Here is a 72,089-nt window from a genome sequence, read left to right on the forward strand (position 1 = left end):
CTTCACATGATTAACATTGCTCTGCCTTGCAGTCTGATTTGGTTTTTCATCTAGATTTGGTTGTGCACCACCCCGCCCTCCTCTTCCACCACCATCACCACCACTCTGTATCTATACCCCATAAACCATTCCATGCCAAATTAGCTTTACCTCACCCACCCACCCCCCGACCCCCCCCCAACCCTCTCAGGGCTAGCAAACTTCCCCGAACGGTTGTCAGGTGCGGGTACAACCCAACTGGCTTGTCGAGGCCCCGCCTTCCCCAGAAACTGACCCAATGAACAGGAAACTACAGTCGTCCCTCCTGTTGCATTCCTTCATCCACACATTGATCTTCCACTCATGTACCCACTTGCACGTGGCACCGGGAGTAATCCATAGATCAAACCCTTTGAGGTACTGTTCTTCAATCTATTATGTAGTTTCCAAATTATTGCAGGGGGATCTAATCCCTCGTTGTGCCTTTGTCGTTGGTAACAATGTGACCCACGATCTTTGGCTGTTCGGCCTCCCACTTCAGAATTCCCTGTAACCGTTCAGTGACCTCTTTGACCCTGGCACCAGGGAGGCAACAGCCTATCCTGAAATCATGTACGCGGCCGCAGAAACTCCTGTCTTCACCCTTATTGTCTCTTACATCTCTTGCACTTCCACTCTTACACCTCTCCCCGAGAGCAACTGAGCCAGCCACAGTGCCATGAACGTGGTTAAGTCTGTACTTCGCAGAGAAAACGTGGGTCCCACCTTTTTCCAACACAGGAAAAAACGGTTGCTGATTGAGATGCATTCAACGATATTCCTTACTGCTTGCATATCCCCTTCTTCTGACTGGTGATCAGCCATTCTCTGTTCCTTAAGCTACGAGTGGCCATGTTTAAGAATTGCTAATGACGAACGAATTCTGCGCGGAATACTTACTTTTTCTAGATCCCAGATTAAAAATTCAGAACCTCCAATTATCTCTAAACTGTGCGAACCCTCCAGCTATGCGAGTATTTGGGTGACCATGGCCAGCTGTGTAATTTCTGTGTATCACCGTCCAGCTGTGCAAGCTTATGTTCGTCCAAAAGAGAAAACGCTCGAAAATCTCAGCAGGTCTGGCAGCAGTTGTAAGAAGGGAAAAGAGCTGACGTTGCGAGTCCAGGTTACCCTTTGTCAGTGTTTGATACCTGTGCCCACCTGTGCGTGCCGCCCAGAGGTAATAGTTTCTGGGTATGTCAGTCAAAGCTGTATTATTCTGAATTTGTTCGTGCATGTGACCTTCTGGGTTGGTGTTTTTATGATTGCTCTGGTTATGTGAACGGAAAACACATTGTTCAAGCAAGGTTTTCTCCATTTTCAGAGTTAGAATGATTTTGCTCGGTGGCGGAGGGCTGGCGCTTCCCGCCCAGATCTACATGAATGCGATTGAACACTTTCCGGATATTCGAGGGAGGAAATTGCGAAATTCATTCAACAGTTTTAATGTAACAGTACTTTTCCCATGTAACTTGGATCGCTTGGAACGCTGAAATGCTTGACGAAGTGAGTGCAGAGTATTCAATATTTCACTGTCTCCCTCAGCATTCAGTTTGAACTGAGGCCAAAAATTGCGATTCCATCGTGAGGAGATTACCAACTTCTCTTGTCGAAAAAAACCCTTGTCACTTGATACACATTTCCTACCGTGGGCAGTGGTTGTTTATAGTTTGAATTCAATGGTCCTTCACCGACAAATATGCTCAAGCAGGTTGGATGTTTTGTAAAAAGCACTGCCTGATCTGGAATCGAACCTGGCGTTGGAAGCGCCGAATGCTGACCAGGAGATCATCAGGGAACCACGCTGAGAACGCCGGCAATATATATATATATATATATGTACATACATTATATAATTGCGCTGACTTCTGTTGGCTATGTTTTAGGTCTTGTATAATTCATGTAAATTCATTTTCTGACATTGTTGTTTACAGATCAATTTTCATGCATCTCTATTGTTGGTTCATTTATTCGGTTGGATCTGACTTCATAAGAAAAGTTCCTTTTCTGCTCACTGAATTTTTCTGTCACCTTCAATAAGCATAAGCAACACAAAGAAGATGAAGAAATAGCACAGAGATAACAACGCACCTCTGCTGAATAATGCACTGATAACCACAATCAATTCACAAAAATTCCAATTTATTCATAAATGTTTATAGCTGGAAAGGGCAGCACAGTGTCACAAAGGGCAGCACGGTGGCACAGTGATTAGTACAGCTGCCTCACAGCGTCAGGGGCCCAGGTGCAATTCCATCCTTGGGTAACTGTCTGTCTGCAGTTTGCACTTTCTCCCTGTTTCTGTGTGGGTTTTCTCCACGGTCTCCCGTTTTCTCCCGCACTCCAAAATTGTACGAACTAGGTTGGCTGCTAAATTGCCCCTTCTGTCAGCTGAGTAGCAATGTAAATATGTTGGGATTACAGGGATAGGGCCTGTGTGGGATTATTATCAGGGCAGTCTCGATGGGCCAAATTGCCTCCTCTGTATTGTGGAGATTATATGTCTATTCTATGATCATTCTATGATCCATGGAAACAAATCTAACACAATCCGAAGAGGACACATAGCCAGCTTAGTTTAAAGTGCTTCATAAGTGTCAGGAATTATTTTAAAGAAATACTGATAATCCGTTGTTATTCTGCTACAATTTTCCATATCCCTTCCAGCCATTCAATTTCAGAGGTTACCAACAAAAAGGCTGGAGGACTCGAAAGGTTGGATGGAATAAGTAACCCTTCTTGGAAATGTCTGTGTGCAGAACACAGGGGAGGAAGCATAGTGCACAGTCGAATCAGCATCTATCGGAAACAATGTGGGAGTTACACAAAACAGCAGATATCGCATGCAGCAGCTCAGAAATCGGCGGGATATTTTCTCGAAGGTCAGAAACAAGGGAGCAGAGAAGCAAAAGGAAATTGGTCTCCAAGTACAAAACTCAGTAAATACTGACAGATATGTAGGGAACAAGATAATTGAAAAACTCCAATGTCGAAGGACTTAAACATCTCCTTCCAATGTCGTGCAACTATCCAGTCCAACTGCCTCCTTTGCTGCCCAATTGCATGAACCCAACATCGTTTGTGTTATAAAAAAACACTACCATCATATTGGTCATTTAAACCGAAGGTCTGAAGAATCATTGGGCTCTCCTATTGGCAGGAAGACACCGAATTTATGGCGGTTCATGCTTCTCCATTTTTACTTCAGAATGAATAACTGGCTATTTTTGTCTTTTACTGAACTTTTCTGATTTTAATTAGGGTTCCTGCTTTTGCAGGAGTTTGTATTTCTGTCAATCCTGTTTATATTTGACAATATTACAGATTCTGCACCCTCAATGAATTCTTCAGATTGCTAAAACTGGGTGAGCCGTTGATTGGCATATATTTCCCTTTCTGTTGTGGGCGGCGGTATTCCATGAGATTTGCAATGATTATTAAGTGTGATTTTGGAAGCCTTACCTGAAGGAAGCATAAGTTATATTTGAAAAACTGTCACGAAGGTTCACGATGTTCATCCAAAAGCAAAAAAAAAACCACATAAGTTGGAAATCTAAAGTAAAGATAGCAAATGCTGGGAAAACACAGCATGTACTGCAGCCTCCGTGGAGAGAAACATATTTAATGTTTCACTCCGCTTCACTTAGTAATCCAAAGATACTGCGTCACCAGCTGTGTATTTCCAGCATTCTCTAAGTCCTAACTGCAGATGATAAAGTTCGAGCATGATCGGGAGATTCACTCCTGGGTTCAGAGGAGAGATTGATAAAGAAAATAGTCGGTATCCAGTGAAATTTAGAATAATGATTAATGAGGACACACCTCTTTAGTCAGAGATTTGCGAATCTTTGAAATGCTGGATCACTGAGAGTTAGGAGAGCTAATTGCATTAAAAATGAGATCCACATATTTTTCAGTACTGAGGAAATCACGTAATAAGGTAACATTCCTGGGCAATTTATAAACCTCATTTGGGACAAAAAAAACAATCCGATTTCCTCAGAGCGAAAAGAGGAAATGGAAACAGAGAGGAACAAACAGACAGACATCCAAACAGTTTAAGATAGGAAATTCAAGCCAAAACCTTTATAGGGAACTGTGGAGAAGTTCGGGTTTTTTCGGGAAGATTACATCATATCCTGCTGGTGGTTTTCCAGATGATGCTTGCTCACAGCAAATAAAGAGTAAATGCATTCTCTTTGCATGCAGGTCAATAGCTAAGGGTTGTATGTTCAAATTCCTTGAGAAAAGATAAGGAGAGGACGGCAGCGGAGACATCATTTTAAGTCAGATTGGTGAGATCCGAATGCTCTACCTGAAACGATGGTAAATTTATTATGTAAAAGGAAATTGAAAAGGTATTTAGCCGAGCGTTTTAAAGACAGGCAATAAACATAAGAACGCGGCAATAAAAGAGAATAACACGAGTACAAGCACGAACTCATACACAAACATGCACAAATGCGCGCGTACACAAACAGATATAATTAGACAGTGAGTGACTTGGACGAAGGGAGAGAACAGGAAGGCATTGTTACGCATTTAAAAACAAAATACTGTCTGGTGCTGGAAATCTGAAATAAAAACAGAAAATGCTATCTAAACGCAAACATGTTGGGCAGCATCTGTGGAGAAGAAATAAGCAGACATTTCGAATATAAATGACCTTTCGACAATGTTTTCCTCACATTCCTTCTTGATATCATCAAGTCATTACAGCACAGAAGGAGAACATTTCGTCCATCAATTCTATTCCAGCCCGCTGCTCAGGGATCAATTCTGTCCCAAAGTCTCCCCAAAAACCCCATAGCCCTGCACCTTTATTTTTCCGGATGTGTTCTTCCATTTGAACTGATTCATCATCTCCACTTCCACAGCTTCATGGGGAAGATCCAGGTCACTAACATGTCTTCCTCAGACGCTATTGACCACCCTCCAATTTACCATTCCTTACTCACAACAAGCCTTCAATGATTCATGAAGTGCGAAAACTGTAAGCAATTTGCCTTTAAAACCACCTAACACCTAAGGCGAACTTGAAATGAAACACACTGCGCTTAGGCACAGACCACCGACCAATAGATGGCCCACTGTTCGACGGGGTCCATGGGACGTAAATTCAGTTTACTTCGTGGTTTAGGTACTTTTTAAAGTCAGCTCACACTGTGAGCTACCCAGGAATATTAAAATACGGACCTCGGTAACTGAATATTCAGGATTCTCCGTTGGAAATGATACGGAGCACAGCATGAGCTGATGGTACAGTATTTTGCTGATCAATCTATAGTACCGATCGCAATGTTGTGAGCACCGAAGTTCCATGTCCTGATCACTAGATCAGTGTAGTGCATTCCAATGAAATAGTGCAGACCACAATGTATGTTGAGCGCATATTATTGTCAGGAAATGTTCCCCTTCAGTATATATTATTATTGGTGATCATCACAGTGAATGGCATCATTATTTCCAGTAAATCTGAAGTATCTAATCAAACCAAACCTTTTTTTTTATTTGCATTACAAATGGCGCATTCAGCTATATTTTCGAACACTAATTCTAAGATGGTATTACTGCACTGTAATACAGTTTAAATTGATTAACGTGAATAGATAATAGATTAAGCAATTTAATGTTTCATCCGTTATGTGCCGAATCTTACAACGCAGGGGGCCATTCGGGCCCATCGTTCCTGCATTGTCCCCTTGAAAGTCCTAACCAATTTGGCCCATTCTCCATACTTTCCTCGTAAACCTGTAAATGTTTCGGATACTATTTCTGTGAGCTGATAATGATTCCATTACCTCGCTCACTTTCCACGGTTCTCCCTCTTTGTCTTCCAGATTCCCTATTTGTTTCTGCATTTAAGGGTTTGATTTAAAGTAAGGCGACAAAATGTAATGAAATAGGCTGTTCATTCAGCTTAAGTGGCGAAAGAAGAGTGAAGGTTTGGACCCCATCTCCCTCTTACTACTTCCAGTTCTGTGTCCATGTTGTTGAGAACAGCGGAAGGAATTTACTGCTTGACTTGGCCCTGTCCTTATCAGCGATTGCATGAGTACAGCCTATGACTGTTCTCTGCTTTGAGAAATTAATCCTGCAGTAATGATTATCTCTCTAGTATTTCGATAAATGAATCCCCATAGATAGTATGACTAAAAGAGAGTGACATAAAAATATAATTATGGTTATCTGTGGAAGTCTGTTGCTTGGAATTTTCCTGCAAAAGCCGTTGCCAAGCAAGGATGACAAAGTTAACTGGTATAACTTATGACTAGTTAAGTTATAGTTGGACAGTGGTATAAATCTGCGGGTAAAAGCAGACACACATTTATTAATTTTGTTTCAGTACTATGTGGTCCCAGGGAGTATGAGTTGTCGGCGGGGGGAATGGGGCGGGGGGGGGGGGTTGTGATGGTGTGCTGTCTTTTCGTTACATTCCAACTCCAACTACCATCAGCTGTTCAAATGTTACATGCTCGTCGCCAAAAAAAACACGCACCTGGTTAAAGCGGGAAGATATTTTTTAAAATTTCATAGCATTCTCTGTAAAATGTCAGTCAAACTGCCGCAAAAGTTAGAAGTATTATTCGCATTTTGCAATATATGATTTTTGCTTATTCAACTTAAATAGTTTATTTTCAGCTATATGTTTATAACAGATTTATCTGGTGACTCGGTGAACAATAGCTGCTGGTATAGTCTTAAATTCTAATTACTATTTGCAACAAGTCTGCACAAAATCCTTTAATTCTATCTTTCACTCTCGTTCTATGCTTCTGAAACGTCATTCTAAATCTCTTTCTCTACCTTCTGCTTCGGATCCTTTCCTTCTCTATGTACAGGATGCTTTGTTTGCACATCACGCAATAAACAATACAGATCACTGCATTCTAATACATCTGACAATAACAAATCAAATCAAACCAAAAACTCTTCCAGCTTCTGATTTGGTCGGTGTAGCAGATGGATCTGTTCAACCCATCTCTCCCTATCTTCTTTTCTTTCGCTCTCTACTCTCTGTCTGGCAGATTTTTAAAAAATATTTAAACATTTTGTTTTGAAATGTATTTTTGTTCACAAAAGAGAAGATCCCGCGTGATATTTTGATTGAAGGGACGGGCGGTGGGTTTATGTACACAAGGCCATGTGATAGTGTGGTTAATGGGAGATGCTAGGTATGTAGCAGACAGAGAAAAGTAGCTTTATGTTCAATATCTGACTGGGGTTATTTAAAGACACAAGTCTGCAAGCTTCTGTGAAAATCAAAACCCGTCGTGGCTACTAACAGGATGCAATACAAGTTTGCTGGGATTTGCTAATTGTACTTAAAGCGATATTGAGTCGGCAGGAACGAAAATAGTGATAAGTAAGAAATTAGAAATGATTCCCCTTTTACTATTGGTTAACTGTTAAAAGTTTAGCTGCTTCTTTTTTTTAGAGTTCTATTTAAACTGTGTTATGAATAAAGCTTTATTTGATTAAACGAATCTTAAATTTGTCAGTGGAGTTACTGCTGGAGCGAAATACCCCTTCCTTACATTTATGCAAAAATTAGAAAAGTTCTTGGGGTCTGAAGTGGGAAGTTAATAACCAGTAAATACGATTTTTTGACAGAATACAATAAGGCACGGACAGGACTACCAGGAAAGAGTTAAATCATTCTTGAAACATGTTAATAACCTAATGAGACACTCGTTGACACAAGTGTGAGTGCAGTAAGAGAATTTGTTTTTAAATTATGATTTTAAAATATATATGCTGATACTATAAATGTATTTTAAGTCTTGAACGAATCGTTGTCCATTTCAGCCAAACGCTGTTACCACATTGTATAATAGTGAAAGAGAATAGTACCTAGAGGCCTAGCAGCCATGGAAGTTAGCAGAATTCGTATGAGGAAGTTCCTTATGTTGGAACACACATTGGAACTTCATAAACAGGCATATTCATTTCCTACACATTCAATAGATATACACCTGAACACAGGATCACGTCTCTATCCAGTTTGGCAATGAGCCAGTGGGAATGTTAACTCTGACCTATATAATGAGGGTCTCTTGTTATCGAGCAACAGGGAAGTGAGTTAAGCCAAGATTGGAGTTGGCATCCGGATTGAATGAACAAATCACATAGCATTATGCCAGATGTTGGAATGCGATTGGCTGAGTTTCGTGAGAGAGAATTTGATTGATATGTGTATACTAACTGTAATTGATTATTAACTATCGTAAGGCAGGAATAATTGACCAGGAAAACTTTAATTGTCCTATCTTTGATTGGATACGTAAGAGTCTTTGGAGAGGTACTGTCGCTCCATTTCAGAGCTACTTAACCTTGTTGGTGACCTCCCAGCAGCTGATTGTTATGTTTTTGTATTGAATAAATGTTACATCTTTATCCAGAGCTACCTGCCTCGTGATTTCTGTGTTCCCTATAGTTAAATACACTACTGGTCATCTCAATTTACCACACAGCAGGGTATACTCTGGCTTCATAATGTTCCTTGGGGTTCGGATCCAAGATCCGAACGCGAGAGCATGAAATTTTGAAAATAACCATATCAATTCCACTCAGCAATGTGGTCTGGCCGGTTTACCTGGACCAGGAGATCAGACTCTTAGAAGAAGAAAAAACTCACAGATTCTGCACAGATGCCTGCTCACAGGAAAAGGCTACAGTCACGCAGCGAGTTTTCTTTGTACTGAATCTATTCCGATTGTTGCCACGAAGTAAACTGGATTTAATTCCCACAGTCCCCGATCAGCACAGGGCTCACCATTGGTCTGGTCTCTGTGGCAAGACATTGCGCTTTTAGTCTGGTAAACCTTCTCTGCACTGCTTTCAAAACATTTGCTTCATTCTTTAAATAAGTTGATCAATACGAAACACAATTCTCCAGTTGTCCTTTTACAGGTGTCCTATAGAAGTGAAGCATAACATTTGTATCTGATACCCCTCACAATAAATGATGACATTCTATTAGTGTTCCTAATTAGTTGCTGTACTTGGATAATAGCCTTTTTCAGATTCATTCATTAAGACACCCAGATACCTCTGCACCTCAGAACTCTGCATTCTCACTATTTAAATCATATGCTTCCTTTTTAAATTCCCTACAAAAATGAACAATTTCACATTATGCCACATTACAGTCCATTTACCAGACCTTTGCCCAATGAACTTCTCGATCTTTTCATAGCCTCCTTACGCCCTCTTCACAACCTATTTTCTGATCGATTCTTGTGTTGTCAGCAAATTTGGCAACTATCCCTTCAATGCCATCATCCAAGTAACAATCCGGATATTGACTGGGATGGTCTCCATTGCATGCCAATATCTTCCACTGACATTAGACCGAATGTTACCAACATTTTCTTGTTTGTATTTCAGCATCTGCAGTATTTATCTTTAATTCACCTGAACAAAGTCCAGTTCAACAATTAGCCCCATGTTTTCAGACCTACACTGACTCCTTGCCCAGCGATGCCTCAATTTAAAAAAAGCTAATCCTGACTTTCAAATCCCTCCATGACTTCGCATCGACCTTTCTCTCCAATCTCCTCCAGCCAAAAAATCTAATAGATCTTTGATCTACAGTCATCTTGTAAATTGTCAATTTTGCTCACTACTGCATTGACAGCCGTGCTTTCAGCTGACCTAGTCTAAAATGCTGGACTCTCTCCCTAAACTTTCTCCAGCCCCCTCTCCTCTTTAAGGTGCTCCTTTAAATTTAGCCTTTTCACCAAGCTTTTGTCTCTCTCTACTACTGTTTCCTCCTTTGGTTCTGCATCAACTTTATTTTTTAATGGGAATCCTTCTTCCTAAGTGCCCTGGGATATTTTGCGATATGAACGATTTCATTTTCGGAGCTGGTGATGTAATAGTAAATGTAACTGCCTTCCAAGAGGGTGCCCTGGGTTCGGGTCCTGGCTACTGCAGTTGGAACCTCGAGGCAAATCATTAAGTGTGGTTCGAGGAGCTGGAATTGACATCACAAGAATAATTTAATGCGATGCAGATTCCGATATTACTCTTCTATGTGTCTTGTACATAGAATTTTATCGCACTGAAAGTAGCCCTTCGGCACAGTGCTGAGCTGGCCATCAAAGACCTACTGATTTTAATCCAATGCTCCAGCACTCATTTAAATGTTTTGCGGGTTCCCGCCTCTACCGTTTGTACCTGGATTTAAAGGAGAGGACAAGGTGGAGGAGACTCGCGATGCTGTCCTTCATTAGTTGTGATTGCCAAAATTTCTCCGAAAGAAACTGGACAGAATATCTGTGTTGGACACTGTAACAACAGCGAAATGAGGGTACAGCGTAAACAGTGATTCCCAGCTGACGTTTCTTCAGTTCTGAAGCATTTTCAACGGTGCCCGAGAAAGCTTCCAGTCCCACTCTGTGATATTTCTCCCTGATCGGCTTCTCAGATGGACTGGCAACATAATGAAAGAGCACAAAGATTGTTGGATAATATTTTATCATGAAAATAATTGGGGCTGGCAAAATTCTCGAGCCAAGGTAATGGTTTACGTGGCTGTTTAGGAAATGTACTCACATTTTTCACACCCTGTGACCGGGAGAAACCAGAAAATCAAACTCTAGCGCGGAGTAGATTGCATTCTTTCATCCGGTTCCAATATCTTCTTTCCCCCAAAAATATCTTGCAGAGGCGGATCTGTAATTAAACTCATCGCGCCTAGGCAGGATGCCACGATCAATAGGGTGGCCATATGCTGGCCGGTGTATATAGACAGCAATTAGAGCCTGATAACTGCATTTGCTGATAGGCACGGTTTTATTTGTTGAGCCTACTTGCCGGTAGTGCAGAGCGACATCAGGCTCTGAATGGCTGAGTCACTCAGAGAGGGAAAATATACTGGACTGAACATTGAGGCACACATGAGAAATGAGGCACGACGAGGAGGCGAGGGAGCGAGGCAAAGGCAGCAGGTACATTTGCCAAGAAAGGATCAGCGAGCAAGTTTCTTGACCAAGGGATGAGGGAAAGTTAGCCAGCAACAGCGAGGTGAGCCGTTAGGCGAAAGCAAAGGTAAACCAGCCGGTCAGCAGCGCGGGGAGGAAGCGAAGGGCAACTTGAACAGGATGGAGGGGGGGAGGCAAGACAGCAACAGTGAGGCAAGGCATGAGGCACGAGGGCCGGGTGAAAGCCACGATGGAGTGAGCCAGCCGGTTTACGTCTGCAGCCATTGAGCAGCTAGGATCGAATCGATTGTCAGTGCAGGCATGGCAGTAACAGAAGCAAGGCATGAGGTACCGTACGAAAGCCACGAGGTGAGCATGCCAGACAGGGTCAGTAGCCATCGAGCAGCGAGGGGTGACTCGGCCCAGCCAGGGTTGCGAGCTGGCCAGCCAGAAACAGTGAGATGCCGATTTCAGCCTTACCAGCACGAGGAGTTAATGAGTGAGTCAGGAAGCTCAGCCAAGCGAGATTAGCGAGATTGTGAGGTTGCGAGAGTGAGTGAATACCAGATGTGAGCGAGATACATTGAGTGGATACGTGCATTATTGGCCTTTCCCTCCCTGACCACCTGATGCTCACCCATTTCACAGAAGGAATGCCAGAATTGTTTTATTTTAAACAGAAGAGAATGAGGCAGCATTAGGTTTGGATGTATAATTATGAGGTTTTAGCTTGAGCTGTGTAGTAAGGGCAATCCTTCTCGTAGAGACGTCAATAACCAGGGGAGCAGAAATATAACCATTAGAAGGCAGGAGAGGATGATTAGCTCCAGCCAAGAGGAAATGACTGTTTTGATCTCACTGTTTGCAGAGTGATAGATGTAGAAACTCAAATCACGTTTATAATACATCATTGGCTATGCATCTGAAAGCCGATAGTCTCCAGGGTTACAAACCTCGAGCTGGAAAGTCGAATGAGGCAGGAGGACTTTTTTTCTGTCAGCACCGAAACACTGGGCCGAGTGGTCTCATACTCTGCTTTAAAATTTCCCTCTTCCTATGAGCAGCTTTATAATCTTCTCCTCTTTGGAAATACTGAGCTCTGGATTTGTACCTGGACACCTGCAGTTCAGCTTTTAGATAGATAGAAGATAGATAGAAACCCTACAGTGCAGAAAGAGGACCTTCGGCCCATCGAGTCTGCACCGACCACAATCCCACCCAGGCCCTATCCCATATATTTTACCCACTAATCCCTCTAACCTACACATCTCAGGTCTCTAAGGGGCAATTTTAGCATGGCCAATCAACCTAACCAGCACATCTTTGGACTGTGGGAGGAAACCGGAGCACCCGGAGGAAACCCACGCAGACACGAGGAGAATGTGCAAACTCCACACAGACCGTGATCCAAGCCGGGAATCGAACCCAGGTCCCTGGAGCTGTGAAGCAGCAGTGCTAAACTCTGTGCTACCGTGCTGCCCTTTTCGTGACCTAAATTGTCAAAAACACCAGTTCGGTTCGTAATACTTCAACTGGAGTTTTGACAGAGACCACGTCCTGTAGATCGTTATGTACATTGCATTTGCATTACTATTCAGTCCCTATCATCTGTAGCTCATTCATGCAGATGGAATAATATCGCATTCCATCTCAGTGTTGGGTGTTACTCAGCTGGATCACAATCACTTCTGAAACAGAGCGTTGTGAATTATAAACCCCTGTTGGAATACTGATATCCAATGCCCTTATTCTGCTCCTTACCATGCAAATACATGGTAAGGAGCAGAATAACCTTTACCTACTTCATTTTCCATAATCACCAATTAACTGTTTTCAGTTTTAAATCCCAGCCGCTAACGAAAATTGAATGTATTCTAACTTTGTTTGACGGTATTGTTTCATATAACCCAGTTCCAATTAAACCGAAATTAACTTCATCAACCCTCAGCTCAAATCCCCATAAGTCCCTGTGTGAATGAAATAACTCGTTCTTACCAAATTTTCAAAGAAAAAGTCAGACATCAAACCATTCACTGGCAATGATTAATTGACTCAATAATAAAATAATAACTTAAACATCGAGCATACAAAAAAACTAATAAAATGGTTGAAGTCGGGGTGACGTAGCAACATTAATAACACACAATTATTAGACAGGTACGTAGCATAATGAAGAAGAATGCATGTTGGCTCAAGCTATCACCATCAGAAAAGATTCACGAGATCCCTGATTGTCAAATTAAAGTTCAGGTCAGTGTGTGAGATTACTGCAGAGTTAGGAAATTAATATCAACTGTTTGGGAATCTAATTAGTCCATTCAGTATTTTGTCGAATGCTGTTGATTAGAGGATAGGTTTGTCTTGTAAATTTGCCTTAAATGGGAGATAGATAATGGCCGTGCCTTTTGTACTCGGCCCAATTCGTTTTTCCATTATCATTTACTTTCACCGATCAATTCGTGGCGCTCTCTATCTGTTCAAATGGATACAACAGAATCTGATCGCTCTAATGCAAGAAGATATGAGGAGTTCCTTACTGTCTGCATGGATATTTATCCTTGAACTTGCTGTTCTGGTGAGAAACTGACAATAGAAATCAGCGGCCTCACAGAAACCTTTCAATTTCCATTTCAAGTATCAGAAACACAAGTTTTATATCCGAGCAACAGGTTCATTGCCATTCATTCCCCAGTATGAGTGTCACCGGAAAAGTCACTGTAATTGTCGACTGCAATTACTCTGAGTTGATGCTGCTGGTCCGTTTTCTTGAATCTTTGAGGTAACTGTTTGATAAAACGAGGACACTTCAGATGCAGCAATACTAGGAGAATTCAGAGGCAGCTAACACAGCAGTCAATCACATTATAGAGGGTCTGGAGTCAGATATAGAACAGAGCAGGAAAGGACGTCATATTCCCTTTCAAAAATGTGATAAATCAATGATCACTGACAACACTTCCATTTTAATATCAAGTTTCTATTCAACTGAATTAAAATTCTCAAACTGTCATCTGAGCTCATGTTCTCTGGTCTACTAACATTACCTCTGAATTGTTAGTCGAGCAATATAACTATTAAATACCCTGATTGTTGAAACCTATTCCATTAAATGGTCATTTTTCTCATTGAAATTAATGGTTTATGAGCGCTAATTGGGTGCCAGTGAACACAGACGTAAATAACAGATGCTGTATGATGTATTTCAGTTCCCTGTTCTTTCCACTATTTAGGTGTTAGTTCCTCGTTACTGCATGCAGGGCGGCACGGTGGCAAGTGGTTAGCACTGTTGTCTCACAGCACGAGGGTTCTGGGTTTGATTCCCGGCTTGAGGCTCTATATGGGGTTTGCATATCCTCCCCGTTTCTGCGTGGGTTTCCTCCGGGTGCTCCGGTTTCCTCCCACAGATTTGCACATTCGGTGAATTGGCCCTAAATTGCCCCTCGGTGTCAGGGAGGTTAGCAGGGTAAAAAGCGTCGGGTTATGGGGATAGGGCCTGCGTGGCATTGTGGCCGGTGCAGACTCGAGGGGCCGAATGGTCTCCTTCTGCACTGTAGGATTCTATGACCTCAATTAATTTAAAAATTCTGAGTTGTGGTTCTTACATGCAACCATAGAGTCTTATCCCACTGTCACTTGTTCTGCCATTTTGTGGTTCCAGGTGATATCTAATACTGGGCGATCTTTCTTGTGTGACTCTGTTGTTCTAATCTGGTCATTGTTAATTACAAATGTTTGGTTCCAATTCCATTTTTGAAGTCTTATGAATACAATGAAACTTCAATGGGTATTGGACCAGAGTGAGAAGAGAATAAGCAAATTGCATTTGATGGGGAATGTAAAGTAAAGCAGAAAATAATGTCATGTACAGCATGTCCATTAGTATCTGGAAAATAGTACCAATATAACAGAGTTTGCGTCATAAGGAACCTGACACAGAATATCAGACCATCTTCTCTCTGACTCCGGGTCCCTATATGGATCCTGTCCATTTACCCCAAGGCATCTTACACTGGTTGACTCAACTTCCACAACTTCTAGTGGGCAGGTGAATTTACCAGGTCGATCTTTTTATTTGACACACTCTAGTCCTGTGTGTCATTCCTGCTGTTTAGAAACTGACCCTTCACTGTGTAAATGACAGCAATATCAACAGGGGAAGAGTATGCATTAAATACATTGTTTCGACAACTGTTGTTTGCTTATTGTATAGAAAGTAAAGAGTCAATATATTCGCCAGCCAAATTACCAATTCCCATTCTGTGGGAACAGAGAGATGGGATTCAGATATGTTTTGCACCATGTGTAGTATCACTGTAATCACACGTCAAGTTGACATGTTTCTGTTACCTTTGAATATTGTTTTCCAAATATGTGTTCATACCACGTCTCACCGAAGGTGATTTGTGCCACAATGTCCACGGGCGGGGCATTGACCTGGGTGTATTGGACGTCACCTCGGACCAGGATCATAATTGGTGCCAGGACCATTCGAGCTCCAGACGAGCCGTCATTACCGGGATCCCCGACGGCCATAAGGGCGGGAGACTCGTTGCTTGTATTTATTTCATATTATTTGCTATTTTGAAGTAAGGAATTATGATAGTTTAGAGATTAAATTCTAGTCTGTTTCTTATTTTGCATTCTCCCGGATCATTAAAAGAACAAAACAGGAAACAACTGCCGGCTTCCTCAAGGGTATTTACATAGTCCAACTCTGCATCACGCTCTAGTAACTAGAGATTTGGATACGTGCATCCTAACGCCTAATACTGCAGTGACACATCACATTGATGAAATCCTATTGTGAGGACCTACGGAAACCGAAGTGGCTGAACACCTTTGTTTAGCACCTGTGTACACCCGACTGGGAGATCAACACCAAAAAGATTCAAGGTCCTAGTCAAGCATTGCAATTTCTGGGTATACAATGGATAATAGGGGATAGATTCAAACACGAGAAAGTAAATAATAATGTACATTAAGTGCAAACCCCACTACTAAAGAACATACACATTGGTTCGTATGACTGTTCGGCTACAGGCAAAGACATGTAATTGACTTAATGCAACCTCTGCATGGAACCACTGGAAAAAAGGCGCAGTTTGAAGGCTCACAGGGCCGGCAAAGGTATTGCCACAAGCCTTGTATAATTTGAATATTCGGCCACAAAAAGAAAGAACCTGCATGCGTAAGATAATAAGACAACCTTCCCCTTCTGTTGCAACATCAGACACAAAATATAAATATATGTGAGGGTGGCAAGGTGTGGGTACATATCCCAAACTAGACCCCAGAAAAAGGGAAAACACGTGGTGCAGGACAAGGTGAATCTCGTTCAGAGACAGGGCTAACCAATCTGCATAAAGCACGGGAAATTACCTCGACGTCAATAACGAATCTCTGTGTTGCAAATGATGTGGCTATTTGTGCTCCTACTGTGTGCTGCTGGAAACGCTTGGCCCTATACTTCCTAAGCTACCAATCACTCTGTCTGGGGAATGCAAACCATCGAGTGAAATATGCACGCAAGACGATCATATTTGTGCAGAAGGACGGAATGTTACTTGCATAATGTAATGGTACACTGTAATCATTGTATTCTTGTAGCTCGGCCGGGTGGTATGCTGACACTCTTTTCTAATAAATAGTTGTAATGGTTTAGAGATTATAATTCTAGTCTATCTCATCTTTAACATTCTCCAGGATCATTAAAAAAAAGCTGAACACTAACATCGGAAAGACAGAAGAGCTCTGATACTTTAATTCTAATTGCCCAGTTACCCAATCCGCTGGAACCTCCCCAAAGGAATCCTCTCCCTGGGTCACCCCATGTAGCGGGTGTTTGCCCCTATTGGACAGTGTGATTTATCACAGCTGAACAGACCCTGTCCCCATTCTGAACCCACACAGGATCATTTCCCAGCAGGGTAAATGGGCACTAATACTGAGCAAGAATCCTGAGTATTTTACAACGAAACTCAGTAATAATGTGTCTCATTGTTAGTATCCAGCTGCAGGCCAGATTAGTCCTCACCCTGGCTCCTTCCTGTCAGTCCATTTGCCCAGTGCCGCATTGGGGAACGTTCAGCCCTGAGTATCCTGCAGAAGCAGCGCTGCGGAGCGGTTGAGTCACGTGACCCTGTTGCTGGGCCTCTGACGTCACAGTGGGAGATGATACTCAGCTGGAGCTGGAAACTGGGAAACGGTCAATAGGATTCCAACCTGGAGCGCGGCCGCTTAAACGTGAGAGACAAGAAATCAAACATGAGATCAACCGTGTTGATGAATTGTAATGTTCACATATCACATTTAGTCCGGATCATAATTCCTGCAATGACTCTCGGTGTCTTTTTCCACTTGAACTGAAACGATTCCCCACCAGCCAGAAAGTGATGCAAGGTTAAATAGAAAACATGTAAGTTAAACAACACTGTAAATAGCAGGAAACAGTAATTAAAATTTCAGTAAGAACAACAGACAAACATTAACTATCAACATGGCTGAAAACGCATTTATATAATTATTTATTGATACAAACAGTCACTCGATTTGCTGCAGGCTCCTGCAGGTTTGGATAGGTTTTCGGAGAGCAGGTACAGATTGGTCTGTGAAGAAGTTTGCATTCAGGTTCAGAAACATCAGTGACTGGTTTGCACTGACAACAGCGGTGACATCGTCGGCACAAGAATCTGAGAGAACATTCTGTCCAAGACTGTGCATCAGCAAGAGATATAACGGGAATCCGACTGATGCACAATGTTAATTAAAAATGCAATTACTAACACTAATGCAGCATCCGATATCCAGTTCTTATAAACACAATCTCACACAAACTTACTTACTGTAGTTTCTGTATTCTACAGACCGGATTCCGCAGCGACGCAGACAGTAGTTTCACTCCTGAGTCTCCCAGTTTATTATTACTCAGGTTCAGGTTCATTAGGGACCGGTTTGTACCGAGAGCGGAGGCAAGATTCTCGGCACCAGATTCTATGAGTGTGTTATCTTTCAGAGTGGGGATTACGGAGACAAAATAACAGGAATCAGGGTAAAGCCCTAGTGTTTTAAAGATCACTATTAATGGCAATACGAATGTACATACTGAGGGGCTAAAGGATCCTAACTTGTATTTAGATGGAAGGAAAATGCTATTGCATTGCAAATCTGAAATAAAACTACAAAATGCTGAATATACTCAGCAGTTCAGGTTACTCGTGTAAAGAGAGGAGCAGAATTCGGCTCAACAGAATTTAAGCTAAACAGGGTAATGACAACAATTCACAACAACCTGTTGCATTACCGAGATTTGGGCGGATGCAATGAAAGAGTAAAACGGAGCGCAGTGTGTTTAAATGACAAGATTAGCCCGTTAGTCCAGGTAGGTTTGGATGGAGATTGCAGAGGCGAGAAAGCATGACACACGTTTTTGCATTGCCACAAGATGATCAATGATATCTTCTGGCAAGAGAAGTGCAAAACATTATGTTAAATTTAAGGCCTTAGATCTAACTAAGGATGAAAGTGAAAGTAGTACAATGACCATGACTTTAATAATTGTATGCACATATATTATTCTTATATTAATAACCTTTAATGGTCATTTCCACCCTGCTACTTGCACTAATAGTAACTTACACGAATAATAATTGACAGAGTTTATTAATTATAGAAATAGGAAATCTCAAAATGTATATGGGACTGAATTATTCGTAGCAATGTTCTGGATCCCCACTCCGGTCATTTTCACCTATCTCATTCTGATGCTCCACATAGTTTCTGCAGATCTCAGAACCGTCCTGTCTGAGAAATTTGGAGCAAAGATGCTCCTGGTGCCCTTCCATGGGAGGAGAGGATTTTCAGGCAACGTCCAGCAACACCCTGTTTTTTACACCATTGGACGCAACATATCGGTGAGCTTAAATGTCCCTTTGATCAAATTCCACTTTGATAAGCCATAGACGGAGGGTAAATAGGTAAAGGGGTAGATGGAGGGGGAACGATGGAGTAAGGGTGGGGATGGAGGTGATAATTAGGGTTGGGTAATTGGTGCTGGATGATAGTTCGGATGGGGTGCGGGGGGAACCACTATTTGGGCCATCGGGGAGTAGCCAAGCAGTAATGTGGCAATCTCTTAGTGCTGTAATCTGTTAGAGGGAGGTTGGTAGTCGGGTTACGGTGAAGTGCAGAGCGGAGGGGAGTCAGTTGGTCGGGAGGGGAGTCGGGCTGGCAGACACAGGATTAGTTAGTCGCAGGCAGAGTTGGGTTCAATGTAGCCAGATGGCTAGGAGTAATATTCAGAAAGTCCAGTAGGAAGTCATGGGGTTTGAACTGGTTTTAATCCTTCAAAAATTTCCAGTGTAACTATTTTACCAAGTCAGAACCATCTGAAGTTTTCACCATTAAACCAAAGTTTTGTGGCACTGTCTGGATACACGATAACTGTTCAACATCAGTTGAAATTTCCTAGGCAATTACTGTGCAGTCAATGTGTATGGACCTGTGATGGGGATGCCCAGCCCATTGTCTGGAGAACCTCAGAACACTCTGAAGGCAGGAAGATCTGGTTATGATAAATATAATCTCTCAATCTGAAACTTACCTCAGCTGCTGTATTTGAGAGTCCGGATTAATCAGAGCTGCAGACAATCGTTTGACTCCTGAATCTCCCAGATTATTATTACCGAGGCTCAGATCCATCAGTGACAGATTGGTACCGAGAGCAGAGGAGAAACCCTCAGCACAAGAAGCCGTCAGAGCAATATTGCATAGGCTGGTAACCAGAGAGAAATGAGAGGAATATGAATAAATCCAAGGTGTTTAAAATGACACAATCGATCACAAGCAGCGTAAGACATTAAAGAAACTCAACTTCCATTGTTACAGAAGGATTTTTTTTTAGTATTTTAAACCTGAAATATAAATAGAATATGCTGGAAATACTCAGCAGGACAGGCAGTATCTGAGATAAAAGTAACAAGGTTAATGTTTTGGTTCCATAGGTTTCAATAGAACACGGGAAAAAGGGGTGATTTAACAGGTTTTAAGTGACAGGAAAATACGTGAGCGGAGGCAAGAAAAGAAAAAAATGGAAGCGCAGGAGCGACTTAATACGGAAAATGCTAATGATGCAAGAAAGAAATCACTGCACCCTCTCATCTTGAGTTGTTGTGGGATGGAGAATTCATGGTTAAGGAACTGAGTTCATGGTAGTGCGGGAGCTTTAGACCACGAATATCGTAGAATCAATCATAGAATCTTGACAGTGCAGAACGAGACCATTCGGCCCATCGAGTCTGCACCGACTCTCTGACAGAGCACGTCTCCCCGGCCCTCTCTCCCGCCCTATATCCGTAATGCCATACATTTCACATGGCTAACCATCTAACCTACACATCTTTGGACATTCAGGGACAGCTTGGCATAGGCAATTCAGCTACCCTGCACGTCTTTGGACTGTGGGAGGAAACCAGTCCACCCGGTGTCAAACGCACGGTGTAAGACAATCTTCATACATAAAATAAGAAGTTTACATAACTGTATGAACGCAGAGCAGGAACAATTATTACATAGGGTCTCACTTTATGATTATGTCTGCGAAAGAAGGCACTGTCGAGAGCATTGTTCGTGCATGCCTACACCCTCTAAATACATCAGTATATACATGCACATAGGAAGATGCTTACCATAGCATCTCTCTCCTTAATTTTAATCCCTGAAGGACATAAATACAACGAAATTGACTGTCAACTCTTCATTATTTTTTTACAGCAGCTTTACAATTACATTGTGATCATTATAATAAATCTGGCGAATCTCGTCGCAGTTCATCTCGTTTTGAGAGCGTGGGAATAGGTTGAATATTTCTGCATGAACGTCCATCATCCATTCCTTAAGTAGAGTCCCCTGGCAAACATTGTACCACAGGCACCACTTCCTGGAGAATGTCCACGACAACATTGCCTATCACTCTTTTACCTCGAACTTTTGCTGCTTAATTTGAATTCATTTTATTTATTATTGCCTCATGCAGTGGGATACAGCGAAAAGTATTGTTTCTTGCACGCTATACAAGCTCAATATATGATAGGACAACTCAATAGTCATAACAGCAGAGAGGAAGTTGTTCTTGAATCTGTAATTAAGTGTTTTCAGATTTTTGTACCTTTTTCCTGACAGGAGAGGGTCAAAGAGTTTATATCCGGGGTCCGTGAGGTCCTTGGTTATGCTGGCTGTTTTTCTGAGGCAGTGGGAAGTGTAAAATAAGTCAATAGATAGGAGGTGATTGACTGGACTGCGTTCACACCCCTTTGTAGTTTCCTGCGTTTTAGTTAGAGCAGGAAAGCTGCTTTGCATCCAGATAAGATGCATTCTGCGGTGCATCTGCAACAATTGTTAAGAATCGTTGTGGAACTGCCGAATTTCCTTAGCCTTCGGAGGAATTAGAGGCATTGGTGAGCCTTCCTAACTATAGCGGCAGCATGGAGGGATCCAGGACAGATTGTTCGTGATCTGAGCACCTAAAAACATGAAGCTCTCGACCATATCCACTTCATCACTGTTGATGCACACAAGGGCATGTCCTGCACTACGTTTCCTGAAGTCGATCACTAATTCCTTTGTCTCCTTGAGGGAGAGATTATAGTTCTCACACAATTTCACCAATTCTCCATCTCTTTCATGTACTCTTTTCCGTTCTTGTTGGAGATTGGACCCACCACAGTGTTGTCATCAGCAAACATGAAAATGGAGTTGGAGCAGAATTTGACTACTCTATCAGAGAGACACAGGGGTGAGCCTCATGAATGTCATCCATGACTTGCGAACGACCAGGGAGCAAAATTGCCACATTAAATGCCAAAGGATGCAACCAGCCGGCACAATTAACTCATCTTTCCGCTTTGCAAATGGCCTCAGTTCATCATCATCTCTAACAACAATCCAAATTTGCATAAGAACACTCTTCACCTGAGATACGATAGGATCCCTGCCCTTTCACTATCTAATTTGTTCAGCATTCCCTCCGGAATGTGATGTCTCCCAATAAGATTTTTTTATCTGGAGGAAGAAAATGTCTTGGCTGGCATATCCGGAAGAGGGAGAGAACTCAAAACGACTGCAATTGCATTGTCATTCTCTGCCCTGCAATAATTACATGTTGGTAAGCTGACAAAGTTGAGATGGCAGCGCTGGATTCTCGCCGTGACCATGGGAGGAATGCACTTTGGCTCACCGAAACCATTCAGGAACGGACTGTGATCAGTACATGTAGTGAATGCACGGGCATAAACGTACTGATGAAATCATTTCACAGCAAAAACGATGGCTACACCTTTCTTGTCTTAATGCGAACATCCCTTCTCAGCTGTTGTCATCGTACAAAATGCTAAACCTGTGTTTTTTTTTCTCATTCGCCCTCTATCAAATGAGACAGCCCTGGCCCAACATAGCAGGACAATGAATCGCGTGACAACATTAACTCCCTGTCTTGATTAGAGTGAACCAGCAGATTCGGTGATTGCACCAGTGCTTTCACGCCCTTGAAAGCTTTCTTTTGTGCTGACCCCCACCTCCGTTTGGGTTCTTTGTGAAGTACTGCACACAATTGCGCCAACACTGTTGAAAGGTCTGGCAAATCTTCCCGGGTAAGTTCACCAAGCCCAAAATTGAAAAGTCGAGGATAAACGTTCCGCACAACTTCAGCACTGTAGCATAAGGCGGCCACATGCGCAGCTCGCTCACATTAAATATGCCATTAGCACGCTCCTCTGCTTTCAGGGTCATGCGAGGCTGAGGTTTTAAAAAATTAAATTTACTTGCTCAGCCTCCCAATTGCTTATAGCCCCCTGCGCCTTTTAGCTAACGGTGACAAACAGTGTCCATAGATTTGCAATGATTTGCAGAGAGTGTCCCTCCACACCTATAACACTCCACTGCATTATACATTTTTGCTTACTGCCTCTTTCTGTATTTCATGCAGTGCATACAGTTGCATTGTTGGCATCCATTTCGAAGCCTTTCAAATTTCTAGACCCTTCTTGAAAGTCAGTGTGACTTCACCCAACAGCCGACAGTGAATGCTGACTTCGTTAGCGCCACAGATGGGCTATCCTCGCACATATCCTCCAACACCGCTCCAAACTCACAATGTTCCAAGAGCCGGTATAAGTCAGCAACAAAATTAGCTACAGACTGACATGCCTTCCAAAAATGTCTATGGAACTTAAACTGTTGGACACTCATTGAGGACTGACGATTGTGGTGATTCTGAACACGTGCAATTAAATCCGGAAATGAAACGCCCCCAACCCCTCCTCCCAGTTTCCATGGCATTTCTAAATTCCTCAGCAGCTTGTAAGTCTTTGTCCCAGGCAGACGCTGGAGAATTGAGCACTGCTTAACCTCATCTACAATCCCATTAGCAAAGAAAAAGTGTTCCAAACTTTCCACATAATCACTCCAGTCCTGGCTTTCTTTCACAACTCCCAGATATTCTCACACATAGACAATGTGCTGTTCACTCGATAGCACGTCGATAAAGTCACAACCCCGCTGATCCCATTCCTTGACCACCGGGCACATTGACAAGTAGGTAATCATTGGGTAAACCTCGTGTCATCATGCTGAACTTTGTTTTATTTCACTTTGCTCTTTGCTCCTCAGCGCCAAAATGAGGCGCTAACTCAAGACCACAATAAGATATTTGAACGCATGATGAAAAAATAATCTACTTTATATCGAAAATACGAACTTTACAATTCAGCATGAACTCACAACAGGAGTAACTAGTTACACAGGACTCACTTGACGACTGAGCCCGCGAAAGCACACGTGGCGATACCATTCGCACTTGCTCACACCCTCTCAAGGCATGTGTATAGGCATTCATAGAGGAAGATGCTTGCAATAATACGCTGTAACATGTCGGGGCAAAGATAATGGTTGAGAGTGCACTAAGCAATGCTATAAAATTACAGCTTCATATGTGACTAAGGGTGTAAGTGAAATTCGTAGATCTGGCATCTCAACCAGCCACTGGCAATGTCCAGGCAAAGCACTGACTGTAAGAGGTATGTCAGCCTCTCTGTGGAGTATCCTGGTCAGTCAGAGTTAACCCATGCAATGCTGAGATGGAGCGGCCACAAAGCATTGTGTTCACAACCGAATTTCTAGGGAACTTCACAGTAACTTCTTTGCAGCCTTAATGTTTACCTTGCATGTGGCTAATAAATAAACTTTTCATATTTTCCTCACAGGTCACATGGAGCTCCAGATTTGGAATGATCGAGATTAGGAAGGGTGTGTTGACATGTGTGTAACCCTCAAATCACTCTTCCAGCTCACACAAATCAAAAGCCGCTGCGAGGTAGGGAAAGGTTCTCAGAAGGTGCATTGACAGATGATTCTGCGTACACACGCCATCTGTGCAGATACCTTCAGTGTCGATTCGCTTGAGATTAATAAATATGTCCCTGGTTATCACAGCAAAGACGCACTCGGCGAGCTGATGGCAGCAGTGATAGCCGAGGCCACTGACACTTCGATTATTAGAGGCCAGAACGATGCAAGCTTCAGAGTCTAAACAAAGCAGCAGTTTCTGGGGCTGCAGTTTGAGTTGTGTAACCATACACTAAGTAGGCCATCCAGACCATGTGTGCAGCCGTGTCTTTGGCACACTCTATCAAGAAGCTGCGTATTTTTAAGGTTAGTTTTTTGCGTTTATTTATTAGTGTCACAAGTCAGCTTACATTAACAGTGCAAAGAAGTTACTGTGAAAATCCCCTCGCACCGACTCTCCGGCACCTGTTCAGATACCCTGAGGGAGAATTTAGCCAGGCCAATCCACCTAACCAGCACGTCTGTCGGACTGTGGGAGGAAACCGGAGCAGCCGGAGGAAACCCACACACAAACACAGGGAGAACGTGCAGACTCTGCAGACAGTCACCCAAGGAAGGAATTGAACCCGTGTCCCTGACGCTGTGATGCAGCAGTGCAAACCACAGTGGACTGCTGATTTTTATGAAGAGCCACATCTGCATACCACCCACTGGAGATACAAGCTAACCTGCGTATCATCACCATTCGGGAAGCAGTGGCGTAGTGGTATTGCTAATGGACTGGTAGTCTGGAGAGTGGGACCAAGATCTGGGGACCTGAGTTCAAATACTGCCATGCAAAGGGTGAAATTTGAATTCAGTAAAGAAAAATACCTGGCATTAAGATAGTCTAATGATAACCATGAAACCATTGTCGATTGTCAGACAATCCCACCTTGTTCACTGATGTCCTTTCATGAAAACTATTTGCCGTCCTTGCCTATGTCTGACTCCACACCCACAGCATTATGGTTGACTCTTAAATATCCTCTGAAATGGAGAGCAATTAACAACGGGCAATAAATGCTGGACCAGCCAACGACACTCTCATCCCGTAAACGAATAAAGAAAAATCCTCCATGAGCTCTGTACAACAATGGGGCTGCGTGACAGTGGATGACATATATGTTGCCTAGAGTGACTGCAAGGTGCTCAGCCTCCTCAGATTGCTATGCCCCAGCCCAGAATGTTATAGGGACGGCCGCCTGCAACATCTAGGGCTCCTGGTGTGGACATTCTCTGCTGTGATTGTATTACCAGCAAAGAAAACCACACTGACCCCAGTCTCCATGCAGAAGGCTCTGAGTGTGCCAGGGCCTTCCAGGTCTCAGAGAACTAGAGAACAACAGCCAGCACACTGTCTACACCCCTGTTGACAGGACAGGAAGAGAACAACATTGGAATCCGCAAAAGCATTTTAAAAAGTTTGCATCGTTGCACTGGGATTAAATGGATTTATTCTGTATTATTAAATGTCACTTTGTATGTGTCTGCAATGAATTCTGGGATGGAGTATCACCAAAAAAATCATTTACCACAAAACACTGTTTTAAAGATTGCAACCTCCTGCAAAGGGTTGGATAGAAAGGACAAAACTGAATAACGTCAATACATTTCCAATGGTTTTGTCTCACGCAATGGCGGCTACAGCGGAATGGTACAGACATTCAATGAAACAGCAACAGTACTGCAGAAGGTGGAATTTTTATGTATTGAATGGGTGATTGAGTAAGGTTCATATGAAACGTGTCTGTATTCCTGAATCTCGAGTATTCCTTGCACATATCCCATGGTGCCTTGTCTCTGGGCCCTTTATCATGTAGCGTCTGGTCAACATCTATCTCCATATCCTTATCATGGGATGAGTCATCACGTTCCAGGTTGTTCTTATTCTTCAAAGATTTTCCATTCGATTCTGGGTTGTAAAGAACAGAGATTTCCACCAGTACATTTGAAACCATTGCTGGGTACATTGAAGGTCTCCACCAAATCTATTCAGGCAGCAGAGTCTCGTCTTATTATGCCCTATACCCTGCTCAATCCCAATATTGCTGCCCTTGCCCTTCTAAGGTGATCGATGTCGTGGGTTTCGAAGATGCTGTCAAAGACACCTTGGTGAGTTACTGCCATGTACATTGTCACATCCACCTCAGTAAGCTGCATTTTGTAAAGATCTTGCTGCATATGGACATTGACAGGTTCAATATCAGAGGTTTTGTGATTGGTGCTGAACACTGAAATCATCAGCAAACATCCCCACTCTGACCTTACGCTGGAAGGAAGGTCTCTGATGAAGCAGCTGAAAATGTTTTGGCCCAGGACCACACTTTGAGGAGCCTTTACGGCTATGTATTGTGATGAAGAATATTGACCTCCAACAAACAGAAGCATCTTCCTTGGAACAGCATGGCTCTAACCAGTTGAGAGTTTTCTCCCGAATTCTCACTTACTTGTTTTCTTCCCAATGCTGTCCCATGCCTTGATGCTATGGATGGCACAACGGTTGGTATTGCTGTCTCACAGCGCCAAGGACTCGGGTTGAATTCCGACGTCGGTGGTTTCTGTGTAGGTTTTGAACTTTATTTTCGTCTCTAATGCGGTTTCCTCCCACATTTCAAAGATGTGCAGATTAAATGGATTGGCCGTGCAAAATTGCTCCTTAGTATACAACGATGAGTAGGTTAGGTAGATTAGTCATGGCAAATATATGGGGTTACGGCGATTGGGTGGAGGGGAGGGCTGGGTAAGGTGCTCTTTCAGAGCCTCGGCGCAAATGACCTATTTCTGCATTGCATGCATTCTATGGTTCTATGAAAAGTCCCATGGATCATCCTAGCTCACCCATACAGATTCCACAGATCTCCCATTTCAGCACTCTCACTTCTTATGTTCAACTATTTTACCCATGTTTTGACTATTTCGAGGTCAGGTGTGAGTGGCCCAACTGAGCATTAGTGAGCACGTTATTGTCGTGTGAGTGCCGACTGATGTCCTGCCCATTACATCACTGATGATCATAGAAACCCTACAGTGCAGAAGGAGGCCATTCGGCCCATCGAGTCTGCACCGACCACAATCCCACCCAGGCCCTTCCCCCCACATATTTTACCCACTAATCCCTCTAACCTACGCATCCCAGGACTCTAAGGGGCAATTTTTTTAACCTGGCAATCAACCTAACCCGCACATCTTTGGACTGTGGGAGGAAACCGGAGCACCCGGAGGAAACCCACGCAGACACGAGGAGAATGTGCAAACTCCACACAGACAGTGACCCGAGCCGGGAATCGAACCCGGGACCCTGGAGCTGTGAAGCAGCAGCGCTAACCACTGCGCTACCTTGCCGCCCCACGGTTATATTCGTGGAGCCTCATCTTCCTGAACGTTATCTGATTGTCCACCACTATTGCGGGTTAAATGTAACAGCATTGCTGAGCTTTGATTTGACACATTGGTTGTGGGATAGCTTGACATGGTACTTCCATAGTTTGGTCTGAAAGTAGTAATGCCGTTTAGTCTTACTAGGTTGACGCCACATGTTTAGGTACACCCAAGACTAAATTGTTGATATCTGTCAAGAAGTTGTGCGAGTCCTGCACTGACTCCTGGATAAACCAACTTTATAATTCTTCTGTGAGAAAAAAATGACCATTCAATACGACTACATTATTAAGAATGTTATGCAACGTGATCATTGGAATTGGCATCCTGCGCCCTAAGCTCTAGAATTTCCCTTTCCATTCTCCCCACCTCTCCAACTCTCCCTGTTCAGACATTCCTTATATCTTCCCTGACTGACTTAGCTTTAAATCGCCTGCCATAATGCCACCTTACTTTCCAGGGTGCCCAAATATCTTGGAAAATGCGCCTATGGCATCTTGCTATGTTGTTTTCGAGTTTCCTGACCAACGTACTTTCAACCCAAAGTGCCATGAACTCCAAGGAGGCAGATCCCAAATCCACCCACCCAGAATGCGGATGGAACTTCATATATTTGGCACTAATCCAATCCACACTGGTGGTCACGAAACTGATCCAACTGACACTGCATCCTCCTCGCCCCCGCACCCCAGGATTCTGAGCTGCCTCGGCAACATACATTTTTACATGCATGTTGTAGTGCCGGAGCTGTAGATAGTAATGATATGGGTTGTCAGTTTTTTTCCATAACTAGACTCTCTAGCTTTCTTAGCGACCACGTCCAGGAGTGTAAACTGAACTAAGAGTTTTTGACTTGGAGGCCTCAACATCACCAATTGTGATACAATGACTCTTATTTACTACTTTAAAAGTGTTATATATCTGCAACTTACTGTAGCTATTAATAAAGCTATTACATTATGCTGATTATTCTGTACAACATTAGGCATCCTATTGTCATAAACACAATCTCGCACAATTTCCATATTTTACACTCGGGTTCCTTGGAGCTGCAGAGTCTGCGAATTATTCATTTTGACATTTGCTCACTGCCTTACAAATAGCGCTATAGGAACAGGAGTAGGCCATTCAGCCTTTTTGGTCTGCTTCAATATGATCATGGCTTATTATTAGCTTCAATGCCTTTTCTCCAAACTAAACCCATGCCCCTTTGTCTCATTGCTCTTTCAAAGACTGTCAATTAATCTTATCAAACATACCAGCTGATTGACCTTCCACAGTTGTCTGGGGTACAAAATTCCAAAGGTTCACAACGGCACGAATAAATGCATTTTGCTTCATCTCAGTGCCATTCCCCTTATCTTCATTTTCTGGACTTCTCACTCAAACCTCCTATTCCTATGCTTACCAACAAGTGGCATTGGGGGTAATCCTGAGATTGCTGCTTTTGTCGTCCTGCTTTTGAGTTTCCTTCCTAACACACGAAAATCTGCTTTTAGGGCCTCATCCTTCTTCCTATCCATGTAATATGTACGAATATAGACCACAGCCTCTGGTTTTCAAACTCAGTTGGAAAGATGTTCTGCACCTGCATCCTTAAATCTGATATCAGGGGAGCAACATACCGTTCTGGTGTCACATTTACTGTCACAGAAAGTTCTGGCTGATTCCCTTACGATATAGTCCCCTTCCACGGTTGCATTTCTACTCGTCTGGAAAAAAAGACAGATAAACACTCCCAAAAATGTTGAGGTCTCTGGATTCTGCTTTTCATGTTGACATTCCCAAGTCAAAAACATGACATTGTACCCACTTATCCAGACATATGTTTGATAAGGGCAACAAATGGCTCCCAGCATGTGATCAAATTAATCGTCACCTCAACCGTTCGTGACGGATAAGTGGGGAAGGTGACAACCCTGGCATCTTGGGCGCCTGTCCTGTATTTATTGGTTGGTATGGTTAGAAGAAATGATTCACATGGGAGAAGGAACCAGCCCCGATAAACAACTTATATCAAAAGGTGCGTGGAGTTAAGGGGCAGTCGGGCTCACACTTCTCTTTTTTTTTACATGGAAGATGGGCCAGGAAGTATGGAGGACGGCTACGAAAAGAGTTTCCCCGCACTTTGTGGAATGAGCAGTATGCTACCACCACAAGCTACAGAGATCAAGAGATTATGTGCTCTGGGTCCATTCATTCTCTGTAATTAGAAATCAATTTTCTACGATCACAACGTCACAACGTTTTCCTCTATATTAGCTGATGTATGTCGAAACTATCTCCTTTATAGACTTAAATCATCTTAAAATCACTCATGCGTCCTTTGACGCCTAGTTTTCATAATCGGAGACTCCCAACCCTTAAAACGTACAAATTACCATTCTAAATTGGACTGAAGGCGTCAAGATATTGTTGGTGCCTGCGTTCAGAAGGAACGTTTATCAGGCTTGAATAAACATACATGGAATATTTTGTAAGCAAACTAAGGAGGGACAATGACATTTGAACATTACTATGAACATCTGACATAACCTGGTAAAGAAAACATAAATATCTGGGGAAAAATAGATGCTCCAAAGTTACATTTTAAACAGTCACAGAAGATGATAACCAAATTTGGTGCTCATATTAACTTGTGCAGCAGTAATTCATCTCCTGTCTCCCGAAATTCTGTCCAGCATCTGCAATGCGAAAGTAAGTAGTGAGATGGAAAAATCTCCCTTGCCTGAATGAGTGCTGCTCCGACAGCACTAAGGAGGTTCGACGCCATCCAGGACAAAGCAGCCACTTGACTCACTCAATCCACCAGCGACACACAGTTGCAGCAGTGTAGCATTTGCAAGATGTAGTGCTGGAACTCATCAAGTCTCCTCACAGTGTGCCTTCGAAGCAGGCAGCCACGGCAATCAAGAAGGACATGGGCAGCAGACACATAGGAACACCGCCACCTGGAGGTTCTTCTCCAAGTCTCACCAACCTGACTCGGAAATATATCGCCCTTCCTTCACTGTCGCCGGGTCAAAAACCTGGAACACCCTTGCTAAGAGCTCTACGTGTGTACCTGCATGACATGAGTTGCAGTGGTTCAAGAATGCAGCTCACCACCACCATTGGCAAGTAGGAATGGACAATAAACGCTGGTCGAGCTAGAAATGCCCATCATCCACCAAAAAATTTAAAAAAAGAAATTGAACATAGAAATGTTCATGGCAGTGAAAGAATTGAAAAAGTATTTTTAATAACTGTATAACATTTTGAGTTAGTGTAAATTCTGCCCAAATTCAAATTTTATGAATCCGAATGGCACTGAAGGACTTACATCCCAAAATTCAAAAGTTAAGCCTTGAATCTGTCTAGCAGAAATCCGTTTTGAATTTTACAAAAACACTTTGTTCAAGATGGAAACGATATATTATTGATTCGAATGATACAAATGTTCTGTGGTTTCAATCGCAGTTTTGTAAATGAGGTTAAGAAGTGAACATCAGAACTTGAAAATTTATTTAAAAACAAAGGTGAGCAAGAGATATGAGGAAGGTTTTATGAAAAAAATGTTGACATAAAAACGTGGTACAACTGTGTGCATTGTTTTCTGAACCAACTAACAGTTGATTGTGTTTTATTCTTATTACTTACGTATTGCTAAATGTACATATTGGGCCTTAATAAAATTAAATGTCCATATTTGACATATTTGACGAATTGAGCCACAATGGGTTATTAGTTTTAGATGGTTTTGTTTTTTCCAGCTCCATGTGAAAGCGGGTGATACGCTCAGCAATCTGGATGAAAGACTTTGCTATTCAAAGGTTTCATCGCAATCATTCAGACCATTAGTTACCACTCAAGACTAAGTGTTGGAGAATGGGAGAAATGGATGTTACCTCTCAACTGAATGCAAACATTTCCTTCTCAAGACCCTCAGTCATAATAGTGAAATTGGAATTAATAAACCAATTTACAAGTTGTTTGAAACAATCAAAGGGAAATTTACCAGAAATTTAAGTGGCATTCAAACTTTATTTTTTTAATAAAGTGGATAAATGATAAATGTACCATTTTATTGGTATAAAATATGAAGTTTTTAAGTGGCACGGTGGCACAATTGTTAGCACTGCTGCCTCACAGAGCCAGAGACCCGGGTTCCATTCTGGCTTCGGTCAATGGCTGTTTGAAGTTTGGACACTCTACCCATGTCTGTGTGGGTTTCCTTCGGGTGATCGGTATACTCCCACACTTCAACGATGTGCAGGTTAGGTTGGTTCGCAATGCAGAATTGACCCTTGCCGTCAGGGGGATTAGCAGCGTAAATGCATGGGGTTGCAGGAATTGGGCATGGGTGAGATGTCAGTGCAGGGTCGATGAACTGTACGACCTCCACTGCTCTATGAATATGAATATTTTAGTGCGAAAAAAATTGAAGACTAAATCTGTCAGTGCAACAATTCGAATTTCATACAATACTGAAACGCAAAACAAAAGCATCAGACACATTTTAGCGGACTACTTTTGAAATAAAAATCAGGATTTATTAATAGCTAGGACCAACACGGAATATTTGATTTCTGTTTTTAAGATAGAATGAAAACTTTGCATTGTTCTAGTTTCTCCAGGTTCATGAATGGAACAGGACGGTGACCACTGGATGTGTACATTTGCATAAGGACGTGATTGAGGGTGGGGCAGACAGTGATGAAAAAGGCGCCACCAAATGAGAATGGAAATATCTCAATTAGAATCCAGTTTAATGGAATACATCAATCTGGTATTCAGGTGCACTCTCGTAAAATGAATTAATAAATGGGGCTGGTGAGTTAATAGCTTGTGCATGGAGATATATGTGTCTTGTACAATGAATCCTTTAAGGGGAGCTGAATTTGATATTCTCATCAGTCATCGAACCATTGGGACGATGCAGGGGAGATAAGAAAGGAATTTAGGTACTGCTTGATATTTTGAAATGTTTTACTGAAGCTCGAGAAGACTTGTGTGCGATGGAGAATTTGTGGTACAGTATTGAGACATGGTACAAGCGTACAGATGAGATCGGATGTGTGCCAACTTGTTACATGTGAAGTAACCAAATGGAGGGGTGCATGGTGAGGTTTCACTGGAGAACGGGGTCAGTCGTGCTCAGCTCCTTGAGTAAGCACGTGACATGAAACGATTAATGTGACATTGCTAATGAAACAACATTTTACATCAAGCTACAAACACATACTCCATAGAGAGACTGACTTTTAGGCAATCAAGATGGAAACGGTGAGAGGGAGTAAAATTAAAGTAAAGGGGATTTTGAGCTGGAGCAATTGAAGTAATAATGCTTAAGAATTATCCACAACATAGAAAAAAAGAAGGGAGAGCGTCAAAATCTTTTGAGTTCGTGCTAAATCTGTTGCTTTAATTTGGTGTATTTATATGCTCATCGTCTAAGAATTTACAACTCTCCTGCAAAAACATAAATAATCAATTGTGAGAATTCAAAGAGGCCAATTCTAAGAAGTGGAAACTTGACCAAATTAAACTTTTCAGAATAAGCAGAGAATTGGTATACACGTGGGTAGAGAAACGTTTTTATTTCACTCTCTGGAGAAAAAAAAATACTCATTGGCAATGTTAAGGTCTGGCTCAAGCTTCCATGCTGACATTCCAAAGTTGAGGAAATGTTGTATTTATATGCCTTTTAAAGACTAACGTTTAGCTCCAAGCATGAGGTAAGTTAAAATATAACCTTGAGTTAAAGTGATGGACATGGGAAGATGAGCAACCTGACGTCTTAGGCACCTATCCTGTATGTTTTGGTTAGTAGTGTTCAAAAAAGTGACTAGCACAACGTCAACAATCAACGCTGGAAATAAAGTATATGAACACAAGTTTAGGAGCAAGAGGACACTGCTCGTCCCCTCTTGTAGATGGAACGTGGACCAGGGAAGATGGTTGAATACTGCACTAGTTACTTAACATGTTGCTTAATGAGCGAATTGCTCATTCTTAAAATGAGAATTAAGGATTACCTTCAAATAATTTCTCTTGTCGACTGGACATTTTGTGAAATATGTGTCTCCGGATCCTTAAAAACTCACATTCATAACACTGATACAGTAATGAGTTGTAATGATTGCCAATGACAGTCACTAATAATAATTGACAGTGTCAGACATCCAGTTATAAACACAATCTCAGACAGTCTGGCACTTACTCTATTTTCTGTATCTTACTGTCCATTTTCCTCAGAGCCACAGACAGTATTTTCACTCCTGAATCTCTAAGTTTATTGTTAATCAGGTTCAAGTTCGTCTGTCACTGGTTTGTACAGAGAGCGGAGGCGAGATCCACAGCACAATAATTTTCGAGAGCGTTATTTTCCAGCCTGGAGATCAGAGACAGAAAACAAAGGGAATCTGGATGAAGTATGGCAAGAGTGAAATTGGACATGCACAGGGTTAAGGATAGGCAGTACTGCATTGGTTACCCGTGATTTGTATCTACTTCAATTGACTTCAGCATCAGGTTTCCTTATAACCACCAGCAAATGTGATTTTTCCTTGCTCACATTCTTGTCCATGTCAATTTACACCCCACTGTTTAATATTAATACTATTACAAATACACATAAGAATGTACAGATTTTATTTATGACATTATTCCGAGACCAATAATAACATACAGTGTTAGATGTCCAGTTACTATAAACACAATCTCACAGTCTGGTACGTACCGCAGTTTCTGATTTTTACAGCTCGATTTCCTCAAAGCCACAGTCAATGGTTTGAGACCTAAATCTCCCAGATTGTTGTAACCCAGTCTAAACAGAGAGAAAGAGAAACACGTTAAAATGGGCTGAATTTTCACCGGAGGCGAGCAACAGTAATTGGGCTTATTTTCGGGTCAGAAACCCACTATCAGTGTGAAACTGATTGGTCAGCATTTTCACATGGGGATCCCATTAGCTGGGATGGAATTGGGGTTCCTGTTCACGAATGCTCAGTGTGGTTGAAATGGAAGTGGGGCAGGTGAAGAGTGCATTCTTAATAAATTCAATTGATGCTAACATGGCAGCCAGCACTGAGGCTGTTGGCTGTCCTGAGAAAGAGATCTGCAGTTTTGTCAAAGCATCCCACTATACAGGAGAGAAGAGAGATGTCACACAGAAGCCAAAGGTTTGTCACATGGGGCAGGACATTCCTTCACTTCATCAATGCCATGAATGAGTGGATAGGCATTCTCTTCATCTAGGGCAATGGGAGGCGACCTCATCGTGTAGCAGGGACTCCAATTTATTCAGCACCATCTCCCTTCACCTCCTTTCTCACAGCCTGCTGTTCTCCCAATGAATTGTCTCGTTCCAGTTCCTCATTGCCCTCAAGTTCCACACCTGTCTGGAGACCCATTTTATGGAGAGTGCAGCAGACTACCACAACATCAGACTCTCGCCAGAGAGGATTGGAGATCACCAACTGACAGGCGCTGAAACCAAATCTTCAAAGGACCAATGACCTGCTTAATTGTTGTCCAGTCAGCATGTGGCATTGGTTCTATCACCGCTTTGCAACTTTCTGTGGCTCCAGAGACAACTCAGTAACATCGCTTTCTCTGGTATCTGATATCGTCTCGGACACACACCTTGGAGATGAAGGATGTCATAGCAGCTGCGAGGAAAGTTGTGCATTCAGGGAGGAAGTGTTTGTTTTAGTCACAGGCAACTTTGATACTGAGGTTCTGGAAGCCGTTCATTTTGATGGAACTTATTGGCCAGTCACTGCATGCCTTGATGGCCAAAGCGTTTACGTGATGATGTCCTGTATCTGGAATGATCCACCAATAATGAAAAGCCCCAAATCTTTCTGCCCAGCAATTCCTGACTATCATTAAATTAATGTGCTGTCCAACCCTGGCAAAAGGGCTTCAATGACCTGTGAGATAGAGTGGTGTGCAGCGAGGTATGAAATACTATTAACGTCATATCTGAAACTTGAGGAGGCAGAAATTAAGGTGTTCATGTCACAATGATTGTGATTAGTGCTGTGAGGTCTTAGCAATGAGGGCTCAGATATCTGTGGCCATTCCGCCTGGAGAGTCGCAATCCACATTACTCGTTGATCATGTCCAGGTAGCTTCGTCTTCCGTGATAGCTCCTGTGTTGGGAGGTTGCCTTCCTGCCCCTCTCTGATGACCCTAAATCTGCTATTTCATTGTGAAGTTTTGCCAGTTATTGCTAGCTGGAGATTTCCTTCTGAGGAGGTGGCCGCCCAATTGTTCCTGGCAGCTGTGCTCCGTGCTTTTCTGCCTCCAGAATGCCAGAAAGTGCTAAATCTGTTCAAGTCCTGCCACACAACCTGCCACCTGTGTATCACGAAGGACAGCCCTTTACCAAGTGCAGAGTTTGTTTTTGCCCTGCTGATCCTCTTATAGGAACGGGATCATGCCATGACTGGCTTCCCCACTTTGTATCCACTGCCTTTCAAATGAGCACCCTTAAATCTTAAAACCACAAACCGTCATATTGCTCAATGAGGTTTTCAATGGTCATAACCGAACTTAACTAAGACTGCTGTCCCACCCTGTCTATGGTGGTGTTCAATTCTGGCACCAGAAATGGCAACTTGACATTGATTAGCTGCACAATGCCAGTTTTTATTGCAATGCCGCGAACCATTTTTCTTGGTTCCCGTCTTCAGAGAGCCAAACATTTTGACAATTAAATATAAACTTAAATCTGTTTCAAAAACTGTCTTTGATACCACAGGAAACATGGAAGCAACATGAATCAATTTTACCATCACTGAAAATTAAATCTATTCGGCGGGGTGTCGGGGGGGGGGGGGGGCGGAGGGGCGGGGTGGGGGGTGGGGACTTGATCTGTCGATAATAGTGCAGGATGGGTGACAATGAATCACCCGCCCATACTACACCTCACCACATTTGTCATTTCAGCTAAATAGAAAATAAGTTGGTGAGTGTAAATTAGTAAACAGTTCACTATTACTAAATTAATTAAGGGTGGAGACTATTTTCACCCGCCTCGGTGATTATTAGACAGGGAGTTGTCTGTGTGACGTTTCATGGTGCTCTGAGGAACAGGTTTCAGTCTGGTACTGATAAGCAGAATGACTCTAATGGAGCTCAGGTGACTGACGGACCATGGTTGGAAAACCCATCTCATTTTTACATTTGCCAAAATCCAGGCTTGATGGAAGTACCACGAGTTTCTAAGAGTTAAATGATAAGGTTACCATCCCTTGTGCTTCAATAAATCCATGTATTACATTGATCGACATCAAAACATAGAAACTAGGCGCCAGTGTAGGCCAGTAGGCCCTTTGAGCCTCCTCCACCAGTCAATATTTCTCATACTCTGTCTCAACTCCATACTCCAGTTCTCTGCTCATTGATGCCATTAAAATCTAAAACAACATCTGTCTGTTGTTTGAATATATGTAGTGCCTTGTTCTCCAGAGACTTTGTGGTTTGAGAATTCCAAATGTCCACGACCCTTGGAGTGAATTTTTTTTTTTGTCCTCTCAGTCCTGAATGTTCTACCCATGTCTGAGACTGTGTTCCCTGGTTCACGATTCCCCAGCCAGAGAAAACATCCTCGTTTCATCTAGTCGGTCCTGCCCTGTTAGAGTTTTATATGTTTCAATTGGCTCTTCTCACATCTTTCTAAAATCCAGTGGATCCGGGCTCAGATGAACTATTCTCTCCTCACAGGACAGTCCCTCTAAGTCAATTTGCCTTCCTCTTTGCTTGCTGCACCTGCCTCCCCACTTTCATTCAGTGAAGTACACGGACACCCAGATCCCTCTGTACATCCATCCTCCCCTATATATCACCATTGAAATAATAATATTTATTTCTGTTTGTCACACTGAAGTGTATAATTTCACATTTAATCGCATTTTACTGCATTTGACATGCGGGGGCCCATTCATGCAAATTGTCTAAATCACCTTGAACCTCACTTGTATCCCCTTATAACTTACAATTCCACCCGATTTTGTGTCATCGGCAAACTTGGAAATGTTACATTCGGGTCTCTCATTGAGTTCATTTATATCATGAAGAGCTGGGGCCCACTGAACCTTGTGGTACATGACGAGTCACTGGCTGCCACGCAGAACAGATCTATTTCCATTCTGTTTCGTGTCTGTCAACCAATTCTCGATCCATTCCAATATATTACATCACATGTTCTTTAATTTTACCCACAAATGACATATGGACCTTAGCATGAAGCTTCTCAAAGTCAAAGACTCCACATCCACGTGTACTCAACTTTCTATTGTACTGGTATTCTTTTAAAAGCTCCAGGAGATTTGTTATGCCTTTTACAAACTCAAGCTGCCTTTGTGCAGTCGCAGGAATTGTTGGCAGATATTCTGTTATCACGTCCTTCATAATAGATTCTAGAATCTGCCCCACGACTGATGTCAGGCTCACTGCTCTGCAATTCTCTCTTTTTATCCATCCCTCCCTTTTTAAATAGTGAGGTTATAATTTCTTTCTGCAAATCCGTAGGTACTGCTCCAGAATCTATCGATGCTTACACTGTTCACGAGTGCAGCCATAACATTCAGGGCCACCTCATTTAATGTTCTGGGATGCAGCTGATCACACTCTGGTGGTTTTACCCCATTAGAAACTCCAGCCTGATTAATTGCATACCTCATGGTGAGTAAGATTGTGAAACTGTGGTTAATTTTGTTGTAAAGTCCGTCCCCCTGTGGAGATAACAAATACAAATTGTTCTCTCTCATTACCAAGTAAAAATTTCCCTGTTCTTCAGGATTCTACGAGAAGGGGTGACTCCCAGTTTATTCCCGTTGAAGAGGCTCTACGTTTACTGTGGATGTGGTTATTATCAAATTTTGAGCGAATTCCCTGGCAACCTGTAAAATTTACATTAATGTGGTAAATTAATGGGTTTTATTAAATTTCTTTATCTGCATCGGTATATAATATGTTTAGGATAACTAATTTGTTTCCTGTAAGCGGTTACTGTTTCCTTTCATCTCAATTCCATGGTCAAACCTTGAGCCACCATTAATTAAACCAACAACTGATTAGCTAAAGGATATTTGCTATTTTTTACCTTGGAATTTTCACTCATTTTATTTTGTAAAGCTTTCCTGACTCTGCCTCTTTCTTTGAACTCGAGGGATGTTTCCTTCTGTAACACAGTAAGTGATTTCTTAGCAATGAAATTCCAGCTATGTGGACCAAACAAGCAGTTACCTCAACTCTTGGCATGTGTAAAGAACGGGGCCCAGCCGCAAAAATCTTCCCAGCCTCTGGAATCCTCACAGCCGCTGGAGTCCTTCACACTGAATGAAGCATTCACTTGGGTCCAGGTGTTTTATCGTATCACAGAGTCCAATAACATGAGACAGAACCACACAGTCAATTGGTGTCAGTCGCACTTGATGTAATATCCACTGTCACCTGAGTCAATGCTTTATTCTGAGACTCAAATAGGTAGTGCAATGAATTCAGGAGGTTCCTCTTATGAGTTAGGTTTCCAATCTGTCCTTCAATCTCCTGCTTCAACCAGTCAATAACTCGACAGTTGCCTGATGAGAAAATGGACCCAGCAATGTCTCCAGGGGCCGAGCTGACTGTGGAGAGGAGAGACCAGCAATTGCCCTTCTTTCTTGCTGTGGGCTTCACTGAGAAGTTCCGGATATCTCCAGGATCTGGAGTCAGGCATTGTGTGAGTGCAGCTACAAACTATTGAATGGTGAGGTGTGGAAATGTGTAAACTACGCCCTGGGCAGAATCGTATCTCTCCAAAAGTTCCATTAGGAACCCAGACAAGAACTGGGAAGGTTGCCGAATGTACTTGATCAAATCTCCATTTCTGAACACAATCTGCTTCTCCGAGACTCCTGTGAAGGCTGTCTCACCAAGCTTCAATAACACATCATGGTGTTTTCAATCTCTCGGCCATGGTTTTTCAGAATGTTGTAAATATAGTAAGAATGTGGTTGGGTGATGGCCTTGGGAACTTGCTGCTGTTTTCTGTCTCTTTGTGTAAAGAAGGGACCCAGCGACAGACCGAGAATCCAGTAGTAGGAAGGATTGTAGCACATGGTGTACAGGATCTCGATCTCCTCCAGTGCTTGAAAACAGCGGCTGCAGCTTCCTTGTCTTCAAAAAACTTGTTGAAGTATCCCTTTTGTTCATCACCAACAAATCCCAGGATGTCCGCCCAGACACTTATCTCAGCCTTTTTCAATAAAGTAGTGCTTTGGGGCGGCTGGTCACGAGCATCCTGCGAACAGCTTGTGCTTATTGAACTACACAATGCCAGACACTTCACACGAGCATTTAGGATCTGTGCACATGGACTGTGGTTCTGGATTTCTCTGATTATCAGCAGCGTCAATCCTGTCCTTGCGTTCATCCAAACCATAGAATCATAGAAACCCTACAGTGCAGAAGGAGGCCATTCGGCCCATCGACTCTGCACTGACCACAATCCCACCCAGGCCCTACCCCCACATATTTTACCCGCTAATTCCTCTAATCTATGCACCTCAGGACTCTAAGGGGCAATTTTTAACCTGGCCAATCAAACTATCCCGCAAATCTTTGGACTGTGGGAGGAAACCGGAGCACCCGGAGGAAACCCACGCAGACACGACGAGAATGTGCAAACTCCACACAGACAGTGACCCGAGCCGGGAATCGCACCCGGGACCCTGGAGCTGTGAAGCAGCAGTGCTAACCACTGTGCTACCGTGCCCATCAACTATAAACAGCAATCCCTCTGGATTTATCCAGAGCTCACCCAAAATATTCCCGCTGTAAGGATACCGATCCAGTATCAGGTTCCTCAGATTCATTCTGCAATCAATAACATTCAAATACCATAATATAAAACTGAAAACAAATTGAAAGTGAGGGTAAATTTTCCCAGTGGCCCAGTCATAAGTAATCTTTTGCACCATTGTCGTTTTTCCAATCCCCGGGACTCCACTCACTGCTGCTGAGCTCCCAAATTTGGATTTTCTCAAGAAAAAAGACCTCTGAAATAATTGATCAGTTCGAATTATTTTCTCCGGAGATATTTATCTCGCCACTCTTCATGGTATCGATCTCTTGCCAGCAGTTCATGGTCTTCAATTGCTAGATCTCGAATAGGAGAAGTGACTGTTAGCTCAGCGTATCGATCAACTCGCTGGAAAATCTTAACCTTCTCCTTTATTAGGATAGTGTTCATTCTCAGTGTTTCAGTTTGTACCCGGAGTTGATCCTTGTGTTTCTGCTGAACACCTTTAATATAACAGACATAATGTTTCTGTTGTATTAACATTGTAAAATGTTACAACGTAGTTTTGTTGAATGCATTTATTTTTCTTTCACAGTTTCAGTCAAAGATTGTGCAGAAATTAAGATTCATCTTTTGGAAATGCTGCTCGAAAGTGAGCAATGTCCAATGAAACTTTCAAATATTCACTTTACTCGAATATTTGCTGAACATGGAGATACAATGGCGATATTTTCCCTCTGATCGTTAATAATTTCTAATGCGTCCTTCATATAAGTAATTCACTGATAGCATTGTGGTGTGCATCTGGCTTGCTGGACCTTCTGGGAATTTGCAGCTCAGTATTTTAATTTGTAATGTTGAGAAAGGTTTCCAAGTGTCGGTAAACCTCAGAGCATCAGTATACACACAGGTTTCTATTAAGATTGAAATGGTAACACGATTCTACCAGGTGGTGTATAAGACTTCAGCCAGGAAAGAAGGTAAATGGTATGTTGGCCTTCAAAGCGAGAGGATTTGAACATAGTGATAGGGATATGTTGCGCAGTTTTATAGGGCGCTGGTGAAGTATTGTGTTTTTGTGTCCTTATCTGAGAAATGATGTCCTTGCTATAACGGGAGTACAGCGAAGATTTACCAGGATGATTCTTGTGATGGAGGTCTGTCATATGGGGAGATGCTAATTCGGTTAGGATTATATTCACTAATATTTAGAAGAGTGAGAGCGAATCTCATAGAAATGTATAAAATTCGAACAGAGTTAGACAGGGTATATTCAAAAAGAATGTTCCCAGTGATGGGGGTGTCCACAACCAGGGATGATAGATTGAGGATAAGGGGTAAACCGCTTAGAACTGAGGTGAGGATAAATGCTTCAATCCCCGGGACTCCACTCACTGCTGCTGAGTTCACAAAGTTGGATTTTCTCAGGAAAAAACTGCTCTGAAATAATTGATCAGTTCGAATTATTTTCTCCGGAGATGCGTGGAATTTACTATCACAGAATGTAGTTGAAGCCAAAACGTTGGCTGATTTCAAGAATAATTATATTATATATGTATATTTATATATATATATATATATATATATATATAGCTATTCGTGCCAAATGGATCAAGGGACATGGGGGGAAGGGGATCAGGATATTGAATTTGATGATCACTCATGATCAAAATGAATGGCACAGCAGGCTCACAAACCGGAATGGCCTATTCCTGCTTCATGTTTCTATGTTTCTATGACTTCAGAATAAATAGCAAAAGCAGTTGGAATAATTGGAAACTTATAATGTCTACACATTGGCAAAATAATAGGGACTCCCATGAATTGTAATACGAATCAAGGAATAGTTGAGAATCAATTTAAATTCTTCGTTCTTATACTAGCCAGAAGGACACGGGAATCATTAATGGATCTCATTATTGGCTCCGTGGATTTGGAGTTTCCCTATTGAGCAAGTGGGAGCTCAAGCAATGCGAAATGTTCAGGGGGAGTTGAAGCACCTGCTGACAGCCTTGACATGGGTATTGTTGGTCCGGAGAATAGGGCTGATACTTTCAACTGCAGCTGTAACCTTTTCCTTGTACGAAGTAAAGCAGGGAGACACTGGAGGATTGGCTATTGCGAAACGATTACATTGGCGCTAAAAGCCAGCAAGAGGTTATTTATTATCCTCGTGGCAACATTTTTCAAGCACAGGTAACATCCCTCTCCGGTTGGAAAAGTGAATGCCACTTGAATCCTATCACACAAATGGAGAGGAATGAACCCAATATGCAAAGCACATGCATTGTTTCTTGCGGTCAAGTTATATTGAGGGAGATGAAAAACATAAAGTTGTCTTAGTGACAGGATGCAGGACCCTGACTTTCAGTGTGATAAAAACTCTTACCTACCCAGGTACTCATGAGCCAACAGTAGCACAGGAAACGAGAGATGAACAGGGGAAGTTTAAAAGCTATGGACACAGTGTGGACTGATTTATTGTTGATCCTGAGCTTAGCGTTTGTTTTGCTGTAAGCCGTGGACATGGCCTTTCTTTGCGTTAAGTAAGCCAGTGTGATAAAAGCGTGTTGGTCGTGGCGTATTGTTACACAAAGCATTTTCAGCACTGTTTTCCCGGCCTTTAATTTTCTGATTACCAGACTGTGATAGCCACATAAACAAAGCCCCTGGTCGATTGTTCAGAATCTCAGAAGAGAATTTGCTTGAAATCTCGCTGTCAAATATGACCTTTCAGGTGAGTGGGCAATTCGAATAAAAATTGTGCGATGTTCATATAACCAAATAGATCAGGTCGTGTTTAAATCAATTAAATTAAATCTGTTCAATAAGATTGCAAAGTCTACAATGTTTGATTCTGAAATTGAATTCACTGTGATTTTACCACACCAGGTTCCTGTATTTCCTTCAGTTTTGTATCCATCTTTGGGACCCCATCACGCATTTTCACAATGGATTCTCACATCACCCTTCGGGCCCGAGATCCTTTCTCCATCATCAGATTAAGGAGAAGTTTTGGACTGTCTGCCCAGTTTCCCGAATCCGCGAGCTCAGTCGCTTTTATAAAAGGGAAATAATGAAAATATTGTGGAACAGAGTGGAAGATTAACATTAAGAATGAGAGGACAGGGTCTGCTCAATGATTGGATTTCCCAGTTGTTTTGAGCACGGAAACTACTCACTGGGCCCAGTCATGATTCGTAGTGAAATACGTAGTGAACATCTCGTCACATGGCTGTTTTCTGTCAGTAGCAGTAAATAAATGTGAACAAATTGAACGAGACATCGGAAACAGATTTCAAAGAGACCGATGAATGCACGAACTGCCAACATTGCAACTTAGAAGCCAACTCTGACCCCATGCATTCAGTTAATCTGTTATCAGTCATGGAGGAAATTACAACAAAATAAGCCTTAATCTCCGGAAGGACGATACGTCAGTCCAAGGTGTGGGCATGGGATTTTTCCTTCCGATATTGCCCCGAGGCTGGAAAATCCCACCCGAGATCAACGGACCTTTGTATCGTCCGTGGACCGTCCGCTGTGATTCCGTGGCGGGTGGGATGCAAATTTTCCGCCCAGTCTCTGATTTGGATGTCTGTAGTATCCCCTCCTCAACAAGTTTGTTTTTGTTTCATTATCTGCCACATTATGCTTGGTGCGATAGGACTGAAGTAGGCCATTTTCCAAAAGCCATATTTTTATTATCTCATCAATATTCACCTCATTAAACATATTCATTTATTGGACTGATTGGCAACATTCATAACGTGCCCACAATGCAGAGGGGAACATCCGAATGGACAATCGTTTAAATCCCTCTCTGCACAGCTGAGAGACCTTTAATTTCAAAGCCGACAAAAGCTCCTTATTCTGCCCAGCAACAGTACGAAGCTACATTTTAAACCGGCCTTTGGCCAGAAGATCGGGATATCTGCGATTCAAGACCTGGCAGTGGGATATATGGCGATTCAAGACCTGGCAGTGGGAGTTGAAATCAACCATGATTGAATGGTGGAGTGGACTCGATGGGCCGAATGGCCTTACTTCCGCTCCTATGTCTTATGGTCTTATGGTCTTATAACTGTACTGTCAATAAAATATTACGGGAATAAAATGGACAAGGCGGGCAAAGAAACTTAATAAACCAGGATAAAAAGAATAAAAGATTAGATTAAATCCCCCTACACACAGCAGGATAAAATGACATTAACACCTAATCTCGCAAGCATAGAATACAGACACAAAACATCAGAGGTCGATTTAGATAAGGGGACACATCGAGAGGATAATGGGAAACACATTAAAACACCGGGGCAAGAACAGGCAGTCCCATTAACACGGACACACACCATACAGATGCAAATTGACAAGTCTCTCAGGGAACTTCCTGTCCAGACAGGTCACTTTTTAGGTATTGTAAAAATGTATAAGCAAATGTTCCCGCTCGAATTTGGATTCCTATAAATATCCAGAGCAAATGTGCAACTGTTGAGATCAACGTGGCCAAGCCACTGTTTCTGAGCTGGCTACGCAGTTCTCCCTGGGATCCCAGTAATTGTACAATAAAGTAAAACGCTTTGAACCTTGCCTTGCGACTCGACCTCCTTGAATTCACTGGTACAAGAGATTTTTCCCTACAACAGGACTGCAAATCTTTATGCTCTGATATTTCTGGTTTCACTTGCTTCTGTCACTTTAGAACAGTGACATGCTGCAGATTTACCACGTTGGCACTTCATTTTTTTGTCTGCCTGGTGTTGTCCCTGCAGTGCTCTCCCACACAACTCGTGGAACCAAGGTTGAGCCTCAGGTTTTATTGTAAGCATGGAGTAATTTATAAGCCATGATATAAACTAATAGGTTGTTGTGATGTATAAATCTGTCTCAAATAGACCAACAAAAGCTTAGAAGCGTAGATCTATTCAATATCTATCATATTTCGCATGGGGATAGTATCACACAAGAACATTTCCCGTCCTCGTTTGAAGAGAGTAAGTCTCCTCCACTAAAAACTGTGTGGATATTCTTTCTAAAATCTGACCTTGTAGGGGGAATTAATCAACATGTTCTTTTTTGCCACAATTGCTTGTTACAACAATTTGTTTATTACAACAATATCTTAGGGCGAGTATGGGCTATTAAGAAACCTCTATCACGTTTAAATATCTCATCACAAGTATTGTGAAGTTAAGTAGAGTAATTGTAGATGAGTGTTGGTAAAATTGTAAAATGCTAGGGAAAAAGAGCCATTGCATGGTCCCTTTAAAAAGATGGTGCGTTGTACCATGAAACTAAAGTTTCACTTTCACCTTTGATCGATTTGTGGTGATTTGTTGTCAGAAGCTAAAAAAGGCATATTGCAACAGGAAATCTGCAGCATTGGTTCTCATATCTACTTGCATTCTACACTGCTCAAAGGTTCCTTTCTTTTTATATTTGGACGGAAAGAGATCATTAAAAATGTGCCATGTCGTGGTAAGTCAAGCTGTTATACGGTACCGGGGTGGATACGTCGTACCAGCTTGGCATACATTTAAATCCATTGCTTCCATTTGCTCCAATTCTGTTGCTCAACGCTCTGAAAGTCAGACAAATTCTGTGGGCCAGTTGAGCACGCAAGTGTCTGAAGGGTCAAAATAAGGATGAAAATCGGAGTGACCCAGAGTTGGAGAGCAGAACAAAATCTGTGAATTTACTCTTCATTGTATCTGACAACCTCATACCTCTGTGGTTGTTATATGTTATAGTTTTATTCTTATTATATTATTATAGGAGCAGATCCCTTGATTGCATTTATTCTAAATACGTACTCGATACTGGGATTTAGGCTGCTCAATTTAAATTACTGCACAGACACATTTATTTATGGGGCACCTCAGCCCATGTGTGGAGAGCTGTCCAAGTGTACGGTGAAATAGCCCGTTATATCAAAGATTCCACTGATTAAAAAAGAAAATAATTGAAAGCAATCGAGGTGCAGTTTTAGTATTTCCAGCTCATGACTTCCCACTCTTCCATTCGTTCAATTATATTAGGAAGCAATAAAAACAGGACCGTTGCACCGGTGCATGGACTGGACAGCCACTGTGTTGATCAGGGCGCACCGTTTCTGATTGACGGAAACGTAGACAAATTACCAAAATTCTACAGTTGAATGGAAATATCTGACAGCCAGAGGACAGAAAACAACTGTCAAAAGACGGAACACTCGCAAAAGAGATGCAGGTAACGAGCTAAAGGTGACAGAGACCTATACCACCAGAGGCAGAACGTGTCTCTCACAGTAATTGGACCAAGAGACAGAGATGATATTTGAAAGACCATGCATGAATAGTCAGGGATATATTTTATAAAACGTTAGACAATGAATAGCGAGCTAAATGGAAGAACAGATAGTAGAACATCAGACGTAAAGTTGAAGGCAGGAAATGAGGTGAAAAAGCAATTCCAGGGTATCGTTGACATCCATTGGATCTGTTCTGCCTCTCATATCCTTCCAGGAACGACAGGAAAACTAAACGGTTCATAAACAAATCTTCAGTTTCTCTAAACCCTTTCGAATTCATTGTTTTCATTTTTCTGTTTTTTGGAAGAGTCTTATTGTGTTCCACTCGCTTGCATTTCCCCTGGCCAATCTCTCCGAGTCTTCTCTTCTCACTCTAACTGAGTCGGATAATGTAGCGCTGGAGTAAGGTTATTCGGGAGAAGCCTAGCCAAAGGGCAGGGTTGGGGCAATGGGAGCCGATGCAGACAGTGGTACCAGACTCAGCATGGAGGCAGAACTTATGGTAACTGAACGTGATGGCTTCTGAGATCATATAATCATACAGCGCAGAAAATGCCCTTCGGCCCTTCGAATCCATGGAGACACATTTGAAACACCTGAACTTCCACCTAACCCCATCTGCCAGCACTTGGTCTTTGGTCCTGAATTTTGTGACGTGCCAAGTGCACATCCAGGTACCGTGTAAAGAATTTCAGGCAGCCCGCATCTACCACGCTCCTAGGCAGTGCATTCCAGGCCATTATCACCCCCTGGGTGAAATTGATTTTCCTAATCCGTATCCCCCTCACCTTGAAACTATGAGCGCTCGTTACTGACTCGCCAACTAAGGGGAACAGGCGCTCCTTATCCACTCTGTTCATGTCCCTGATAATAATGTATACCTCGATCAAGTCGCCCCTCAGTCTTCTCTGCTTCACTGAAAACAGTAAGAAGTCTCACAACACCAGGTTAAAGTCCAACAGGTTAATTTGGCAGGTGGCACAAACTTTCGGAGCACTGCCCCTTCATCAGGTGAGTGTTGTGAGACTTCTTACTGTGCTCAACCCAGTCCAAAAATGGCATCTCCAAATCCTCACTGAAAATAAACCAGGCCGATGTAACTTCTCTTCATAACTTAGAGTCATAGAGGTTTACAGCATGGAAACAGGTCTTTCGGTTCAACTTGTTCATGACGCCCCCTATTTTAACCCCTGAGCTAGTCCCAATTGCCCACTTTTGGCCCATATCCCTCTATTCTCATCTTACCCATGTAACTGTCTGAACGTTTTTTCAAAGTCAAAATTGTACCCGCCTCTACTACGACCTCTGACAACTTGTTCCAGCCACTCATCCCCCTCTGTGTGAAAACCTTGGCCCTCTGGACACTTTTGTATCTCTCACTTCTCACCTTAAAACTCTGCCCTCTAGTTTTAGACTCCTCTACCTTTGGGAAAAGGTATTGACTATCTAGCTTATATATGCCACTCATTATTTTATAGACCTCGAGAAGATCACGAATAGGCCTCCTACGCTCCAGAGAAAAAGGTTCCAGTCTATCCAGCCTCTCCGTGTGACTCAAACCATCAAGTTCCAGTCGCATCCTGGTGTACTTTAATGTTCCATCCCAGGCAGCATCCTGGTGAATTTCGTCTGCATCCCCACGAGTGCATTTGCACCCTTCTGATAATGTGGCGACCAGAACTGCACACAGTAACCTGGCTGTGGACTCACCAAAGTTCGAGGCAACTCCAAGATGAATTCCCTGCTTTTCGAATGGGCTTAGTCCCACCTGGATATATGTTTTCTGATATTGTTTGCTGTTCTATTCCCTCAGATTCTGTCGCACATACTTTCAATTCGGCTTGTTTGACCCTCCTAAAACAGAACAATTGTTTCCTCTATTATTGCAAATTGCTCTCCCGTCATTGTGTTCTCGCCCCTCTCAAGTGTCCTTGAATACAGTGCCATGTTTTATGTAGGTCTCCATTTATTTTCTCTGGAGTAGTTTGCCCGAATCTTTGCAGTTAGGTTTCCAGGCTCATCAAGAACAGGAAATGGCCTTATCAAAATCAAAAAATGGTCTCGTGTGTAATGGTGAGGAAGGTGAATGATTAATGCTTTTTCTTCTCGATCTCACTGCTCATTTTGCAAGTATTCACCACACCATTTCCTTGCAGTTACGGAAACCATGGTAGAGTGGAATTATTTTCACGAGGGCAAAGGTTCAGGCTAATGTTCCAAGGGCCTGGGTTCAGAATTCACCAACGCAGCTGGAGAAATTTAAGCTGAATTAATGAAATGAGCATTTTAAGGCTCATCTCGATAATAATGACCTTGAGGTTATCAGGGTCTTTATAAAACCCATCAGTAATGGAGTTCGGGAAATAAAATCTGCCATCCTTACCTGGTTTCTCCACTCGGTGACTCCGTATATAAGATTCTGAATCTTTTTTACCAAGTTTTCCTGTGGACCTGGAAAGGATATTTCTTGTTATGGACGGGCCAAGAACTAGAGGCCACTGCTATTAAAATTAGGGTCGCCCTTGTAGTTCAGAGATGAGGAGAAGCATTTCCTTTGCGAGGGTTTTGCGATTCTGACACTGTTCGCTCCAGAAGCTGTTTGGAGAAGGGTCACTGCAAATGTTTAGGGTGGAGGTCGATAAATTAACGATAGGCAAAGGATATTGGAGGTGGATGGCAATGTGGAAACTGAAACAAAGACTGATCGACCATGGACTTATTTAATCGTGGAGCAGGTCTGAGAGTCCAATTGGACAACTTCAACCCCTATTTCGTCTGTTTGTATGATCAACAGGAAATCGGTTGACTCTTAACTGCCCTCTGAATCAGCTTAGCAATACATTCAGTGCAAGCACAGTCAGGGATCGTGAACAAATGGTGGCCTTTCCGGAGATACTCATATCTTAATAAAAAATAAATATTTTATAAATCCAGCTGGTAGGTTATCATTCACCTGATGCCATTCTTATCTACTTAAATTTAGAATCTCTAACCACAGAATTGCTTGTAATGGTTTGGCTTTGTGTTCCCACAACCTTATCATCTCACGAGGATTATTGTTGTTCGGGCTTGAGTTGCTCGTTCTGTTTCGCGTATATCCCATTCAGCACGGTGATAGTTTCATACAATACAATGGAGCATATCCTCAGTGTGAGAATAGAACTTAGTCTCCAAAAGGACTGTGCAATGGTTCCGTTGGTGAGGAAGAGAACATGGCTGCTTATTGGCCTTGTCCGTTCCCTCACCACCTGCTGCAACTCCGTCTAACCACTTTAGAACCCGGCCATCTTGGTCTGAGGTGGTGCTATGATTGGTGAAAGATATTGAAGTCCCCCACCCACGTTGCGTTCTGTTCTCTTGCTTCCCTCAGTGCTCCCTCCGAATGGTGTTCAACATGGAAGAGTATTAATTTATCAGCTGAGGGGGAACGGATTTGTCAGAACAAGAGCCAGAAAGAAGAAAGGGGAACAATATATGCAATTTAACTTGAGTAAACGGCGTTGCATTAAACCAAGGTGTTGAATAATGTCATTTTGGTGTTTGCACAAACATAACTTACAGACGAGGAAACTTGGAAACGTGGCAATAGAACTGGTGACCATCCTGTAACCATCCTAATTAACAAAATGCCGCGTTGGTTTATCACTACAGTCATGCAGTTTGAGTCGCTTTGGCTCAATTTGATGGACAGCTGGTTCATGATGTGGAGCTTGATGTGAAGCATCGCCAAAGTTGTGGGCTCATTTCTCGTACTGGCTGATGTTATTCACGAAGGCACGCCTTCTCAACCTTGCCCCTCGCTTGAGGTGTGATGATCCGCCGACTAAATCACCACTGGTCAGCTCTCCCCCTCACCGTGAAATAAACCTATCTTTATCTAGGACTATGGTGGCTTTACCTTACAGTTACCAAGTACTTTTCAAATTCAGTGAGTCGAGCATTCAGCATTATTTTTTACTGAATGTCACACAAGGAGGAAAGTTGGAGCCCTGTTCTTTATGTCAGTTCAAAGCTCTCACGTTACCAGTGAGCTGTAAGGATTCGTTTACTCCAGAACAATCTGAATGTTCCCATATTCACAGAGCTGCTCAGCAACCACTGCCATCTCTTTGAAATGCAAAATATCAAGTCTTACTGACATACATCCCCTGAATAGGTGAATAATGATGTTTGCAGAAAACTAGTGTGATTCGGTTCAAAAAATTGCATTCCAAACCTAGACTTCAAAATGATGTTGCTGCTTAGTTGGTTAAACTGTTTCTCTAAAAACAGAAGTCCCTGAGTTCACATTTGTGTGGTGCTGCTACCATCTCGGTTGATGCATGGGTTAGAATCAAAGTGATCCAGTGCACGGGTATGGACACGTATTCACAATCCAGATAGATTCAAAATTAACTTAGGAGCTTGATGCTCAACGAAGCATTTGATTTATTGCTCTCGAATACAGAAAACAAATACTGAAATAATTTGGAGTGTTACTCTCAATTAAGCCTATGCCCCCTAGTTATTGATTCTTCCACTCTGGGAAAAAGCTTTTGACTATCCACGCTGTCCATGCCCCTCATAATCTTGTGGAATTCTAAGAGGTCGCCCCTCAACCTCCATTGTTCCAATGAGATCAAACCAAGTTTATCCATCCTCTCCTCATAGCTAACGCCCTCCATATCAGGCAACTTATCTTGTGGTTACACTCTGCAGCAGCAAACAGCAGATGAAATCAATGACACGTGAAGATACGTGGTTAACAGCAAACAAAGAACAAATAAAATACAGCCCAGGGCGTTCGGCCTTCCAAGCCTGCACCAATCATGCTGCCCTACTTAATTAAAAACCCCTACCCTTCCGGGAATCATGTCCCTCTATTCGCATCCTATTCATGTATTTGTCCAGATGCCCCTTAAAACTCACTATCGTATTTGCTTCCATTACCTCCCCGGCAGCAAATTCTAGGCATCCACCACCCTCTGTGTAAAAAAACTTGCCTCTTACATCTCCTCTTAACACTGCCCGCCGCACCTTAAGCCTATGCCCCCTAGTTATTGATTCTTCCACTCTGGGAAAAAGCTTCTGACTATCCACTCTGTCCATGCCCCTCATAATCTTGTGGAATTCTAAGAGTTCGCCCCTCAACCTCCTTTGTTCCAATGAGAACAAACCAAGTTTATCCATCCTGTCCTCATAGCTAACGCCCTCCATATCAGGCAACGTCCTGGTAAATCTTTTCTGTACCCTCTCCAAAGCCTCCACATATTTCTGGTAGGGTGGCGACCAGAATTGAACACTATAGTGCAAGTGCAGCATGACTAAGATTCTATAAATCTGTAACATGACTTGCCAATTTTTAAACTCAATGCCCCAGCCAATGAAGGCAAGCATGCAGTAAACCTTTGTGACTACCTTCTCCACCTGCGTTGCCACTTTCGGTGACGTGTGTAGCTGTGCACCCACATCCAGCAGTTGACACATTATATACCTTCAATTGCAGTCAATTCCAACTATTTCACCGAATCGAAAAGCTTTACTTGAACTACATTTTGTAAATAATTCCGACTGACCTCGCCCACACCCAGGAAACATTTAGCCACTGAGAGAGGCATTATTTCGACAAGGCACTCCCTCTTAAATCTAATCAAATGAAAGTAAGTTAGGGTACCAGATTAGACACTCCAAGTTATTTTGTTAAACCAGACGAGACCACAAAACGTTTTCTATTTTGGCATTAACGTGAGGATCACCCTAGGTGCCACAAATAAATGAGCTTTTATCATAAGAAACTTCATTTAACAACAAAGTTTAATGAATGCAAATTAGCTCAACTTTGAACAATTGAGCAATACTTAAATATGACAAGATACAGTTCTTAACTGCGAACCTATGACTATTAGTTCCAATTAGGCTACTTTTTCTCACATAGGCTTAAAGCCCTTTATAGTATGGTTGCAAGCACAGGAGAATATGCTTGAAGCATAGGCTAATAGTTCTGGAAAAGGTCTCTGGAGAGAAAGACAAATATTACTTTCTTCCAACTGCTCCAGGCAACAACTGCCCTTCACTTCAAAAGGAAAATGAAACTGTTGTTTCCTGCAAACTTAGCTCCTCCCATTAACCAAATGACTCTGTCCCTGTCATTCAATCGAATTAGAACTCAACTTAATCTACATTTCTAGTGTAAAATCCCAGGAGAACCTTAACAGAAAAAGGTCAATTGACTCAATGAAGTAGGACATTCCCAGCTAAAATCAGTTATTATCCTGCATTTACAGCATGAGAGCTGCATGCTTTCCCAGATGAATTGACTGTTGTAAGAAAACACTGCTTCTTTAGGCAGCCCCATTTTAAAAGTTAAATATATCAAAAAAGCACACTGTCATCGCAGGAGCGAGTAGCTCGTGGAAGTTAGACGATCTGTGAAATGAAGAAAAGGGAGGCTGCTGGACGGTCTGTGGGGATGGTGAATTACCAAAGAGGAAAACAACACTTTACAGTAGCATACCTTCTGAGTGATTTCTCAATCAGTTGTAGGTGATCCTATGAATTGTAAATAATATGGTGAGTGGTTCAGGCGAGACATCCACTGGGGTCTACCCAGGTAGGTTTAAATCCTGTCAACTACGTGGCTGACATTACTCATTCAATGACCAAATTTGACATTGTTTCTTTGGAACGCATCATGTCTTTTGCAAGTTGCTATCACACAAATTACAACAAGTTTTGCTGTATCATCATCCTGATACCAAGTCTGAGTTTGTCCCCTGTTATTACACCTACGTGCAAGGCCTCCATTTATCAATGAGAAAATATGACGGGGCAGTGAGATCTGCACATGTAATACTCACACCAAACTGCGAAGGAAGATGTTAATATCGGAGACCTCACAATGATTGACTTACTTCAAAAAGCATGCAAAATTTAGGAGTCGAATACGTTTAATCTGGCACATCCATCTCGGATGTGCAAAGCAAGAGAAATTCGTTGGTTATCCACACAATTGTCACCACTGCTGGATGTCGTCATTATTATCGGGAACCCTAGAACTTGGAATGTGCTTAAATTCACTTTAAATTTATGTTACCTATGTAAACATTAGTCTTTTCTTTTCACTTTATGGTGAGGGTCACGACAATCAGAACACCTGATTCTTCTGCTCCCTGATAAAATCACTTCAATCATCTGCTGCTTCTCCCCAATACGTAGGCTCAGAAACACAGGTCTTCATTTTAATGTCCAATCGTAACTCCTAGTATCCTTTCCAGCAGAGGACCTCATCTGCGCTAAGATTAAGTTTTTACATAAACACAAATTGTGGTGATTGCTGTTCAAATAACTTTCAAGACTCCCTTTTTTCAGCCTGTTCTCTGAACAACGCTGTGTCCGGACAGTAGTCCGCTTTGCTTTGCTGTTTCCCGAAGGAGAGGGACCCCTCTGACGACAGCATTCATGGCCAGCGATCACCTTATTCTGTATGAATCGGGAGTAATGTAAAAGGATCAGTTCGAGGCAATCGAGTGCTTTCAGCCAAAAGCAGAAACTTTAATTAATTAATAAAACAGCAAGTCTGCTACCGAGTGCACGTTTGCTTAGTTTCCGAATGTTTCTCCCAGACTGGCATGAAAGCAAGAAGCAGAAGTGTCTTGCACTCTCGAAACGTTAACTTTGTTCCTCTCAGCACAGTTGCAGCCGAACCTACGGAGTTCGTATAGCATTGTTTTTTTTTAACGTGCTCCTCACTGCCGAACGTGTTTTCTGATGATTAATGAATCACGTTTTTCGCTGCCCCAGCTATGAATATATACCACGCTGTGATTTTCTTCCGAGCGAATTTCTACCATTTTTAAAGTGTCATCCGAAATGATGGATTCGTGGTAATATCACGGTACTAGGAGTCCAGAAGCCAATGGTGTTATTTAAATTCAATCGCACTTTTTAATTAATTGGTAACAAAACATATGAAGCTGAAAGCTATTGTCAATGATAGTGCCATAGGAGCATCACCGATTGTCACAAAAACACATGTTCTTCGCCAGGACATGAAGGAATGGAAACACCTTTCCTTGTCCACGTTTCATGTAACTCCGGACCAACAACAATGCAGCTGTCTCTTAAATTCTGTCTGCAATTATATGGCTCAGCATTGAGTTGCACCACACATCAACACCAAATTAGAGAAGGAATGAAATCTGTCGGCCCAGCAGGCATAGAGCAGAAATACCGATGGCAAATCTACCCTACCAACCCTGCAAAGGAGTCCCTATTTATCTATTGGAATTTATGCAAAAATGTAGAAGGGCTGCACTCAGACTAGCTAAACAGCAGCGAACCAAATACTCAGCGAACCAGCCATTACAAACAATTACATAGATAACGCCATCACCATCCCTCGTTATGTAATAGACCACAACCTGGTCAGGGCGAACAAGGTGGTGGCAGAGGTAGCGCAGCCAGAAGTAGCTGCCTGGAGATCTTCAAAACTGACGGTGGACGTTGAAATCTCATGGTATAAATTTAAACACGTGCACGGTTACTTATTTCTCATTATGCCATACTGTCCTCTCTCACACCTGAACAGGTTATTCAGAAGTCATTCACAGTGAACGGCACTACATGGAAGCTGTTAGAATGGAGAGGAAGTCTGAGTTTCGACTTCAATGTCATTCATCAAAGTTGACCTCGGAGTTCGACTTGCAGAACTGACCGTGTTCTCAATGATGGATTTGCCAAACTGATCTGCACTGAGGTCGTGCTCATACCAACAAGATTGGCGGAACACGTTCACTGGTCCTCAGCCAAATTATTTTCTCATGCAGCTGAAGGAAATTATCGGAATGGCGAACTCATAATCCTTGTGGAGGTGAAGTCCAGTTATCAAAATAAAATGTACTGCCTCATGTGGTGTGGCCATATCAAGAAGTCCAATGAAATAGTTACAGATAAGATCTGACAAATCAAAATGTGCATTGTGAGGCGCCTTTGGCATCGGCAGAAACATAACTGTATTTTGCTTCAAACTCCAACCTCATTGTCTGCGACATACCTAATTCGTGTTCCTAACAAAGCACAAGATGCAACCAACACTGCTTCAATGAAAAATGTGAAAGTGCATGCTAGCAGCACCACTAAACAGATCTAAAAATGAAGTTTTATCCTGATGAAGATGCAGCACGTGGTTACATCCAAACCAAGCAGTGAAAGCAGCCAGTGAAAGGGAGAGATAAACAGCCCGACAACCATAATCTGTGGGATCTAAGTATTTCGTCCGATATATTTGCAGCTACCTCTTTCTCAACCTACAATACATGTTGACAGGTTCGGAGGATTGTTACCACTTTCTTCCCTGAATGTCTCCACTTCTACTTCTTTGCTGATATTGATTACTGAAAATTCGTTATATTCGTTTGTTTTCCGTTGCTTCCTGGTTGTTTTCGATGTAGTACCATATTCTCTTTAGTCTATCCTTAAAAGTTTTGTCGGTCAATTTTTGCTAAATGCTAAAATACTTCCATTCCTGAGGTTTTCAATTTAGTTTGGCCGCATTATTGTAAACAGTTGCACCATTTTTCTGCTTGGGAAAGTTCGACACTGAATTAATATACATGCTTTAAAAAAGTCATTGGATTGTTTTCCTGGTGGTCTTTTTTGTGTTCGTATGTTCTAAATTCTATAGCAAAATCTACATAAACCTACTTGCAAAGGTAAACGAGCAATCTTCAACATGCAATGCAATTTTCTACTCTTATCTTGACTCTTACTTAAAAACCAGTGTATTATACAATTATTAATTTAATCTCTCTCATTGCACACTGCAAAATCTAAACTAAACTGGCCAATTGGTGCATCTGCGACATACTGATCAACAAAACTATATTGTATATGTTGGACGAGCTGTATAAATGAGGGATATTTCCTCAGGAATTCATTTCTGTTGATAAATTGTAGTGGCACGAGTATCGTGCAATCACCTGTTTATTTTTGATTTCCATTGTTATTCTGAATTCACTGCAGTGGAACTCACCTGTCCAGTAGCTCTCATTAACGACAGATAACGTGCAAGCCGCTTTTCTCAGCGGGCCACGGATTTTTCTATAAAGGGAGACAATGAGGGATCTCAGCTACATTCCAATTAGAACTGCCAAACAGAGCAATAGGCGAACATTCTTCGAAATAATGGAACGGCCATTAATTCTACAGATCAAGGATATTTACTATCCTGTGCTGGTGGCTATTGGTTCCCCAGGTAAGTCTACAACTAGTTCCTAATGGCTGTTGAATATTTCAGTGTTAATGATTATGTAACAGAACAATAATCTCCGTTTCACAGACCTGTTTGTTTGTTAGAACGTGCTAATATTGTGAATATTAGTGCGACATTTAGGAGGCCACAAAGCCACTGAGCGGCTCTGCTGATCGGTACACTGAGAGAATGAGCACTCAAATTTCCTCTCCAAATATTTTCCATTCAGGGCGGCCGAAGCTCGCAGAACTAAATTCCCCGTTGCCCTCGGGCGGGATTGTACGAGCAGCGAAATAGATTCTCCGTCACTCCAATACGTTTCCAGATCACAAACAAAAGCGGTTTTATTGACCATTACAGGGCATGTGAGCGGCTTTGCCAAGATCAGCATTTGATGCAGTTCAGTTGGTCATGGTGCTTTTTCTAACATCTCATCGTGTGTTTCATCACTGACTACATTAAGTTGGTACTTTTTCTGACTGTGCAAGAATTGCAGAATCTGAAGAAATCGAGAAAATGTAAAGCAAAATATGTTGTTGTTGCTAAACATTTCGATAGAAATTATTTTTCCGGTCGCACCAGCTCCCACTCACTTATAGAACAGCTCTGATAATGGAATTACAGAAATTATACATGGCCGTTATATTTGGAAAGAGAGCATTTTAAACAATTATATGAACTGAATGTTTCCACCTCATTTGAAGGATTTATTACAAATGATATATTTCCAATTATATTACGGAAATCTTGTTGACTGTTACGTGCATTTATTTCTGCCCCTGCGATGCTGGTCCCAAAATAATTCACGTAAACTAAATGTGAAATTCCAATGATCGCTCCATTGGGATTCCCCAATAACTCAGAAAACTGGCTCGGTGAATTCACAGTAGTACTGTACAAGTTTCATAAAGGAACTTGTTTTATTCTCAGAACAGCAATGTATGCAATTATGAGATAATTTGTTTGATACTGTCGACAATGAACACGTTATTGAACCAGCTAAGATTTGCTCATACGAGTTTTTTTTTCTGTAGCTGTACGGTTCCTCTTAGGAACTCAGATTGTTGCTTCCTTTTTTTAAAAAATCTTGGCCATGGGACCAATTCCTGGTCTTTTGAATGCTCTTCAGTCTAAATTGTTCACCATCCATCTTTTCCCGATGCCGCTCCACCTCCTCCCCCCCGTGTTGGTTGATATTGTTAATTCTATTTCTTCTGGTGCGGACATTATCTCCATTGTCCCTCCGCATAAAATAAATATCCTTTGTTACACGGTTCTGAAAACATGCCATCGGTTCGCAGAGACTTATTTTATTTTAAACCATTCAGTTTACTGTGTACCATACCCCTGATTGTAGTAATTTCACCAAGTTCCATTGTATTAACTGCGGTTTATGGGACAGAGTTATTATCTTGTACTGTGAAGACAGAGATATTGGTTTCCTGTTTTTGCAATCGCCGAATTTCCGATTATTTCCTCACCATTTCCAAATTCTATGGGACCAACATCTACTTTCACTTTTCCCTTCCTCTTAATATACTCATAGAAACTTTTGGTGTCAGTGTTTATGTTTTCAGCTAGCTTCCTTTCATAGTCCATTTTAGTATTTACGATATCTTATTTAGTCACATTTTGTTGGTGTTTGAAGTTCTCCCAATCTTCCATGCTGCAACTAACTTTTACATTTGTATATGTGCTCCTTTTTGCTCTTATGCTATCCGTGATTTCTTTGTAAAACCCTGGGTGATTTTTCACCCCCTTTGCATTTGCACTATTCCTCAGTGATGTACCTTAGTTCAGATGTCTTTAATATCTTCCGAAACAACTACGACTGTTCTTCTACCGTCCTCCCCGTCAATACTCTTGCCGAGTCCACTTGGGCCAACGCTTTTCTGAGGCCAACATAATTACCGTTACTCAATGTTAAGACTCGACTATGTGCTTCTGTCCTCTCACGTCCATTGTGAACTTGAAAATATATTGTGCTTTGAGCATTACTTCCAATTGGGTCCTTAACTATAAGGCTATTAATCAATCCTTCCTCGTTAGATGATACGAAATTTAAAGTTCTCGGATTGCTCCACAACATGCTGCTCCACGAAAACGTCCCTCATACTCCCTCTGAACTCTTCCCCAAGGCTACCCTTATCAAGTTGTTTAACCCAGTCAAGTTGCATGTCAACGTCACCCATAACTAATGCTGTGCCCCTTTCTCAAGCCCTCCTCACTTCTTCGTTTATACTATGCCCTACTTCTAAAGTGCTGTTGCCGGAGGGGGGTGGTGTGGCGGGGGGGGGGGGGTGGATGGGCCGGGGGGGGGGGGAGGGGAGGGGCTGTAAATTACTGCTGGCAATCTCTTTCTTCCCTTGCTTCTTACTTCTACTCAGACTGTTTCAACACTTTGGTCTCCAGTGCCAATATCATTTCTGAATACAGCGTTGATGTCATGCTTAATTAATAGGGCAAATCCTCCTACTACATCATATCGTCTATCCTTCCGGAATACTGAATATCCTTGGACATTCAAATGCCAGTCCTGATTATCTCATAATAACGTTTCAATAATCCCAACGAGGTCATATCAGTTTGCCACTGTTTGTGTTGTTAACTCTTCAATTTATTTACGAATCCTACGTGCATTTAGGTATAAGGTCTTACATAAATCTTAGTTATTTGTCTTTCTCTCTCTCTGTTCAGACCCGTTGCTCCTTGACAGCGTTGAGCGATATGTCTGACTGAAAATGTCATGCACATGTTGCCTTTTTACGTTTCCTCGCTGCTGCAACATTGTTTTTCGACTGACTGTTTTATCTATTGACTTCCACCTACTGCACACTTGCTGTCCTGCTGCTTTTGATCCCATCCCCATCCTATCCCATACGACGCTGCCCGGTGCAAAATTACGGAAGGAAATTCAGCATTCAATAATTCATTTGTTTCAAAATCAATGCAAATAATGCAGACCTAATTTTCTAAAAAAGAAAAAGGTGCTCCTAATTGTAAGTAAGAACACATCTGTTCATGTCCCCTAAGTATATGGTGGGATTCAACCGAATATCTCCTGATTTGCTGCCTCTCTTTTTCTTACAGTGAACCTGTTGACAATAGTCACCCTCTGCAGAGGAACCTGTCATCTTTCCAAAAGTATATCCATCTATATGGTGTCCATGGCAGCAGTGGATATCCTGGCCACACTCAACTATAGAATGATGCATCAGATTTTCCGGGAACGGTTTCCATATTCATTTCTCTCCTACACAGTCTTTTGTAAGCTTATGTTGTACTTGACGTCTACCAACGTGGGTCTGTCGGTATGGCTTACAGTTGGCTTCACATTTGACCGGTTTGTAGCTATATGTTGTCAGAAACTTAAAACCAGGTATTGCACAGTGAAAGCTGCATCTATCGTCATAACTTTTGTTTCTGTGTTAATGTGTTTAGAGAACGTTCCTTTTTGGTTTGCATTTGAACATAAGCAAATAATTAATAATGTTCACTGGGGTTTCATTCCAAGTGTGGCCTTTTTTAGATCACCTGCAGGAAGAGCATACTCCAGAATGCAAAGTATTTTATATTCTCTGATCCCTTTTGCTTTCATATTGCTGTTTAATTGTTTAACAGTCCGACGCATTGTAGCAACCAACGCCGCCCGCAGGAGACTCCGTGCACCAGGGAATGGGGATCAGCGCGATCCAGAGATGGAGAACCGAAGGAAATCAATTATTTTACTGTTCGCTGTGTCGGCCAATTTTATATTGTTGAGTCTGCCAGCTGTGGTGAGTCAGTGCACTGATGCACTGGTCTTCCGCATCCGTCCTGTCTATACGGATCCTGCATATATTGCTACTGAAATTGGATATATGCTCACCCAGCTGAAGTCTTGTATAAACACATGCATCTATGCAGCGACACAAGCAAAGTTCAGGGAAGAACTCATTAAAGTCGTGAAATTGCCTTGGGTGCTTACTTTGTCACTGGTTAAAAATATGACGAATCAAACCCAAACATTGAATCCTAGTTAGAGTCCGGTACCTGCACCCGATTTCGTTTCAGATGATCGCCTGTCCATTAGGGACGTAAACGTTTTGCTGTTTTGAAAATGTACTGACATCAGAAAAGATACCCCGAATGTCGTGTCGTGTGCTTCATGTTATTTGCACACCACTTTATTTCCAGAGGTAATATTCGAGCACCCTATCGTCTGATCGAAAGCTAATGGAGATAACAGAATCTTAATTCGTCAATTTGTGGTTCGATTATTTTTTTGCAGATAGGCATCACTGTCAATTGGTCTTGAAAACCTTGATATTTTGTATCAGGGGAGCAGAACATTTCGGCAGGCCAAAGGTTCTGGACCTCCCAAATGAGAAATGAAATCAATTGATTTTACCCGTCTTGTTCATATGTTCATAGGTGCATAAGTTCATAAGACATAGGAGCAGAATTTGGCCATTCGACCCATCAAATCTGTTCCGCATTCGATCTGGCTGATATGTTCCTCGATCCCCATTTTCCTGCCTTCTCCCCACAACCCTTCAACCCATTACGAATTTAAAATCTGTCTAAATCCTCCTTTAATGTACACACTGTCCCGGCAGCCAGCGTGCTTTGGGGTCGCGAAATCCACAGATTCACAACCCTTTGGGAGAAAGAGTTTCTCCTCAACTCTGTTTTAAATTTGCGAACCCTTATCCGAGGAGGCCCCACAAGAAGAAGCATCTCCTCCACGTCTACGTTATCCATTCCTTCTATCATCTTGTATGGATCAATTTGAACTAATCTAATTCTTCTAAATTCCAGAGGGTATAGGCCTAAACTGTTTATTCTCTCTTCATACAACAAACCCTTCATCTCTGGAATCAATCCGGTGAACCTCCTCGGAACTGCCTCCAATGCTACTATATCTGTATTCAAATAAGTGAACTAAAAATGCACACTTGTTCCAACATCATCGACCTGTATTTATAGATCGACACGTTTACTTTCCTTTTTGTGATCTGAAGAATTTATGTCTCTTTGAATTGTACCATGACATCAAGGAAAATTCTTTTCCCACCATCACTACTAATTCCAAATTTGGCTTTTGGATGATTTTAACCCTCAGCTGTTTGCATTTAACTGACCAGTGATAGAAAGATACACGAAGGGGAAGAAGGCATTCGGCCATCGATCCTGCTCAGTAATGTTCAAAATGAACATGGCTAAGCCCCTAGCTCAGCATCTCACTTCACCACTCTATCCATACCCGTCCATAGGTTTAGCGTCTCGAATCCTATTTGTTCATAAGTATATTAAGTGTACACAATCTGATACTTTTTTCCATGACTGGTAATTACAAACGTTCTACAGCATCGGAGTGATGAAATTTCTCTATCTGAGTTGTAAGCAGCCTGCCTCGTATCCTGAGAGTGTGAATCCATCCCCTGCTTGTTGTATGTGTGTGTTTGTGTGTGTGTGTGTGTGTGTGTGTGTGTGTGTGTGTGTGTGTTGGGGGGCGGGGGGCGGGGAGGGCGGTGGGGAGGGGGGGTGGCGGGGGGCGCGAGTGGGGTGTGCGAGAAACTTTCATCCGATCTGTCAAGTAAAACAGCATTTATAAGTTTCAAATCCTCCTGAACAGTAGTCCATTGGGCACGACTAGATAAATAAAACCAACTTGACATCAATAACCGTTAAAGTCCAGCAAAAGACATTCAATTAATTGATCCTCCTTGCAGGTGGTTATTGACATGTCTACTCTGAATATTGTGAAACATGAATCTGATCATTTGAGCACTGGCCTAAAAATTGGTGTGAGCGAAGGGGAGATTACATACAGTTCCAGATTCCACTGCATCTCATAGCTAACAGGAAAGGAGGGTTGTTGATTTGTACCGAATGTGTTTCCTGTATTACCTTGCTGGATCTTGATCTTTGAAATGATAATACTTATCCTGAAGCAACAAGATGGCGGGATATATGATTCGGATTCTTGGATTAATTCTTCCAAAACAGGATCAAATCTTCCAAATATGGTCCTGGAGAGTATTGGAGTATGAGATCAGTTGGAAATGGGAGTCATAAAATCGATCGTGAATTGATATTGAGGAGATGTGGCTTGCTGTTTACCTCGGCACTCAAAGTTCAATGATTGTCAATTTAAAAAAGAAGGCTTGGCGAGACTATCCCAAAGCAGTTTGTGATGTAGTTCACTGGCTTTCCTTTCTTTTCTATGATCCTATTTTGCTCTGTTCAGCAGACAAATACGTTTTTGGAATGCATGTCTGGCCTGATGTCCAGAGTCCACGATGTTGTAATGATAATTTCCAAAATTAAGAAATACATATTTAATAAACTTATTGATTTTTATTTTATCAGCTTAAGGGAACTTAAATCATTTGCGAGCAATTTTGAAAACTTCGTTGTGTTGTCCTGCAAAAAAAACATTGAACAGCATGTATTTTTGCATTGAATATCATATAGACTGAAACAAGAATAGACTTGCTGTGAAATATTTCCATTATAGATATTGATCAGGAATAACACTATCAACAAATTAAAACAAGTATGTTCCCTTTGTTGAGATTTTTATTTCAGCTGTAATTTCTTTGTGCATTACACGAAATAAATAGCGTTGCTACCTATTCGATCTCAGATACTGAACTCTGGATTGTGACATGTTTGGTTCGCCCACCAACAATAGCGAGGTGTGGTTCTAATTTCATTCTTCTGCTTGAGAATTATTGAATTACGAATAAAACTTTGGCTCATTCACTCAGCTTTCAACTGAAGAGCTGCCATGCACAATGTGCTTTTTATTGTATAATCCCTAAATTTATTCTCTGCCATTTCGTGACCCTTGACCCGCCGCTATTTAATATTCTATTTAATCATGCGCTCCTGCGGAAGTCAAATTCATATTGTCCAATGACCTCATGGGACCAGATTACTGCTGATTGACTGGTAATCAGCAATTGAGGGGAGTTACCGTGAACTGCTCGTATTTCTCGGTAATAGTGTGGTGTTAGTGTACCTTTAAAAGGTTTTTTTTAATTTTTTTAATCATTATCATGTTGTTCGGTGATGTCATTGTGGGAGGAGAGAAAAAGTGCGGGCAGATCAGAGGTCATGTTTCAGTTTCCTTTTGTTTGCAATATTCGAGGCTGTATTAGAAGCACGCTGGAAAAGAAGTCTTTTTCTCTCTCTCTGTCTTGCTTTTAAAATTTTACCAGTTAGCTGAAAGGAAGGCTTACGGCCATGCTGCAGTAAACATTCTCTCTGATGCTTTGGGAAGCTGTCTTGTCCTCAAATTGTTTGGCTTGAGTCCAGAGAACTGCAGACGTCAACCAATGGACTCAAATCTCCATTAGTTACATGAACATTGGTCTCTTTTGTTTTAAACCTGTGCAATGGGTCTTTTGTCCATGGCAGGTTTTGTTTTTGATTGGGACAGATTATCGATATCATTAAGGGTTATACATAATAGTGGTTGTTATGTTTCTTGTTTGTAATTGAAAAACTTCTTGCTAATTTTCTTAATATGCATGACAACTGTATTCTTAAATAAACGTTGCCCGATAAAAGCTCCCTAATTGTTCTTTTGATTCACACCTGAAGTGCAACATATGCTTATGCGAGCCAAATTCAAAATGTTAAACATATGATTCAGACGGGCTTCATAAAACATTTGAACTGTAACAGTAGTGACATAGTTACCTGTACTCAGATGAACAACTGCTTACGACAGGACTGGGAAGCAAGCAGACCTTTTAATTATATCAGGTAGCGATTTATGAGCAACCATCTACAATCAAAAATCAATGTCTTCCAAATCAGGGCATCCAAATTTCACAGCAAAATAGAAAGCCAATAAATAAGCAAGTCAACCATTTTCAGACTTCATCAAAATACTTCACATACAATTGTATTTCGTTCACTGTGTTTTTCCGCGTGTAGTTATTTTCTTTAATTGAATCCCACATGTTCTAATTGACGGTCACCGGATTTTCCAAAATATTGCCAATCCTTTAAATTTTAATTCAACTATTGTTCTCAAACATCAGCATTTTGAAGATGTCCTTTAAAGCCCCTCTTAATGTGCTCTGCTGGACTAAGAGTACCCCAGCCTCCTTCTCGTTCCAAATAACTGCTGTTTTGCACCTCTGATGCAAATCAGTCGATGTACGTACAGTCCCAGCAACGATGAATACGGAGGTGATTTTCTAGTTCAAGTCGAGAGGCACAGCGTTAGAAACAACTGTGACATTGGAACTCGCATGTTGGAATATGGACAGTTGCTTCAATATGACCTTGTTCACACACATCCATAACACATTGACGTTCATACTTTTCAAAAGTGACAGAAGCTCTAAGGTTTCAGAACTTCTACTGAATTCCTCCGTGTGCTCATTCACCAAATCTAGAGCTTGGTGTTGCACTGCTTCAGATTTCCCTTATAAATGTATGTATAGCGTCAGCGAGGCTATTTCTCTCTCTCCCCAGACAATAGCTCTTCATATAGTAATGCCTCGTTCCTTACCATGCATTGCACAGCACAGTCTGGCTTTCAGAAACTTTATCGCAATGGTTGTTGTCTGGGCTCAGCATAAGCTTATAAGGGGTTTGATCTGGTCTTCCCAGCAGATGCCGTGATAGAGTGAAGAATATGCATGTGACGTTGTTACATCTTCCTAATATGTTTGCAGTATGAACTCCAGGACAAAAAGCCTTCACTCAAAGAGGAGGAAAGAAATTGCAAGAACATTGCACATTTCCATTTTCATACATTCTGATGCTGTCGTGGTTAACTACTCTGGTGTGAAGCCTTAGGAGCAATTGGCCTGCCTTATGATCCTAGCTATTTTCTCTCAATCAAGAGAATCGTCGTTGATGGTAATGGTTCTAAGGTGCTCGAAGCTATCGATATATTTCATCGTCGATGCAGATGCCTGGTTCAATAATGCTGGGATGTGCCAATGGATTGGATACGAACCAGTCTTTCCATGGCTAATGCTCAATTCAAAGAACATTTAAGGCAACGAAGGTCTGTGAACCATAATCTACAAAACTATAGTTTTGTGGGTAATGGAGACGCAATCATCGGCGAAAAGGACTTCCTCTGTGGTTAAGTGTTAAATATTGATTGTTTTACTGTTGCAATGAAACGTCGTAAGTCAAGGAGTGAACGTCAAAACGATATTGGGCATACACACAATGCACATGTGAAGAATTAGTTAAAGAGAACAAGTGCAGGAATGCACCCTTTCTTCACTCCACTCGAGAACTAAAGAGAACAGAGTATATACCATTTGCCCGAAGATGTCTTGGCATGCGTTCATGGATTAATTGTGTGTTCTTGAGATTATTTTCCTAGTTTGATTGGGGGAGGGGGGTGCTGGTTGGAGAAACTCACCAGTCCAGAATTTTCCAATGCCTCGCCATTGACTGTGTTAACCCCCTTTGCAAGACAACCAAGGTAAATGCAAGGACAATGTACCCATCGAGGCATTTATCTGGTTTGTCTATTCAGAATGATACAAGGAAAGTTTTATGAGTGGAATTGAAATAATTCTGCAGTTGTCACACTCTGATTTGCTGCACACATTTTGTTTTGTTGAGGCCAAGCCTTGTGGCATCGCAAAGGTAATTCAGCATTCATCTACATTACAAATAAATAAGAGGGTATCATGCAATAGTCGCATGTTGTTAAACGGTGTCGTTGTAACAATTTCTGCTGAAATTCCATCGTTTCCTGAAGTCTTGCCTCAATTCATCTGCTTAATGTTTTTCTGAACTTCATCCACATTAAATAAAGTCCGAAGATGTGCATGTTAGGTGTATTGGCCACGATATATTGTTCCTTATTGTCTCAAGATGTCTAGGTTAGGAGTATTAAATAGCTGTAATTACGGGAGAGGATCAGGGATGATGTTGTGTCGGAGAATCGGTGCAGGTTCCATGGTCGAATAGCCTCTTTCTGCACTGTCGGGATTCTATAATTCTATGCACTGCAGATAAACATGTCGCTAGCCGCTTAAGTCTTTTGCTGAGGGAAGTGGGGTTTACAGTAGATGGTCCGTTCAGCAGGGTGCTTAAAGTGTGTTATCCATCGGTATCTAAATTCTGCTTGATAGTATCACTAAGTCATAGAATCCCTATAGTGCAGAAAGAGGCCATTTGGCCCATCAAGTCTGCACCGATAACAATCCCACCGAGGCTCTATCCCGGTAACACCCACATACTTTCCCAGCTAATCTTCTTGACACTAAGGGATAACTTGGCATGGCAATCAAGCGAACCTGCACATTTTTTGGACAGTGCGAGGAAACCAGTGCACCGGGAGGAACCCCATTCAGACATAGGGAGAACGTGCAATCTCCACACAGCGAGTGACCCGAGGCCGGAATTGAATATGTGTCCCTGGCGCTGGGAGACAGCAGTTCTAACCACTGTGCCACCGTGCCGCCTTATTCTTGAAGATTAACCACTTGCACACTTTAGTTCCAAATCAAAACATGGCAAGCTCTTACAAAGTAAATACAGCATTCAAACAATTAGTTGAATAACGTGTTTTAATCATCCAGTCGAATCTCAAAACACAAGATTTCTATTCCAATGCAAAGATTTGCTTTATATTGTGTCGTGAAATGCTAATTGACAGAAAGTTTTAATTACACCCATTTGATCAAGCAATAACTATAACATACATATGATTTTTCTATTCAAACGTATGACATGGGCGTCGCTGGCTGGCCAGAATTCATTGTCCATCCCCAGCTGCCCTTGAGAAGGTGGTGGTGGTGAGCTGTCCTCTTGAATCGCTGCAGTCCATGTGCTGTGGGTTGACCCAAAATGCCATTACGGATGGCATTCCAATATTTTGACCCATCGACTGTGGACGAATGGCGATATATTTTCAAATCAGGATGGCGAGTGGCTTGGAGGGGAATTTGCAGGTGGTCGTGTTCCCATGTATCTGTTGCCCTTGCCCTTCTAGATGGAAGTGTTCATTATTTAGGACGTGCTGCCTAAGGATCATAGGTAAATGCAATATTCTTGTTGATGGAGTAATTTTCAGCTACAAAGTGGTATCTTGAATGTTCCCTCGAGTTAGCAAAGTATGACAATACGAGGAATCACTCTTCGTAAACGTAACAACATTTATAATAAGTGCCACTTTAAAATTAAAATAAAGAGAGTTTTTTTAATCCATTTCTTCAGTTATCTTTTCAACTGCTGGATAAAAACATTTATATGTACAGTTGGTCGATAATGATCCCTCGGCCAACAGCAACGGTGTGGCGCCTATTGCAGAAGATTCCGACTCAGGTTTGAATCAGCTGAAGAGAAGTTTTGATTTTTTTCGAGCCTTCATACCATTGAAATGTTATAGCTTACATTGCCCGCTTGTCTTGCGTCAGACCTTCCTCTTCGGGTCGGGAAACTTGTCCCTTTTGAAGGAGCAGGCTGCAAGAGAGAAGGTGGAACGCTGAAGAGAATGTGAACGAATTTTCGTTCAAATTACTCCACTCAATCGGCAAACATTCTACCACTGTGAGCAAGCCATTCAATTCTAAACAAAGTAACAGGCGTACAACAACGTATGTACTCAGCTGACAGAAGGTCACCTCGACTCGTGGTTTTGGTTCTATTCGCTCCCCAAAGAGGCCGTAAGGCCTGCTGAGATGTTCCAACATTTTCTGTTTTTGTTGTGATTATCTCATAGCCTGATATAAGAGATAATGCTTGTGGTATACCATCGTGTGTGAAACCCATTTTCCAAAAGGTCGTGTGCAAGAAACACAAAACATTTTATCGTTAGCTACTTAGGGTGGTGGTTAGGAATTTTTAGACGCAGAACGAAGGCCGGGATATCTTGGGAGCAGGATGAATGCCACCGGTCTGTTTAGTAGCAGAAAAAGCGCTGTGGGATCGGATGATAATCTGGGTCACAGTGAGAATTGCGATTTGAATTGCATAAACCATGAGGATGCATGGGAGCACAGGAAGGTTGTGAAAAGACAACTGTAGGGATTCTTGATTGATGGGACCAAGGAAGATGAAAATGTTATTTAGGAGGCAACTCAGAACAAGTAAGGATGAAGCGAAAATATTAGTACAATTCTGGACAACATAAGCAAAATACTGAAGAACAAAGAAGACGCTGAACAAACATGTCAATGGCATTTCTATGCTCAATGTATGCGACTTACATGATAGATCCGATGGAGACCTGGCTTGAGGATATTGGGAACAATCGCATCTGCTATTTTGTAACTGGTGGTATGCTTAATGTTCATGCTTGTCACACATCAACATTCTCACAGCGGGGGCGAGCATAATGTGTTGGCATTATTAATAAAAGTAGGTACTTATTTTGGGAAGGAAATCCACAGATACTGTGATACAATGATTGCCCGCTTATGGAGCACATGATGACTGGAATGTCCTCAGTGCTTTCATGACTACACACCAAGATCCATACATCCTAAAAATCCCCTTCACCCGCCCTAGTCAAAAGAAACCTAATATCGGGCAGTGCAAGTATTGAATCAGAAAGGGAACCATAGAATTCCACAGAATCCCAACAGTGAAGAAGAAGATCATTCGGACCATCGAGTGTGCACCTGCTCTCTACTCAGGTCCAGTCCCATCGCTGTTACCGGTGCACACAATGAAAATCTACACGGAAAATGGGAGAACGTGCAAATTTCATGCAGACAATCATCCAGAGTGAGAATTGAACCTGAGTCCTGGGGATGTGAGGTAGCACTGCGAAACACAATGCTGCCATGCACACATATATCAGCAACACTAAAAACAATGGAGAAAATAATGTGTTTATTTTGAACTGGGATTCGCCAACATGCAAGCTCAGCAGCCACAGGTGCAATGCGTTCGCTCTAACTATGCTTACATTTGGATGGGCGCCTATTGAGATACCAATAATGCTCAGGCAATGAGAGAAGGATAAATGTTATATCCTATTTGAGAGCCCATCTTACGATTCAAACCCAGCTCTTAAACAACAATAGGCAGTGTTGGCCTATTCCCCATATAACCATACAATATAATTGGATTCAATATTACTTACTCAATTGAAGCGGAGCTTCGGATGGTCCTGAACTTTGTGTATCCCACACCGTCATTTAATCTGTGATCCATATTAGAAATAACCACAATCTCATGGAAATATTCAGTAAAGCAGGTGCAGAAAAACGATGTTGTAATTCGTAATGTACAATGAGAAGGTGAACATAAGTGTGAGAGGATACATAATTTCGGTTAACAGCGATGCCTCCATTCTGTCCATGTTTATGATAGTAATCCAGGCCGAATTCATGTTGACGGACTCCTCAGGTTCAATTATTTGGAGCGTCTTGTACGAGAAGTACGTCAGAAAATGTTGGTTTAGAACATGTAGCCTTTCTCAAATACAATTAATTGCGAAGAGCCAATAAGGACACTTTACCCTCAAGGGAAAAGCTGGCCTTGGAAGTCGCAGTCAATCATGCAGAGCAAAGCAATCGGGAAAAATGGGCCGCACGGTGGCACAGTGGATAGCTATGCTGCCTCACAGCACCAGGGAACCGGCTTCCATTCCCGACTTGGTCACTGTCTCTGTGGAGTTTGCATATTCCCCCCTCTGTCTACGTGGATTTCTTCCGGGCGCTCGTTTCCTCCCACAATCCAAAAATGTGCAGGTTAGATTAATTCGCCATGCCTAATTCTCCCTCGGGGTACCTGAACAGGCACTGGAGTGTGGTGACTCGGGGACTTTCACAGTCGCTTCATTTCAGCGTGAATGTAAGCATACTTCTGACTAATAAATAAACTTTGCATCTATGTGTGGACCAGCTTCACTGTATCTTTCAGGGTACTAAGTGCAGTTTTCTTTCTACCTTACATAAAGAAGGTCAGACTTCAATTGGAGGCAGCTGAAGAGATTTACAAGCCTCTTTCCTCCGGTAAAATCGTTCTGATGAGGAGATATTAAGCAAATTCGTCCTGCACTCATTGGAATTTATAAAAAATGAGAGGTGATCATATTGAAATGTGTCATACTCTGAGGATGGTTGACGAATTATCATGATTGGATGATTTTTGGCACTCGTTGGAGAATCTAGAACTTGGGGGCACAATTTTAAAATCAGTCTTCTATCTTTTCAATGGCAATGAGGAGGAGGAGTTCGCTTTCTCCGAAGATCATTAGAGTTTGGATTTCGCGAGAGAAGTGAAGGCTAAGATATTTAGTCTATTCAAGGCTGGCTTGAACGCGTTTCTGATTGACAGGAGAGTCATTTTTTTTACGGTGAACAGGCAGACAAAAGGAGTTAAGGCCATATCGGATCATTCATGATCTTACTGATTGACAGAGTAGGCAGACGCGACAAAATGCCAACTCTAACTCCGATTTATTATATGTTTTATAGTTTCACAGCCGTGTCAGGTAGATTGGTGAAGAGATAGCCGGGTAAGTTTGTTTGTTTGCCGTTATGGCTTTTTGCACGACGTTTTGCAGCTGCAATCCAGCAGGGTGATCGGAAACATCTTTGGAGAAGACGTGCAAAATTTCCATTCAATTCATCAGCCATTTCTTATTTTCCATTATTCGTTTTCCAAACTCACTTTCTTTAGGATCATTACAATTAATATTGTTCTGAATTATCATTGAAGTTTAAAATGGATACGGAGCAAAATATAAGTCGTCTGCTTGAATTTTGAAAACGGCATGAAAATAACTATACCGTTTTGATGGGTGTTGAAAAAAATGACTGCCAAAAGAAAACAAAAATGTGATGAACGGCTCTCTTCTGTATTCATAAATTTTCAGCATGTTAATGGTCAATTGAGAATTTAGATAATATCTGTAAACACCGATATGTAACAGGACAGTGGGGACTAAAGCTCTTATTCTTTCAATCGCCAAACATTCAGCCAGGAGCAGATTCAGAAAGGATATTGTTAAACTAGAAAGAATTCAGAAAAGTTTTACTAGGATGCTACCCGGACTTGATGGTTTGCGTTATAAGGAGATGCTGGATAGACTGGGATTTTTTTATCTGGAGCATAGAAGGCTGAGTGGTGATCTTATTACAGGAAGGATGTGGAAAAGATTGA

This window comes from Mustelus asterias, chromosome 16 (genome assembly GCF_964213995.1).
Source record: "Mustelus asterias chromosome 16, sMusAst1.hap1.1, whole genome shotgun sequence".
Classification (NCBI taxonomy): domain Eukaryota; kingdom Metazoa; phylum Chordata; class Chondrichthyes; order Carcharhiniformes; family Triakidae; genus Mustelus; species Mustelus asterias.